Below are 72089 nucleotides of genomic sequence, written 5' to 3'. Positions count from 1 at the left end.
TGGAAGTAGGCGTCTTCCAGGTCCAACGACGTCAAGAAGTCTCCCTTTTCCAGCTGGTTGAGCACACGCTGCAACGTGACCATCCTGAACTTTTGGGACTTTAGATATTTGTTGAGACATTCTAGGTCTAGGATGGACCTCCAGGCCCCTGTCTTCTTTCTGACCAGAAAGTATCTGGAATAGACTTCGGAGCCCCGGAGTCATTGGGGAACTAGCTCTATCGCCCCTTATCGCAGCATGGCCCGTACCTCTTCCAGGAGCTAAGGGATGTGCTGCTCCTGATTGGCAATCGGAAGGATTCACGGACATCTGCGTTGAAACTCCAGTGTGTGCCCCGGGGCGAGAGCATCCAGCACCCATCTGTCGGTGGTGATCTTCTTTTACTCGCCAATGTACCTCATCAGCCGGCCTCCAACCGGGTTGCATGTGTGGTGGCCCGATGTCCTGGCCAGTTCAGGCCTGTTTTGGAGCCGGCGTCCTGCCCTGCAGGCAACGGCTACGCTGTCCACTGCTACCGAAGGCCTGGGAACGCCCTCTGTAGGCTTCCTGAGTTGTGGGTCTGGAGGGCTGATGGTACGAAGAGGAGAAACCTTTGGAATACCTGCTCGACTTTTCCCTGGTGGAGCAAAAAGAAGAGCGCTGCTGGTGCAGAGTGCCCAGGAAACGGGCCGTCTCCGTATCTGCCTTGATGGGCTGGAGGGACTCGTCGACGAACTTCCCAAACAAGTTCCGTCAAAAGGCATGTCTAACACCTTCTGTCACGATCCTGCTCGCCTGCCACCCAGCACCGCTACATGCGCCTCTTCCTTGATTTCCTTGTTTTACTGCTGCAGTTTTGGACTAATCTAATTGCATGATCCATTCCGGCTTTTGGATTAAACCAGCAGATGCATTCTGGGACATGTATGCTGTCCATAGGGCAGAGGGCTGGAGGAGGCATACTAAATACATTTGTTTGCAGCAAGCTACTAAGAGCTGCAGAGGGTCTGATTGCATTCACCTGTTCCAAGCTACTGCTGGCTAGGCTGCAGAGAGCTGGAGAGCACTTGATTAGAAACCACTGCTTCTACTGCTGCAGGCTACTGAGGCCGGGGCTGGGCTTAATTGAACACAGCTGCCAGAGTCTGCAATCAGCTCCACCCTGCTGGCCTGCTGGCTGGGAGGGCCTTTATAAGCTCACTTTGAACAGAAGCAGTTGTCAGTCAACTGCTTCCACTGGGAGTTAATGCTGGTGCTCCTGTTACCAGTTTTGAGCTTTCCTGGAAATCCTCTTTTGGCCTTTTTCCTGTTGTTGTTGATGCTTGCAGCTCCCTCTCCAGTCTGCTGCAGCCTTCTGCCCTGCTCCTGTGGGCTCCCACCTGGCGGCTCTCCCACACTCCGCTGTCTTCCGCCCTGCTCCTCTGGGCTCCCACCTGACGGCTCTGCCGCACTCTGCTGCCTTCCGCCCTGCTCTTCTGGGCCCTCACCTGGCGGCTCTGCCACACTCCGCTGCCTTCCGCCCTGCTCCTCTGGTCTCCCACCTGGCGGCTCTGCCACACTCCGCTGCCTTCCACTGGGCTCCCAACTGGTGGCTGCACCACACTCCGCTGCCTTCTGCCCTGCTTCTCTGGGCTCCCACCTGTACCTTCTGCCCAGCTTCTCTGGACTCCCACCTGACGGCTCTGCCGCACTCCGCTGCCTTCTGCCACCTTCCGCCCTGCTCCTCTGGGTTCCATCCTGATGGCTCTTCCACACTCCGCTGCCTTCCGCCCTGCTCCTCTGGGCTCCCGCCTGACGGCTTTGCCGCATTCCGCTGACTTCTGCCCTTCTCCTCTGGGCTTCCCTGTCTGGCAGCCTTGCCACACTTCTCTGCCTTCTGCCCTGTTCCACTGGGCTCCTTGCCTTGCAACCGGCCTGTTCTAGCTTCTGATATCCTATCCTGTCCTCTACCTGGTTATTTCTTTCAATGCTGCTTTCTACTTGTAAACATCTTGGTCCACTGTGGTGTCTGCACTTGAATCCGTTTTACAGTGTGACCCAGGGTTGGTCTCCGTTCAGATCAGATAAGGGAAGAGCCTTCACCTAGTCCGTTGAAGTCATACCTACCTCAGTATATGGTCTTTCAGTTTTACCCTTGCACTGAGTACAACAGTTTCCTCGGCAGGCCTAAGTCATGACGTTGCTGTATGACTGTTGTTAAGAATAATCTGCTGGTACCTATCCCAAGGGCTTTCCTTAATCCCTGGAGACCCCTTATCATATTCCAGTACACCCTTATTTCTGATCAATCCAAATTGCCCAGTGTACTTGCTTGTCTTTGCCTTTTCTCTGTCTCGTTGTTTGCAGCCTGCTCCTGCAGTTCCTGTGAATACCTGTTTCAACTAACAGCTTGGTATGTAAGCTTGGTATGTACCTTTAATCTGTTATATGCTAGCATTGTCTCCGGAATCTCCCTAATCTACTTGCATACAGTGAGAGATCGCCTCTGCCCTGTACTCTCCGCCTAGACTTCTGACACCTTCACCTGGACCTCCTGCCAGAAATTCGAGGCCTTCATCCAGACTTGTCGACGAAGACATACACTGTTCCCCATCTGTCGGAACCCGGTGTCGGCGATGTCCAACGCCAATGTAATGGAGTGATCAGATGCTACTTCCCGCTCCTGGAAAAGAGCGATTGCCTCCATCCTGTTATCGTCAGGGAGGAACTCCAGTATAGGCCCCAGCTTGTACCACAGCTCCCTGTCGTACCTGGCTAGGACGCCAGTGTGCTGAGCACCATGATAGTGGACGCTGCTGTGTTAATCACCTTCCTTCCCATGGTGTCCATCTTCTTTCCCTCGCTTTCCGGAGGGACCGAAGACGACGAGGGTGAGTTAGTCGACTGTTTCCTTGCTGCCACCGATACCACTGAATCCGGTGATGGTTGCGATCTCAGGCACTTGGGTGCAGAGGCCACCCAATACTTCTTCTCCAGCCTATCCCGTTTGGCCCTAGCCGTACAAGGGTTCTTCATGTGGGCCAGGCCCTCTTCCCACATGTCGTCTAGAAGGGGCACTGCCATGATTGACTTTCTCTTGGCTTTGCGCCGCTGGTACAAGAAACCCTCCTTCCTGGTTTCTTCGTGCACAAGCTGAAATAGTTTGGAGGCTCTGGCGATCATGGAATGGAATGACCCCACCTCATCCGGTAGGGCGCCCTAGGTGGCGCATCCAAATGCAGAAACTCACCATCCGCCGTGTCGATATCATCGTCGTCCGTAGTTGTGGCTGCATCCGTCCCTGTACCGGTGTCTGGGTCTGCTCAGGGAGAAGGGCCTGACGCAGATGTAGAGGCCGAAATGGGGACGGCGGATTGCGCTTCCTCTTTTTCGTTGGAGGCTGAATGGGGATCTGGGGGACCACTGGAACCGGGCCTAGTGGCATCCTCTTCTGGATCTCTGACACCAATGTGTGAAGGGTCGACAGAATGTCCAGAGACACATCCCTCAGCTGAGCTGGTGGGATCAGAACACTAGGACCCGCACCATCGTCGTCGCCCTCCTGTTCTACGTCCTCATGGACTATGTTTAAGGATTCCTGGTCCTCGTCGTCTGTGGACAAGACCTCCATGGCTTGGGCCACGGCCTGGGGGGCCTGTTTCAGGCCTCCTCACCACCCTCTCCCACTACCCCCTGCATAGCTTGAACCGGGGACTGAGCCGGTTTTTCCCCATCTGGCGTTCCAGCAGACTTTGCCAAAGTCACTGCAGCCCTGTCTTGACTCAGGTGCAGGGAAACCTTCTGTGCTGCAGAGGTTACATTTACAGGGGCAGCCCCCTTAGTCATGATAGCAGCCGCCACCAGCTCTAACGTCGAATAAGTCTTATTCTGTGCTGATTGGGCTTACTTGGTCTGTTAGGCCTTCTTCTCCTCTGTATGTGGTTTCTCTGACTTCCACAGTTTAGTCAGGTTGGATGATTTCCTTTTCGAGGAGAAGTTCGATTGCCAGCTGGCAATGGAGTCAGAGGGTGATGTCAATTGCGCCCTGTCCACCTTGGGACCTGCTTCCGCAGCGACCCCCGTGGTCTTGGACTTGCGGTTCTTGGCCTTGTCTTGGGCCCCCACAGATGAGGTTCCCTGAAAAGACTTACAAGACCGCTGCTCAGACGGGACGGTCCTGGGTGAGGCATGACCCTGCTCGGAGCACAGGGCAGTAGCCCTACTGTTCAACCACGCCGCCAGTCTACCGGTCCTGTCCCTCGTCGTCTTCTTCGAGAACCCGAGGCATATCTCACACTCTACTTCCTTGGCTGGTAGTGTTGCCAGCTGCCAACATATCTAGAAAGATGAGTGCACTTGCTGTATTTGTATCAGTGTTGCTTTTTTTAGTGTGGCAATTATAGAAGAGAAGGTGAGTTTGGTTCCCCCATTAGTCTGAAACCGTGTTGTGATCCGTGCATGATGTAGTTGGTTACCACCACATGGCCCCAGAGATGTTGGTAGGTGAATTCTTGTAGCCTTTTTGGAGTGTTGGTGAGTTGGAGATGGGGCTGTAGCTCGTTGAGTCAATGGGTTAGCTGCAGGTTCCTTTAGCAATGGTTTAACATGGGTGGGTTTGGCTGTAGGCACCAAAATGCAATTTGATGTGAGGCTAAAAAGTCTCATCTGGGTTTTGCCTTTATACTACAAAGACTTATAGACCCACAGCACAGGAAACACTGTGATAAGGTGACATGTTCATAGTGATTGTTTGACACAGTTGTTCAGCATATTTGATATGTTTTGTCAAAAACATTTAAAGTTTGCAAAATTCAAACCGTCTAAATAAGCTGGCATCCTGAAAATAAAACACACCTTTTTTTAAAAGGCTCCTTTGTGATCTAGTTTCACTGTTATTATGAAAGAATTCGCAGGATGGCGTTTGCGGGGGCAGGTGTAGTGTTCACCTAAACATTGGTACGATTTGGAGGACATGGCACAGACAATGGTCTTTCTATGTTGTATGGAATCCTGTTAAAAAGTGTTTGCCAAGTTCGCATATGGTGCTGTCATGAAGGCCATGGCAGCTTCCGGACCCCCGTGAGGCCCACATTCTCCCCAACAGCAGCGCACATCTCCCCATCCTCTCCTACTCGTTTCTAACGTTTCAGCCGCGGGTTAAATAGCTGAGCAGTGAGTGGGCGGGCACCAATTTGCTTTCAGGGGGCCGTGCTGCGGACCAGCCCCGAAAATAAGTAATCTAGGATAGTACAAAGTGTCAACAACACTCGGCGAAAGTAACACTCTGTTTTATAGAGATGAACCGAGATGTTCATTGATCAACCTGCGATATTTGCATCATTAAAGCAACAAGCTGAGCGAAAAGATTAGCATTGCCGCTTTATTCCCCACTGTGAATGGCCTACAATGACCAGCATGCAAAGTAAATTGAGAATAACATTCCGGGTGACCGCTGCTGTGGGGAAATCCGGGCTCATTCCTGCTCTGCATGTACCCGATGGGATGAGGGGGGCCATAAAGGCTACGGACTACACCCCAAAAGCCCAAACTGTGTCCAGCTTTCCGTTTAAAGTACAAATAACTTTTCTTTCACCAGGAAACCTGTCGTTCCCACCAGCACTCCTCCAATGTTTAAACAGTATTGAGAATCAGCGACAGGTGTGAAAGGAGGAAAGGTGTGCCTCACAGACACGTCAGCAGGCACAGGTGCAGCCAGGATCGCCTTTTCAGAGGGCCTGGGGTATAGCTCAGTGGTAGAGCATTTGACTCAGATCAAGAGCTCCCTGGTTCAAATCCGGGTGCCCCCTTCGAGTATTTTTATAGCAAACTGTTTTTGAAAGGCCAGACTGTATTACTTCCGCTCTTGCAGCTGCTCTGAATAAAATTAAATATCAGGTCATCAGAATCCTTTCTGTGCCTTCCAGAACATTCTTTGCAGCCTCCGACTGACCTGCAGGGCAATGTCCTTGATTCCAGAATGGGCCTGTTTTTCTGACCAGAATAGACTACTTTTTTTGGGCCAGTTTGAAACACTACTTTTAACCAATGCTGCTTCGCAAATATTTAACAAATTAATTGGTGCTAAATATTTTACCAACAATGACTCATTGGGGAGCCTCAGTCCTTTCTGGATAGTAATGAATGATTGTGGGTCACTCTTACAATTGATGCTTGGGCCGATTTTATGCCCCAGTCCAACCCTGTCTCTCTGAGTACCACCAGAGTGGCACACATGACAGTACTTTGCACAGAGGCCTGAGATGTGTTACTTCCTTTCCCCCATGGCTGCTGTTAGTCTGACTAGCTCTGTTTTCCTTTGAATTCTGGTACTTGTAGTCCTGCGTTCATAACGGAATAAGTAAAGCTACAAGAGCTATGCCCTGCTCCCCCATCCAGCCCCCGCTACCCCAGCTCCATTACTTGTAAACCCCTGGATGCCTGGGGTGTGTGAGGGGGTGTGTGTGTTTTTCTCAGTGATATAAGAGGGTGGTCCCTTGATTGTACATGGCTGTCTTCCCCTGCAACGGGTTGTGCACCTTTTCATTTGTTTGAGCTGGCACATCATGCACCTGATTGATGCTACTAGAGGGATGCAGGGCAGTTGCCCCTTGATTGTAACTGGTTGCCTTAGCAATGCCCAGCGGTGGACTGCCCTACAGGCACACCTGGAGATTTCCTGGTGGGCCACTTGAGGGGGATGAAGCAAAGAATGTGTTACAAAGCTTCCAGTATATGTTAACATGGGGCCGCTTTGGTAAACATTGCCATAGCCACTTTGGGTTCCCAGTCCAGCCCGAGCAATGCCACTAGAGCCTGGCAAGCATGGACACTGAAATTCTGCCATTCTCTGGCTCCAACATAAAACACATTTTTGGGACTTCGAGCATAATTCTAAAATCCAAATTATACAAACTGGTGTATTGGAAGTTTTACTGCATCAGCAGACACTCAGTTGTCCCGCCTACCTTCCTCTTGGCTTCAGTTAAATCTATAAGAGGAGAGCTCCTCTCTCTTGTCTCCAACATCTTCAGCCATCCATATCTAAGGGGTGTGGCAACTTCTGGAGTTCAGGACATGGTGTTAGCATCCCCAAAGCGATGGGCAGTTGAGTGGTGATTTTGTCTAAACTGGTAGGACATGACATAACATAACATGGCAAGCATTGGCAAAGTCAATACCCTTGGCTACTGCCCAAGGCTGCCTCCCAAGGCTCAGTTCTATGCAGCCAGGACAGAGTCAGGGCATTGCTAGGTCGCCATAGGGTGCACGCAATTGAGGCTCTAGCTCTGATTGGCTCGCATGGGAGGGAAGCGCAGCATCACTACCGTCTCCTCCAGCCTTAGGAAGTGGCTCATGTGATGCAAGTTATGTTCTGCTATCCAGTATTTATACTGCACCCCACCCCACCATAGTGGTCTTATGGCACCTGAGTCTGACCTTGTCTGAAGTGCTGGGCACTGAGACGCGGCAGGGTGTTGCCGGACCTTGGTCTCTTCATAAGAAAGAAGAGGGTTGAGTGGGGTGAGGGACAGTGGGATTAGACATTGGCAAGGTGACTGGGAAACGCACTTGGAATGTGGGAAAGGTTTAAACGACTGTGGTATTATGAATGTGTGTTTTTAACTGATCATTTATCAGTCAGTGTGAGAGAAAATGTCTGTGATATATATATGCAGATCATGCATGGTACTAGATGCAGTTGGTGTGTGCTTGCGTGATGGACTGGAGAGAGGCTCAAGTGGGTCCTATTGGTGTGGAGGCTTTCCCCAGATTCCTTTGTAAGAAATGATTCCTGTGTCAAGGTGAGGACTGGGCTTCTCAAGCATCTGACAGATGTGTCAGCGCCAAGAGTTGGGCCTCTATAGATATATGCGTGGTGAAGAAATTAGGTAAGGATTAGAGATTCGGGAAAGGAGGCATGATGAGCTTGAGAAGTGGATGAGTGGAGGGTCTTACTCCCTGCTTTGAGGTATATATATTCACCCCAATGGCTGAGCATTGTGGGCAGACTGTAACTCAATAAGGTTCCAGTGAATTCCTCCTTCTTCTTGTGTCCAAAGGTAATTCAACGACTGAGTGTTCTTAGACCCTATATATTCATTTTAGTCTGTAGAGACAGTATATATATATATATATATATATATACATATATATATATATATATATATATATATATATATATATATATATATATATATTTTCTGAGGCTTTTGGGTCTGTTTATATCACATGCTATGCATTGGCAGACATCTAGTTGTAGCCGCGGAGTATTACATTTTTTGTTTTTTTTCAAAACTCGAAAGAGGGACGTCGACAGGGCGTTCCAGTAATACTATCCCTGGACCATGGACGTAGAGGGAGCCTCCAGCGATGGCAGCATCAGCGTTCTAAGTGACACAGAGGGCGATCGAGAACCGATGGATTCCTGCGTGCAAGCCCCCGACTCCATCAGGCAGGTCGGGGGTTCTGCTACGGAGATGACAACCCATGGATCAGGCACTTCCACTAAACGCCACACTAAACACATCCTCCATGGCTGACATTCGACCACGTCGTCGACCGATAAGCCACATGAAAGGAAGGTCCAAAAAATCCCTGTCCTCTGGGCCATCGCGTTCGCGATCAACACATGACAGGCCCCCGAAACAGGCACCATAGTCTGTTTCCGACACCGCAAGCGAATCAGGAATGTCCTCGGGTTCCGGTCAAGATGCGTCGAAAGACGCGTCAACGGCTCCTGCCAAAAGTAGAAAGATGAGTGAACTCATTAAAAAACACGTCTCTGACACCCTCCTCAAGCAAGGTACATTGAAACACTCCAAATCTTCAACGCCACGCCCCTCAAAATCATAAGGTTCAAAGGATAGGGAATATTATGCCCCTAAGGACACCCTTTCAGCGGCAATACACCACAAACAGCCCCCTGCATCAGAGCCTTTGCCTGCACCTGCCTACATAGTGTTACCAAGCTCCTCCGAGTGGACCCGCACAGTTTGATAGGGTTATGAGAAGAATGTCTAGTTTTGTGGAGTTTCTGGATCAACACCCAGATCAACTTACCAACATCCAGGGTCCCCCTCAAGGCGAAGCAGCTAACAAGCAGCCTGATGCCAAAAAAGCCCACCTGGACCGAACACAACCTAGTATGTCTACCTATCATAACGTGTCTGATGACCTATACTATTATGACACTCAAGGTTCCAAAGACCCTGGCTCATTAGCAGACCAAGGAGACATGGAGGATACAGATCAATACTATGACAATGACGATGATGATGTATCCATCAACCAATCCCCAGACCATACTGACCAGCCAGTAGCTGATTCCCCTGTGGACAACCAGCTGCAGTATAATTATATTGTTTTAAAAGCTGCAGAACACATTGAAATTGATACCCAGGAGGCTCAAGTTGATAAAGACTTCGTAGAGGTCATCCTCGGGGATGAGAGATCTGCAGCACAATGAATCCCACTGCTCCAACCTGTCCAAAGGTGCATTCAGCCATCTCTACATAACCCCAATCTGACAAGGGCAGTCAACCTACGCATTGAGAAAATGTTTAGACCAGCCCATCAGACCCATTGTACATTAGGGGGCAGCTAAAGCCGGACTCTCTAGTGACCACCACAAGCAAAAGAGTGGGCACACTCTTAGCCTCTGCCGAAGCCCCTCCTGACAAGGAGAGTAAAAAGATGTACACCTTAGGCAGGAAAGTGGCTTCCTCTGCTGCTTATCAAGTGAGGATAGCCAACAACACTAGGCTGCTGTCCAGTTATAATTGCCACAAGTGGGACGACAGCTCACAGCAAATAGACTTGGCCCCAGAACCCCTAAAGACACAGCTCTTACAAGCTGTAGCTGAGGGTAGACATGTAGCAAGCTGCATCCTTAAAAATAATTTTGACACAGCAGACAATTCAGGGTGGATTGTTGCTGAAGGTACCCTCATCAAACGCCATGCATGGCTGCGGCATTCGGGTTTCAAGGTGGAGACCCAAACCACGCTTTTGAATATGCCTATGGAGCCAAGCCATTGTTTGGTAAAGTGGTGAAGGACGCACTAAAGAGTGCTAAGAAGGAATATGACACCCTCAAATCCCTGGGACAACTCACAAATAAACCCTTTGTGCATAGAGGAGGTTCTAATACATGCAGGTTTAGAGGACAGAACTCCCAATGGTCCTACAACTACAACCATGGTGGGCAGAGTTCATCCTGGGGTTCCTTACAGGTCAGTGCTCTCAAAAGAATTTTCAAAGGGGCCACAGATGGTCCAGAAGTAGAGGCAGATCCTTCTCCTCAAGAGGAGGATCCACCCCACCTAAGCAATGACCACCCACAACATTTCCCCTCCCATGCCTCTCCAGTAAGAGGTTGCATCTCTCATTTTACCCACGCATGGGAGGGGTCACACCGGACAAGTGGGTACTTTGCACCGTGGCTGGTGGCTATTGCATAGAACTTATATAAACACCAGCCAACCACCCACCAAGACAAAGACAAACTACGCAAGAAGAACAACACATCCTGCTAGAAGAGGTCAAAGTACGTCTGCTGAAGGACGCCATAGAAATCGTCCCAGCAAACCAGGTAAACAAGGTTATCTATTCAATGTACCTCCTTGTGCCAAAGAAAGGCTGGTGCCTTGCGAATACTTATGTCAAGCCACAAAAATTCTGCATGACAATGCTACAAGAAGTAATCCCACTGCTGAAACAGGGGGACTACACAGCAACCTTGGACATGAAAAATGCATACTTTCATTTTTCAATGTTTCCAGTGCACAGACGATTCCTGCGCTTCAAAATCGTGCAATTAACATTGCCAATTCAAGGCGCTACCCTTCGGCAAAGCCTCTGCTCGAAGGGTATTCACCAAGGTACTAGCAGTAGTGGCAGCACGCCTACACAGAGCATCAGTCCCAGTGTCTTTTTATCTAGACGACTTGCTGATAACAGGAGAATCCCCTCAAAATTGCAAGCAAAATACCCAAAGAACGATCAGTCTTCTGCTCCATATGGGATTCTCAATCAATGAGAAAAAATCAAGTTTTGTTCCAAACAAAACCAAACAGTTCTTAAGAGCTATCATAAAAATGGGAGAGGGGCTAGCCGTCAAACGAAAGAGTGCAAAACATAATGCTGAAAATACCTCAGTATCTAGCCAGTCGCAAATAACTGTACGCAAAGAAATGTGCTTGCTCGGGATGATGGTTTCATGCATTTACCTGGTTCGGCATGCACGGTTGTGCATGCGCCCAATGCAAGAGTGGTTAGCGAAACCATGGTCTCAGGCAAGCGGTCACTGGGACAATCTACTGATTGTTTCGCTAACCCTAATTCAAGCTCTACGCTGGTGGACAAAGGAAAATCTGTTAAAGGGAAAACCATTTCACAACCTGACAGTGCAAGTGATTGTTACAACAGACACATCACTGACCGGATGGGGAGCACATTACCTTCACCACACAGCGCAAGGACTGTGGACGCAGATCACAGCCCAGAATCACATAAATATTTTGGAGCTGCTAGCAGTGCTCAAGGCCCTACAAACCTTTCAAGTGCATCTAACAGGTCCAACAGTACAAGTCCTCACACACAGCACCACTGCCATGTTTTACATAAACAAGCAGGGAGGCAAACACTCTCCAAGTCTGTCCCGGCTAGCCCCAAAAATGTGGAAGTGGGTACTGAAGCGGAACATGTCCTAGTGTCTCAACACTTTCCAGGGGAACTCAATTCTCTAGAAGACTTGCTAATCAGATATCCCCTACCGGAAGAGCTTGAATAGCAGCTTAGCTGAGACATTTTAAATGATATCTTTTCCTTCTGGGGGCCAGGGCTATCCTCCTTTAGACTTGTTCGCCACAAGCAATTTGCATTGCTCATCATCACTTTTGTAGGGCTCCTGGCTCTTTCCCCCACAATATAGGGTGGGGGATGCGGGATGGGGATGGGCGAGGTGGAGCAAAAGTAAAGAAATCGTGGGAGCAGGTTCATTTTACAAACTGTGATTCTCCCCAGGATAGATATTTCTTGGGAAGCCCAGTGTTCGTGGTCTTTTCCTAGCTGTTTAAAAAGAGGGGAAAGTTTGCTGAATATACTTTTCCCGGTCAAGCCGGGACCAGTACTCCTCGGTAGTTTATGGATTTCCCATTCCATTGGATGGGGCAACACGGTTCGAGAACTTCCATCTCCTCCGAGGTCAATCCAGACCCCAAGACTGAAGATTTCCCGTAGTTGATTGTGAACCCAGCTACCTTTCTAAACCTGTGTAGTTCTCAGAGGGAATGTTTCCGTGAGGGCTGGATGTTTGTTATGGACAGCAGGACGTCGTTGGCATAGAGCGAAATGTTATGTTGTGTGGTGCCTATTTGCAACCACTTAATATCTGGGTCCTTCCATATCCATTGGGCCAGTGGTTCCATTATTAAAGCGAACAATAGGGGGTAAGAGGACACCCTTGCCTGGTCCCACAGGTCAGTGATATGGGTGACGTTAATCTTTCGTTGACCTGCAGGGAGGTTGTAGGTGAGTGATAGTTGGGCAGGACCATTTTACGGAAGAGTGGGCCGAATTGGAAAGCCTCAAGGGTGAGTTGCATGAAGGACCAGTCCACTTTGTCAAAAGCCTTGGACCTGTGCAGGGCTAATAGTGCTGTTTCATGGTGCTCTGAGGTTGCTATTTCCACCAGATTAAGTGCTCGCCGGATATTATCCCCTGTTGATCAGCCTAGTATGAAGCCAGTTTGGTCCAGGTTGATTATTGTGGGAAGGACTGCCGCCAGTCGGTTCGCTAGAACTTTATAGTATATGTTGGCTTCTATATCTAATAAGGAGATCAGTCTATATGAAGGGCAATCTCTGGGATCTTTTCCCGGCTTTAATAAGAGGATAATCGTGGACTCTTGCATTGGTGGGGTGACAGAGTCTGACAAGCGGAAATAGTTAAAGAGGGCCACAAGAGTGGCCAAGAGTTGGGGGCGGAAAAGCTTGTCAAATCTAGTTGTAAACCCATCGGGGCCCGGGGCCCTAGTTTTTAGAGATTTAATGACCAAGCCTACTTCTTTGCTTGTGATCGGGACATCCAAGGCTTCTGTGTATGTCTTATTGAGCTGTGGGAGGGTGGCCCCTTTTATATACTGCTCTTGTTCTGTTCTATTTTGGGTAGCCGCTGTCATATTGTCAGTGAGGTGGGCTGCGGCCAGAGGTAATTTGGCTTCTTCCATGTATTGGATCCTTCCCTGTAGGTCCTGTAGGCCTGTTATGGTATTCCATCGCTTTATCATGGCTAGTTTTTCCACCAAGAACTTGTTTGCTTTATTGTTTTTAGCGTAATAGCCCTGCTTAGTTCTAGCTAGATTGTGGGCCGTTTCCTCCGCATTGTGGGCTTCAAGTCTGTTTCGGGCTACCTGTGGGGAGAGAAGGGCCCTCGAAGACCATCCCTTCTTGTGTTTCCCTTCAGCTGTTATTGTCTTTTCCTGGTCTTGTGCGTGCCTCCAGTCTATGCTTCTGGTAAGCTGCCATGTGGGCTATACGTTCCCCCTGGTTTATAGTCATTCCATCGGCAGCCAAAGCATCTAATGCCATACCATCTAAAAGAAAGCATCTAAAAAAAAGCATCTAATGCATTTTTTTCCTTTTTTTTTAAATGAGGGTTTCTCCCTAATCCCCCTTTTTTAACTTTTAAACCCAATTTTTTTACTAAACTAAACCCTTTACCAGCTAAAAAAAAATGCACTAGATGCTTTTTTTTTAGGTGCTTTTTTTTAGATGGTATGGCTGTCAATGTTTTGGTTGTCGATGCAATGACCGGATACCGTTCCCCCCTGATCACCGGCATCCCTGCAGCATCACCAGCATTGCTGGTGAGGTGTGCTCTGTGGGATTCTCCTGAAATTAAGTTTGGATTGCTTTGGCAATGACTTCCCTCATTGCCATTCATTTAGGATCGGGTCGTAGAGGATGGAATGAGGTCTGGGAGGGAGTAAACGGTTATAGGCCTGGGAGGTCAGCATGACTGGAGCGCGGTCTGACAAAAGTCTCGGGTTTATGCTCACCTCATTGACGACAGAGAGCAGTTGGGGGGATGTCAAGAGTAGGTCTAGGTTTTGTAACTTTAAATTAATGGTTAATTCTCTTTTAGTATTTAAAAAATGTTTTGTATATTGAATTTTTTTAATGGCACTTTTAGGAGGAATCCTGCTTTTGTATATTATAATACAGACGGAAATCACTCGTTTTACTTTCAGTATTTAGTTGCAAAAAATGTATAAAAACGGCAATGCATGTCTATATATTGGGTCTTTAACTTGTCAAACATGCATGGCAGGTCACTGGCTGTGCAAAGTAAAACAATAAAAAGGTTGAAAAAAGAATGCATTTATTTCTTAATTTATTTAAATGTCTGCACATATGCAGCGCTTAAGTTGTGCAAGAACGCAGCTCTAGGAGTTACCCCGTTACAGGAATCCAAGTAGTAATGTGATTTCTTCATGTAAATAAATGTGGAAAAATACTAGCTAAAACTTATTTTTTTACATAACAAAAAATAAATATGGATAAATACTTACGGAAATGGTGCAAAAATAAATACCATAAAAGCCTTAATTATAATTTAGTTTGTTATTATACAGTAATGTTGTATTGCAAAAATTAACCATCATTATAGGTGTACATTTAAACTATTCATATTTTTATATTTAATGCAATAACTTGTTTGTATGTGTCTAATTATTACTTGCTAATATTGTGCGCTTATATGTGTACGGGTGAGTTAAGGTTACCGTGATATTTGATTACAATATAAAATATTTTTTTATTTATTGATCAAGTATATTATGTTGTTACGTTAACACTATCATTGTTAATGTTTGTAAACTAAGTTTTTGTTGGTTAAACCTTAATTATTTGGTAACAATATATTATTTTCTAATAATTTCAACTTTTTTATTACGGTTACATCATTGTTTTTGATTTGTAATGTACATACTCCTCATATCCATGTACATTTTGTATAAACCTGTATATTCATTCTGCGTGTGTGAAATGTACATACTTTGCATGCCCATGTACCTTTTGTAATAGAAACTGTACATTTATTCTGAGCGCACGTTATATACATACTTTACATGTCCATGTACATTTTACATTGAAGCATTAAATTAATTCTGAGCATGTGTAATTTACATACTCTACATGTCCGTGTACATTTTGGATAGAAACTGTACATTTATTTTATTTATTGGATATTTGCAATGCGACTATACCAATTGGATATTTGTAATGCGACTATACCACAAATGGTGTTGCAAGGCACCACAAGGCAAAAAGGGGGAGGCAGAAAGATAACAAAAAAGCGTTCCTACTAGGCCAAGAAGTGCAACAGAGGAAGTGCCGGTCAGCACGAATTGTGACATGCTAGGGTGGGAAGGAAAGTGAAGGGTAAGGAGTGCAAGAGCAAAAGGGGGGGAGTGAAGTAGGGGAGGGAGAAGGCCACAGGGCTGGGCAAGTGCTGAGGGGAGACCAGGAGGGCAAGTGCAAGAGATTGAATGGGGGGAGAGGACCCACATGCTTAGTATGAGGAGGGAGGGTGGTGGACTGGACTGGGGGGAGCCTATTCCCTGTAGATCTCAGGGGGAGCCAGGCAGCCAGTCACCGAGGCAGACAGAGAAATGGAGGGTCTTGAGGAGCTTCCAGAATTTAAGGAGATGCGGCTCAAGCCTGAGAGGAGCAGGGAGACCATTCCAGAGAGAGGCTCCTGTGGAAGAAAGAGATCTATCCCCCACTCTATGCTTGGAGAAGTTTCTGATCTGCAGAAAGTTGGAGCTAGAAGACGGTAGGGCTCTAGCAGGGAGGTATTTAGGAAGAGAGAGTTGACTGTAGCAGGGTCACAGGCAGCAGAGACACTTGTGGATGATGCAGAGGGTCTTCAACGTGTTCCTAGCAGCTACCGGGAGCCAGTGGAGAGATTTTAGGGCTTGGGAGATGCGATCCATGGGCTTGAGGCCAAGGATAAGTCTCACAGGCCTATTCTGGATTAGTTGAAGGGGCAAGGGGAGGATAAAGGAGGATTGAGGAAGAGGTTGCTGCAATAGTCCAGCCTAGAGAGGACCAGAGCTCTGGAGACATTACGTTTCTGGGGGAAGGTGAGGAAAGAAAGAATGCCTCCGATGAGGTGATGCTGATAGTTGACCTTCTTTGCAAGGTCCGCAATGTGAGGAGAGAAGGAGAGAGAGGAGTCACGGATGACACCAAGGTTTTTTGCCTCACAGGAGGGTGAGGGTGAGGGTAGAGGACCCATAAAGGGGAGCCATAGCGTAGTAGGGAAGGAGGAAGCTGGGGTCCCACTGAGAAGGATCTCAGTCTTACTGGCATTAGGGCATAGATCTTTGGCAGCACACTGTGCCTGAATAGCAGTCATACAGTCTAGGATGAGAGTGTAGGAAGAGGAGGAAGTAGAGAGAAGCTTGAAGAAGAGCTGTGTGTAGTCTGCATAACTCTGGAAGTTAGGCGAGAAGGAAGAGATAAGATGGGCCAGAGGGACAAGGAAGATGTTGAAGAGCCACGACGAGAGCATAAAGCCTTGAGGGACGCAGCAAGTGGAGAGTGAGCCAAGCGAAAGAAAAGGGCACAGTTGAACCTGGGAAGGTTGGTCGGAGAGGAACAAGGTCAACCAGTCCAGTGGCAGTCCTGTGATGCCAAGGGTGTCACTGAGCCAATTTGTCAGGGTGGCATGATTGACTGTGTCAAAGGCAGAGGAAAGATCCAGAAGGATAAGAACAGATTGGGAGTTGGTTTCTTAGGACCTTGTGTCATAGGAGCTTGTGCTGTAGGAACGTGTGTTGCAGGAGCACATATCACAGCAGCATTTATCATAGGAGCACTTGTCATAGGAGCATGTCTCGTAAGAGCGTATGTTATAGGAACGTGTGTAGTAGGAAAACTTGTTGTAGAACCACATGTCGTAAGAGCTGGTGTCGTAGGAGGATGTCATAGGAGGGTGTGTCGTAGGAGCACATGTCATAGGAGTACATGTTGCAGGGACATGTCTTGTGAGATTGCATCATAGGAGTTCATGTCGTAGGAGCTGGTGTCATATGAGCTTGTGTCGTAGGGGCTTGTGTCGTAAGAGCTTGTGTCGTAGGAGTTCCTGTTATAGGAGTGCATGTTGTAGGAGCGCATGTCATAAGGCATGTCATAGGTGCACTTATTGCAAGAGCATGTCTCATAAGAGCATGTGTCATATGAGCGTGTGTTGTAGGGGCGTGTGTCATAGGACCATGTGTCGTAGGAGCGTGCGTTGTGGGAGGGCATGTTGTAGGAGCGCATGTCATAGCACATGTCACAGGTGCACTTGTTGCAAGAGCATATCTTATAACAACGTGTTTCAGTCCGTGGCTCGTAGGGTTACAGGCGAATCTGGTACTAAGAGAAAACTGTACATGTGTTAGTGGAGCAGTGGAACAAGAGCAGCATAGTTGGAGGTTGAGGGTTACAGTGAACCGGCAACTAACGCTTAAGTAACATTTTGCACCCCTGTAGGAGTTGGCAGGAGGAGCTTAGGTGTGCGTGTGTGCCTTAGATCAATAGCCTTGTTTTCAAGTCTTTGCCGAAGGCAGAGTTGGAGAGTCCATTCCTAAGTGAAGGTGGCAAGGCGTTCCATTGTTTAGAGGCAATGAAAGGGAAGCTGGCACTGCCAGCCTTGACACGTTTAACCATGGGGGTGTGTGCTGGTTAACATAGTGTGCTCTGGTGGGCCTAGATGAGACTGCTCTGACTAGTTTCTCCGACAGGTATGCTGTGGCTGTGTGCTTGAGGCACTTGTGCGTGATGGCAAGTGTCTTGAAGAGGATGCGTTCTTTCACAGGGAGCCAGTGTGCGGAGCGTCTAGCAGCTGAGATGTGTTCCCTCTTAGGTATGTTGAGGGCCGCGCTAAGGGCATTATTTTGATTTATTTGCAATCTTTTGATGTTTTTTACTGACGTGCCAGCCAACAGGACATTGCAGTAGTCTAGTTTGAGATTACAGTGGCTCTAGTAATGGCAAGACAGTTTTGGGTAGATAAGAAGGGTTTGACGGCATAAGATCAGCTTGGTGGAGTAAGCTGCTGACAATGCAATCGCGTTTACTTGACGTGACACGGAGAGTGTGGAGTCCAGGTAGAAACCAAGAGTCTTAACAGAGGTAGAGACCGTAATTTGAGTGTTGTCGACAGTGAAGGAGGTGTATTGCCTTTTGAGGTTATTGAGTTTCCCTGGGACCAACTAGAAGGATTTCTGTTTTGTCTCCGTTTAGGCAGAGCCTGTTGGTCGCCATCCAGGCCTGGATTGTGGTGTAAACAGAGTCAAGTGTTTTAGCGTCTGCTTCGTAAGTGCCAGTGAGGGGGAGGAGGACCTGAGTGTCGTCTGCATAGTTAGTGTACGCTTTGCCAACCGCATTCAGGATGTCAAAGAGTGAATTGTAAAGGGTTTTAGCGATACAAGTGCCCTGTGGGACTCCACAATGTATAGTGGTGGGCGCTGCACTGGCCTGGTCTGAGAACACTCTCATGGCTCTCCCTTCGACTCCCTTCGAGAAAGGAGGAGATCCAAGCGGTGGCTTTGAGTGAGAACTGAACTGCGGTAGTGAGGTGTCTGCAAAGGGTCTTGTGGTCCACTAGGTCAAACGCAGCAGATAGGTCGAGGAGGAGGAGTAGTGCTGGTTTCCCTTCATCAAGGATTTTGCATAGTTGGTTTTTTAAGTCTATTAAGGCTGATTCAGTGCCATGACCCAGGTGGAAGCCTGATTGACGCTTGCCTAGAATGCAGTTAGTTCGTTTCTAGGAAGTGTTGGACCTTAATGTATGCTGCTTTGTCCAGAATTTTTAGGAGGAATGGGACTGTGGTGATGGGACGGTAGTTGTTATGGGAGGTTGGGTCTAGAGAGGGTTTGTTTAGGAGCGGGTGTACCCAAGCTTCTTTAAGGCATGGGAGAACCATACCTGAGGCCAATGAGGTATTTATAAACGCGGTGAGGAATGGGGCTAGGGTGATTGCGTAGTCTTTGATGATATTGTCTGGGCAAATATCGCCTTTGCAATTGGACGGTTTGATGTGTTTGAGGAGTGTGAGAACTTCCAGGTCTGTGACGTCTCTGAAGGAGAAGCAAGAATTGACCAGGGTGGGAGTGTTGGTGGCAGGCGTAGTGGAAAGGGGAGAGGAAGGGGATTTTTGGCAAGTTATGATTTTGTTCTGTAAGAGGTTTATTTTGTTTAGCACGGCCGATTGTATGCTGGAACACCAAGGTTCGTCTTTGGAGATGGCCTATGTGATAGGCGCCGGTGTCACTAGTTCCCTGAATATGGCAAACATCTCCTTAGATTCCGATTTTGCATTAGTAATTCTGGTGTTGAAGGAGGTGGATTTAGCGAGGATGATGGCTTTTTTATATTGAGTAGCTATCAGGTTGAATTCTGTTTTGGTGGATTCTTGGGGGTTTGATTGTCATTTGGAGAGCGCAGTGCGCTTCAATGCACTTAGTTCAAGGAGCTCCGCTGTGAACCATGAACTGGCATGTCTTACCGATTTAGCTTTTTTTTTAGAGAAAGTGGGGCTATGGATTCCACTGCTTTCTTGAGTGTATTGTTTAAGCTTTGTGCTAGCAGAATAGGGTCGTTTGAGGATGGAGGTTTGAAAACAGGCGGGTCGAGATAGGATAGGAGGTTCCCTTTAGTTCGTTTGCGGGAACTCCTAGCAAGGGAGGGTGGTAATGGTGGAGTGTGAGTTTTGGTTGGTTTTCGGATGAAGAAGAAAATATCATAGTGGTCTTTCCAGGGGCAGGGAGAATTAGCGCTGATAGTGGCGGAGCAGTTTTGGTCCACTATCCAATCCAGGATTCGGCCTTTAGAGTGGGTGCGGCTGTTGACTAGTTGTAGTAAGCCCATGGTGCTTAGGGCTTTGGTGAGCAATTTTGCATGCAGGTCTTTAGGGTAATTGAATCCCAGATGAGATTTCCCAGGAGAATGGATTTGGTAGCAGTTTTTAGGTTAGTCGGCTGATGGACCAGGAAGTCGGTAAATGATGTAGATTGCAATGGGGCAGATGGGCGGTAGAGAGAGTTTGAGGGAGATAATGTCTGTTACCGTCTAGAGGAGAGTTGATTTGTCTGATCTGTAAGAATTCTTTTGCAATAAGGGATACCCCATGCCCCCTTTCGTTAGCTAGTGGTCCTGCCGATAGATGGTAGATCCTTGGGGGAGAGCTAAAGCAATGGCCAGGCCAGATGCTTCGTGGAGCCATGTTTCTGTGAAAGCTAGGAGGTCCTGGATCACTGTGGAGTGAGTTGGGATAGAGCGTGCATTAATGAGGGTGAGCGTGTGCGCATTGTTGGATGAGGATGGGCCATGTGAGTGGCCATGGAGTAGTGTAGTTTTGGTGACTTTGTCTATCGCTGGTGGCGTTGTGAGATCGAGGCTAGGTGCGAGGGTGGGGTGTGTCATTAACTATGCACCTGGACTGTGGCTAAGGACCTGAGCTGGCTGCGCAGTTGGTGAGAAACTTGTAGCTTTAGGTGCCAAGGTGTTAGCAGGAGAGACTCCCGTGCTGGGTGGGTGAACACGATTTTGGTGGATGTTGGGGCTTAGGGTGGTGAGCGTGGCTGGTGTCTGGAGTGGCTGACAGGTCTGTGGTGGAGCTGGTGCAACTTTGACCTTAATAGGGGCGCTTAGGTCCTGGTAGGTGGTGGTAATGGATCGGGAGCGTGTGAGAGCGGGGTATGCGCATGGTTGGTGGCATGAGAGGCGAAGGCTGAGAAACGGATGTTGGTATCGGAATCCGTGATGGACCAAACAGGGAAAAGGTGGGAGTGCTTGGAGGTTGCGTGTTTTTCTCAGTGTTGAGGGCAATTTTGGGAGAGAGACCACTTGTCTGGTCCGTGCTCTCTCTGCCGTTGCTAGGGATGGGCAGGTTCCGCAGGAATAGGCCAGCGTAGGGCCTAGATGGGGAGGTGCTGATGCCAGGGCACTGGGCTGCGGTGGGTAGCGTTGCATGGATTTTGCAGGTTTGTTTAATTCCACTGGGAAGGCAGGGCGTGCCTTGCTGCTCAGGGAGGGAGTTGAGTTGATGTTAGGTTGCATAATGCCTTTGTCGAACATGGATCTTGTGCTCTGAAACACTTGTGTATCAGTGTTATACAAATAAAATATCATATCATATCCTGGGGCTTCTTTGTGGAAGGTGCGCAGGCCAAGCTGTAAATTTCTTAGGGCAGTGGGCCTGTGGTGCACAGAGAGGTGCAGGGGTTCTGTGCGGTACTGCAGCATGATTGACCTGCAGGTCAGGTAAATCTGCAAGGATGTGGGACCTGGGCTGTGCATTGTTGTGTGTGAGCGTGGATCAAATGGGAGGGGGGGTGGTGGTTGGGGGATCCATGGGGGCGCACGTGCGTGTAGGTGAGGCAAATAGTTAAACAGGCTGGACAGGCATAAAACGACTAGTAACAATGAGTTCCTTATCGTACTTCAGGCAAGCCGGTTAAACATGCTAGTCAGTGAGTCCAAGAGTCTGTGAGGCCATTTGGAAGTAGTGCTATGAGGTCTCTCCGGAATGGCAGGAGTTGCCAGTAGGATACAGGGGTGCAGTAGCCAGTGTGCTGGCTGTACTTCATGTCAACATAGTGCTTGTTTCAGAAGGACGTCTTAGGATGGCGTGTCATAGGAACAAATGTCAGAGGAGCATGTCCTGTGAGAGTGTGTTACATGAGCTTGTACCATAGGAGCGTGCTGCGTAGGAGCTTGTGTCGTAGGATTGCATGTTGTAGGGGTGCATTCAATTACACCTGAAAGTAATTCAGAAAAAGTTATTTTCACCATATGAAAAATGCAAGTACATTCTGGGCTTCTGCAATATATAGCTGTCAACAATATCAATCTTGTCCGTGATATCGATATCACTTTCCAATTCCGTCTCCTCCCCCTCCTCCTCACCTGAAGATGGAGCCTTAGGCAATCTCTTCTTTCTATCCTTGATGAAGGATTTCTTATTTAGAAGGTATGGTCTACCGCGGAACGACGCCACAAAGGTTGTCGGATAAATACGGTAACCAGTGGCCCCGGATCCGCAGTAGCCAACGAGGACAAAGCCAGGCAGGCAAAAAAAAACAGTAGTGTCTAAGAAGGCTGGAGCGTAGTAATACTGATGCCGGCAGGGAGAAGAGGAGGTACTCCTGAGTATCCAATAGAACAAAGGTAAGTGAAAATGTCACCAGGAAGCTTGGTTAAAATGTTCTAAAGTATCCAGAAAGGCAAAATGTAAAGGGGTGAAGTAATATGCTCCGGGGATGCCAGGAAAGAAAGAGAGAGAAAGAAGAGAGCCAAGGGAGAGTCCAAAGGGATACCTAATGTCGGAAAGAGGGGAAAGGAGGAGGAGTTCGGAGTAGAGCAGCTCGGTGCGATAGGGAGAGCAGCAAAGGGGAAACAGAGAAATACCTGAAAGGAAGGCAAGGGGGCCGAGGCAGGATATCGGGGCTCAGCAGAGCCAAGAGAAATCACGGGGAGCGCTACAACACAGCAGAAGGACGAGCACAGTTGCAACAGAGGCCGCCGTCTGGGAGGCGAAGCGGATATCCCCAGCGGTGGCCATATTGAAAAAGACTAGACCGCAGCCTAGCGTTACGCTAACAGCGTAACGGGACAATCCCATGGCGGCTATGCTTCCATCGGTCCCAAAGCCGTAAATGGAAGCGAGGCATGACAATAGCTAAACCTCTTCCTGACTTATTCCAAAGTAGCCCTTCAGATGGCTCCCTTGAGGGTGTAAAAGTGGCTCCTCACCTGACTCCTAAAAAACAACAAGAAGTAAGAACTTTGCTGAGGCAATCCTCCCCATTTTTCTCACTAACTCCTGGAGTGACACCTTGGTGCAAACATGAAATTGACACAGCGGATAGTGTACCAACCAAATGTAGGGGATATAGCATGTCAGACAAGGTGAGATCCTACATCAAAACTGAGGTCAACAAGATGTTGGAACTTGGGTTGATTGAGCACTCCAGAAATCCATGGTCCAGTCCTGTGGTTCTGGTGCCAGATGCAGGTATGTCTGAACTGAGGTTCTGTGTGGACTATAGGGCTCTAAATGCTGTCACCAGGACAGATGCTCACCCCATGCCTATACTGTTGAGCTGGTGGATACCGTGGGTGCCTCCAAATACCTCAGCACATTTGACCTCGCTGCAGAGTATTGGCAAATAGCCCTAGCAGAACATGCCAAGGAGAATACAGCATGTTCAACCCTAGAGGGCCTTTACCAGTTTAGGGTATTGCCCTTTGGATTAAAAAATCCACCAGCCACTTTTCAAAGGCTTGTGAATCATGTACTAAATGGGTTGGATGAATCTGCTTAGCATATCTGGATGATAAAGCAGTTTTCAGTGCCACCTGGGAAGAACATGTGAAGCACCTCGGAATAGTGTTGAAGGCTCTTCAGAAGGCCCACTTGACCATAAAAGCCAGTAAGTGCCAGCCTGGATAAGGATCATTGGTCTACCTTGGACATGAAGTAGGTGGAGAGAGGATTCAGCCTCTACCCAGAAAAGTACAAGCAGTACAAGACTGGCCTACCCCCACTACCCAATCCCAAGTGAGAGCCTTCTTAGGTCACACTGGATATTACCAAAATGTCATGGTCGACCATAGCTGCCCCTCTAAACTGCTCTCACTACTCCGAAGAAACCCAAGAAGGTATCTTGGTCTGAGGAGTGTGAGAAGGCCTTCAATGGCTTAAAAGACTACCTGTACCAAGCCCCTGTTCTCAGGGCCCCTGACTACAAACGTGCTTTTACTGTGCAGACAGATGCCGCTGATACTGGGATAGGTGCTGTACTATTACAGGTCGATGAAAGAGGCAAGGAACACCCGATTGGATTATTAAGTCGCCAGTTTAAGGACAGAGAGTTCAGGTGGTCCACTGTAGAGAAATAATGTTTCTTTGTCGTGTGGGCACTAAAGAAGCTGAGGCCCTACCTCTATGGGGCCCGCTTCACTGTGTAAACTGACCATAAGGCCTTAAAGTGGGTAATGAACATGAAGGGAGAGAATCCGAAGTTGCGCAGGTTGTCCATAAGTCTGCAGGGGTTTGACTTCACCATTGAGAACCGGCCAGGTGTCCAACATAGCAACGCTGATGGGTTGTTCGGAATGTTTAGTCGACCTGAACATGAGACTCATCCAGTGGTGGATTTATTCCCCCTGTCCTTGGTCTGGGAGGGGCGAGTGTTAGGAAAGATTTACCTTAGATGCAATGTTCCCTCCATTTATGGACCCCCCCAAACTTTTTGCTTTTGTTTGGCTAACCTAACCTGACTTTTTCCAGTGGAGTTCAGTGGAGGCCAGCCTTCAGCTGAACTCCCCTGGGCTTTTGCTCACTTGTTGTGGGAAAACGGACACTTTCTTCAGACTGTCAGTACTAGGAAACTATGTTTCCCTTAGTCTTTGACTATGTTGTCACTTTTTGGTAGCTTTTTTATCTATGTGCCAAGTACCTTACAGTACCGCCCATAGGTGTTCTTTTGTTTTATGGACCTAGACACCCTTTAAGGATTGTTTGGTGATTGTACAAGTGTGCCTAGGATGAACTGGTGGCAGCAGTTTACTTTTATAGTATGTTTACTTCTTTTTAACAAACCATATTGCGCTTATCGCGTTTGGGTCAAGAGTGTGCCCAGTGCCGAAAATAGCGTGCCGTGAAGTATTTTGTTCTGTCCTTTGGCCATTTTATCTCTTTGCCTTCCCCCAGGTCGAGCCGACTCTGGGATTCCTTGTTTGGGTATGCACCCTCGTGAAAAAGCATCTTTTGCAGGCTCCTGCATGTCACGTGTGCTAGTGCCCAGGAAGAGGGTTGGGACTGTCTGGTCCCAATCCACAATACTGGTGCCAGTATGTCTGTATGCCTGAATTACTGGAATCAGAGTGTGCCATGATTGTCCCACGCCTGGCGTGAATGCAAGAGAGCAGACTGGTTAGCCCAGATTTGAGTGTGAAACGACTCTTGGATAAGAGAAGGGGCTCTGCATCCATTCAAGGTCGATCAACTGAAGTTCACATCAAACTACAGAAGCAGCCAAGTATCCTGAAACGCTAAAGCAGACCCGAGGAAACGCTGGAAGGTTTGGCACCCTGAGCCCCATGTTGTCCGGTCGGACCCCTGTTTTTGCATCGATCACTGAAGGCCCGCAATGGTGCTTCGACCCTTTGGAATAGTGGGAACAACTACTCTCAGCATTTCCTGATAACCCTCCAATAGAGCCTCTTCGGAAGTGTTCCTAGGCCATCCAGTGAACTGACCACCTCGAACCTGAGGTATCACCTAGGATTGCCGCTGTCTCGATTTGAAATTCGATACTTAAGGAATCGACAGCTTGTGGTCCTGGGCCCTCTCCCGCCAAATGTCATAGTCCTAGCTCCTCTGGGTCGCGATTTAAGAGAGTGTGCCATGCCGCGAGCATTTGCAGTCCCTGTGTGACCCTGCTGTGGTGAAGGTTGCTGTAGGAGCCTTCCCTGCTTTCCCCCTATGACCTGAGATGTGCTGACCTGGAACTGTCCACTTTTCTTCATTGAAAGCTGAGAAAAGGCTACTGTCCTGCCACGGATGATTGTCCCGTCCCGCAGCCGCTGAGAGCCAGAGCGGCATGTAACTGCAGGGGTTGAACCTACAAGCAACCTGGCCTAGACTGGGAAAGTTTGGACCAGACTGTGGCGAGGGTTGGTGAGTACTTGCATCACTTAACGGTAGCCCCCTGGCACAGCCATTGTTCTTTACGCACGAGAATCCCTAAAAAGAAACACACCTTAGCTCTGCTAGCCTGCTCTCCCTAGCTATTCCGAAACTCAAAAGTCGCTCTGCCTGCAAGGGTAGACCCTTCTCGAATAGTAGGACACTGTTCTTCAACTGTTTGATATTACTTTGCTGTATTCGTGTTGAATAATTAAGGCCTATAATAAATGTATATGTATTTTTTATATACACTTGTCTAAGCGTATTCTGTGGGGTTTTATTGTGTGTGCTCATTGTGGGCTACCCATCTCTCTCACCCCTCCTGAGACTTAGTCTTGATTGCCTGCCAAGCTACCACGATTGGTCTTGCTTGACCAGAAGGTTCCCCTGTTCCACTAAACAAGGGTTGACTCCTAAACATCGGCCCACCAGGTCAGAGTTTAGAATTGGAAATCCATTTTAACACTTACACAATAGCCTGTCTGTGGGCTTCTGCCTGGCCCAACCTGAAGTAGACTTGCTCTCAGTATCAAAGTTCCTTTAGTACACAATAGTATATTTCACAATCTTCAGATAGAGTCTATAATTATCTTCTATATGAGTTTCGCTCTCATCCTTGATAAAGAAAACTGTTTCTTCTTGTACTTTTCTCAGGTTTTATTTCAAATATCCAAATCCCTTCAGGATTGCTTGACAGGACCCTACGTGGCACTGGGACTCCCCAAAGTCCTTTGGTTCTCTGGTAGGTGTCTTTGGTTCACAATTCCAGTTTTTAACTTAGGACGTCTGCTCGCTCAGGTATTTTTCAGATTCCTGCGGTTTCTTACACTTTGCTAACCACGTTGCAGAGCTTTCACCCTCTGTTTGCCTTTCTGCCTCTTAGGACATGCGTTTGCCTGTCTTTAATATCCTGGTTGGCTATTTCAGCTATGACATACTTTGTTCGTATCTCTTTCACTCTGTTTTCTGTGCCTGTGTCAGTTTCACTGGTGTCAACAAATCATTTGCATTTGTGTTCCCGTCTCTACTGCTTTTGGTGGAACAGGGGCTTGCCGGGTGGAGCTCAGGAACCCGGGCTCCTCTCCTGTCTCTGGTTTCAGTGATGGTTGTTTGGCGCCAGGCCCACCACTGCTCTTCAGTGGTAGCGCCACCAGAGAAGACGGTTGTTTTCCCATTGTGTTTCGTTCCCTGACCAGAGCCTGTTGCTTGGTCAAGACTCCCGCCGTCCAGACTCCAGCTAATGGGTCTCACTCTATTCTCCCCACTGCTGGCTCCGCAGCTCGATGTGGCACAGTCTGTACAGGACGCCGTTGCTAAAGAGGATCGCCTCTGCATAGTGGTTGCTCTTCTCCCTCCGTAGGAGTCTTTCCTCCATTCACTGTCCACTGTCTCTTTATGCACGTCATTTGAGCAAAAGGAATTATGTCCATATTCCTTGATCATGGCCTTCAGGCGGCGTTCAGCATTACCTGAAGTTAATAGCGTTAAAGAAGGATCTTTGTTAATTATGGTTGTAACAGGGAATGCCAAAGTCTTTCCAACATCCATTTATGCAGACAGTGTGGGTTTGGACTGGGAGTTCCTTATTGGAATGGGAGTCCTTGGGCCTCATTACGACCCAGGCGGTAAGTTACCGCCTGGGTCGTACCCTTACCACCATGGTGTAAACTACGTTTACACCATGGTGGATGGCGGATTTACCGCCCCATTCCAAGGTGAGTGGGGCGGTAAATCCCCATTTCCCATTTTACCCTTCCCCATTTTTGCCCCATAGGGCATAATGGGAGTGGGGAAGGCGCTAATTACGTCACCGTAAATTACGGTGGCGTAATTAGCACCATGGTCCCTTAGCGCCATGGATTTTAACGCCTGGAAAAAGCAGGCGTTAAAATCACCATGGCGCTAAGGGACCTTGTAATCAGGCGTTAAGGGTCGGCGCCGTTAACCCCTTAACGCCTGACTCGTAATGAGGCCCCTTGTCCCCAAGAGGGGAGTCACTCTCACTGAAGTCCCACTTGCCCAGACCCCTAGGCAGGGTCTTGCACAGCGGGCTCACCATTCTAGCCTCAAAGGGGGTAGTTCCCCTCTGGGGAGAAAGGACGAATTGTCCAGATTTGTCACAACAGTTATATTAAATCTGATTGATTACCTTTAAAGGGATTCCCATTTTATTCCAAATAAAGACCTATGCAAAATGTAGAATAGCTTTGCTTCTAGACATGCCAGAAGGTAATCCGTTGGAGGCCACCTTCCTGATATGGTGAGGGATGAGCGTTCCAAGTTGCACACTGCAAGCCCATCAGGCAGCCAAGTGTAACCCCCCTCACCCCAATGGCTGCTACATGCCAATTACTGATGCACAGCAGCATGTATACATGGGGGTCTTATGCATGGATATTGCTAAATTCAGTTATACACCCAATATCCGGCAGGCCCATCTGGGTACTGTGGGGTGCATTTAAAGGCCCCAAACAGAAGTCCCTTTTACATGAACAGCAGCCATTTAAATACTGCAACCAAAAACGGCCTGGTTTTTACGCTTTTCTTTTCACATGAGTGGCAAGAATTTCAACACTGCATCAAAAACGCCCTGGCTTTTGCTTTTATCTCACATGAGTGGCAAGAATTTAAACACTGCAACATGAACTGCCTAGCTTTTTCTTTTTGTTCATGTAAAATTAAATAACTATGGGGTAAGGGGCCTACCTGTCATTATCAATGGACCAGCATAGATGTAATTCACCCAAGAAGGAGGAATCAAAGAATCCTGTGACATGGAAAACAGGATTTTTAAACATTAAAAACAAAAAGGGCTTGCACAGGTATTTGCAAATAAAAACGGCTTTAAAAAGCCACAATGAAAAAAGATGCCACTGATCACAGAAAAATGTCAGGAAAGCAAAACCTGATGTGTTGGGGTGACCAAAGCAAATGTATATTATGTTTCACCCACAAAACTCCTGTAAACATGTGAAGAGACACTTACTTTAGGAAAAACCTGATCTGGCTAAGTTCTAAACTTCACAATGAAATGATGTGCTTTCAGCTGGATGTCGCACCTGTTAGGATCCTCAGGAGGACCCCTGGGTTTCTTGCTTATGTGCAGTTGACTACGTCGTGTAGGTGTAGAATTCTTCCCCACAATACAACTCCCAAAAGTACAAAGGGACTATTTGGAAGGAGGATTGCCTGAAAGATGGATTTTGCCCCAGGACACAGCTGGTTGCAAAGAAAAGCACGATTTCAGGATTTACAGTGGTTCACAATGTAACAAAAGAAACAGAATGGAATCTACTGTAACTCACGTGTGTGTCTTTAAGTTGTCAATTAATAAAAGGCACCAAGCGGGGTGTGATCCTGCAGACAAACCACAATATGTCTTTAAGTAAGAGCAATGGGAAGATAACACTATGCAGTTACACTAAGCATAAACAGGAAGGTGAACAAAATGGTCTTACCCAGGGTGTAATATCAGACTTGGAAGAATAAGGAATTCAAGGTAATGGTAGTTCCCAGCAGGAGTTGATATTCAATAGTGTAGCAATCCAAGTTACCAGGATTGAAACCTAAACCCGCCAGCACGCGGGCGCCTGTAGTGTGCTTAGTGGCAGCCCGCACACACGAGTTCAATGATTTTCTTAATGTCCAAAATCCGTGAATACAATAATCAACAAACGTTGCGTCAAATCAGATCCAAGAGAGTTCCAAAGTAGTTAATGTTCCAAGCAAAAGAGAGAAGACAAAAACGTCAGGCAAAGAGAAATCCAGGTAGCTTTCTGAGGTCAATAACGTTCCGGGCAAAGTCAGGAATCAGGACGTAAGGCAAAACAATAGTACATGCAGCGTTCCGAGGTCAGAGAAACAGGAAGTCAAAACCGTGCCAAGAATAACAAGCCACGGGTTGCGCAATCGGGAATACATAAGCAAAGTGGATTGAGGTCAAGAAAAACAAGATCTGTAGTACGTAAGGCTTGAAGAAAACAAAATTCAGAAGCAACGTTAGTGGCAAGGGGCGTTGCTTAAATCTACATTGGCTGTAACGTCTCACACGGCAGGATGCTGAACACGGCGTAGTCTAGAGCGTTTGGCAACCAGCTTTTCCATGACAGCCCCCAGTGTTGTCTGAATGAACGGAAAGGCACTGGGGATGTGAACCACTTTCTTCGTGTTTTACATATTTTACTGAGAGCGTGGGCTGAATCTGCACGAGCCATGGATGAAGAAGTAAAACACCGGGAGGCACTGGGAATTGCTAATGGTTTGCGTGACATGGAGGATGACCAACAAGATGGATTCCTGACAGCACCTCCTAGCTAACAACCCGGCAATAAAATGTGATGCTGTTGGAGAGGTCAAACTTCCCTGTTCTGCAGACTGGCAAGTAGGAGAGCAGAGATTTCAAATGAAGGCAATCCTTGACTAAGGCATTACAAAAAGGTGTGAGCCCTTGTTGCACCTCATTCAAAAGAGCCCACACCACTTCAAAGAGACTAAAAAACTCTGGTCACAGGCTGAGCCCAGGAAGACAGATGGCTGTGGGGGCTGAAGCGGCCCTCCCACATGTTGAACAAACACTCACAATTGATTTAAAAGACTATATTCATTTTAGGCATTTTGCGCAGCCATCAGACTGAGGATTGATCTCAATTTTATGCCATTGTTCGTGTAATTTACAGGCAGTTTTGGGGATATAAATTGCATTTACCTGGGACTGTAATGGCCAGTTAGATTAGGTTTCTGTCTGATCTGGACATGTGACAAATGTAAAAGTGGTTGAAAAGATGGGAAATGAAATTAGGAATATGCTTGATGACTTACATATTCATAACTGTTGCACATTTTATGAAAATGACAAAAAGGTGACACATGGCCATACTACATTGTACGGATTTGGCGGTTGGCTTATCTAATTCCCCATGATCAACTAAAACAGAATAGATGTTTCATATGGCAGTGGCTAGTACAATTCTGAAGTTATGATACATAACTTGTTTTAGCCAAAAGATTGAAATGAGAACAAAGGATGGTAATTAAAGGGGGAAAAGACAGAGGGTGCTCCAAAAACCTAAACCAATCCTGACGGGGGGCAGAGAGAGAGAAATTAACTGTCCAATCCTGATGGTAGGGATTATTGAAGGGTACTTCCCCTAGATTGTACAATTAGTGATGTCAGTTTCTGCTATATAGGGGGGCTGTACTAAGACAGGGGGACACCAAAACTGGGGAAGACAGAAAAAGGAGGACGGAGAGAAGGCTGCTGAACCATACCATCTTTGAGAGTGCAGTGACCAGACCGTTGCCCTTTCTTTCCAGAGTGTCCTGAGATCCAGCTGGCTTTCCTGAAACTTAAACAAAGGCTTGCTATGTAAGTGGCAAAAACCCAGCCCTAAATTGCATAAGCCCTTCATTTTTGTAGCAGTGCATTCAATATTTCCCCCTTGAAAACTCCAAATTGCCAGTGTAGTCCAGCCATCTCCCCATAGAAGAATCTCTTGTTTTCCTATGTATGTTAGCTTATCTCCTTCGAAAAAAAATCCTCAGTTGACTGTGTAAATCCTTAGAATTTTTGAAAGTAAATCAATTAATTCCCCATTGTATTTCACTGATCGGGATCGTTGAAATTCGAAACCCACCATCCTTGTCTAGTGTTTTTATTTAATTGTTATAGTCATTAAATTGTTGCCTCAAAAGAATTGTTCCCATTATGAGCTGAAAACCGAATTTGTCTGTGTATTATGTACGTTACCAAACAAATTCCTATTTTCATCTGTCAGTTTAAACCCCAACTGGTTTCATTAGTGTGAGCAATACCTTGCCTGAGCTGCCTGCCATTGTAGGCCTCAGTGTAAACGAATTTCCATTTGCCACTGTATTTTCCCTTTGCATTTGCTTTCTCCCAAAACTGATTTTCCTACTCATTTGTATTTTGCCCTGGTGTGCTAATTAGTATTCTCTAACTTTGCCTATCTCCTAAGTGTAAACAAGAAATGTTTCTTCTATTCTATTCCCTAGCAGTTGTGAGAAATAATCAAAACCCCATTCTTCCCTTTTGCTCCAAAAACGGGTTTTCCCTTTCTTGGTTGGCTTCCCATCTTGTGGTGGTGGGATTCACCACAAATCCGATTTCCCCCATATATTCCTACTCCTTGCCACTGCCTTCCATTCAAATAAATCAAGTTTAATTGAGGTTTGGGGGTGAGTGTTGCGGGGGGGGTGCTTAACTGTTGGTGCTATCACTTTGTGGTAAATTGTTCTTTTTCTGTTCTGCCATTTTAAAAAAAGAAAGTAACTGTGATAGTATATCTTAGCATGGTTGTTTTGTAGAGATTATTGCATTTTGGTGGCTGCTGTATTTTGATTTTCCTTTTTCATTAATAAATATCATATTGATGCACGCCGACCTGATTCCTAGTCCATTCTGAAAAGTGGTGTTTGTGTAGGTTGGGTGCGAGAAGGGTTGGAGGCCTACTCAAAAAGAATCTGTAGTATATTAAAAATAAAACATGTTTTTATTGTGCACCACATCCATTGTAGGGGAAGGAGTTCCCTAGCTGGCGTGTGCCGTGTAATAAACCGTGACGGTACACACCCACCAACACCACTTTTTAAAACACAGAACGCTGTGTGAAAGTGAAATCTTTTAGCAGCTCTAACTTTCGTGTCAGAATCCAGTTACTAGAGCTCCAAAGCTTCAAAAAGTCAGAGATTTTCCCTAGCAGATGGAAATCTGCTACATGCCATACCTAGTTGAAAAAGTGGGAGCTTATCCACTACCGGGATAGTCTCCTGACACCAGCAACATGTCTTTGGAGGCCCTCTGCACTGGAATATCTTCTTCTAGGAGCAATTGTGTTGTCCATACTGAAATTTAGTAAAGAACTGGACAATTGCATGTATGCATTTTGCTTCGCCATGGGGTGCATGTTTGGCCCCGGATCTCTCAACCCCACTATTACCACTATTACACTACACACCGACAAGTGACTAGATCCTTTTTTGTAGGAAACCACGGATCCTGGGTTTCTGGTTGCCACTAGCGTAGGCTCTCTACTGGTCCAGGAGCATCCCTGAACATGTCTACCATCTTCGTGTTCTCAGCGGGATTGTCAAACTCTGTCCCCTGTGTATTCATGCTCACCTCTCAACCTGGGGCTAGAGCTGGGGACAGGTCTGCAACAATGTCTCCTTCAAAACGAGATGGAGTCGGTACGGCCATCCTTTGCTGAGATTGGAGGCCCAGAGTAGCACTGCCCACTCTTCCTCATAGAAATGTTCCAGGCTGGATTCCTTCACCACCATGAAAGTCATCAGACGGGCAGCCTATAGTGGCCAGTCTGCTTTCTCTTTGAGTGTGGGTGAAAGTTTCCTCTTGTGGTTCCTGGGCCCAGTCCTCTCTCAGGGCCTGCTCATCAGATATGTTCAGGGCTGGGAGTAACCACTCCTTCCAAGCCTACCTCTGGATAGCCCAGGAGTCTATCCAGCTTTCCAAATAGAGGAGAGTAGAGCAAAGAAGTCCTCCTTCTGGCTAAATGTCCAGATAAGAGGTGCATCACCTAAATATCTGGTGTTTTATTATTATTTATTTAATTCTTACATGGCCCAAGACACCCACAGGCCTCAATGGGCAAGGACAAGACATGAACAATACAGAAAACACAATATTAAACAGAACACAAATACATAAAACAAATATTAGCTGAAGCATAACAGAACCAGAGGGGACAGACAATACTAGAAATGTATCAACGGCCCACCATCAACTTCAGATCAGAGGGCTAGTTGGAGAAATTATTACAGTTGGCAAAAAAAAGGGAAGACTACAATGTCCGCAGCCAATAATTATACAGTCAGGGTTAAGGGAACAACTGCAGAAACTGTGGCCAGGCCCCACAGCCCTGAATGAGCTCCGCTCCACCTTTTTGGTAAAGGTCTCCACCAGAGATCCCTACTGAGTCACTGCCCACCCTGCCCTCTGAGAGACCACACTACTGCAGCCATGTCCAGAGGCTGAGACGCTCCACAGGGGTGGTGAGAGGCTGTATTCCCTGCGGTCTGCTGAACATTTCTGTAACCTTTCCTACAATCTCGATTTGGGGTCCTGGATGTCATTCAGGGAGTACCCTCTGCCTTTCCCCTTGTGTCTGCACACTTTTGTGCAAGTGGAACTTCTTCCAGATTTCATTTCTCTACTTTCACACACGCTTCAATGGCCTCAGGCAGCTGCCTGGGTGTTGTGGTCTGGAAGCCAATTAGGGACTGGATGGACTTTGTGCCAGGGGAATGCCTGGCAGGCTATGCCTGGCTCTCATGAATTTCAGGAAATGTGTCACTTATTCCGGTCATCCCAAAGCACTGATTTCTAACCACCAGGGCTTCGTGGGTTGCCTGCCAATGGATCCTGTGACACAACTTGAAATCGTTCCCCAAGCCTGTGTGTGCCTAAATACCCAGGAACCTCTAAAATACTCCTCCCTGGTCTCGCAGAAGTGATCCTCCAGAAGGGCCCTAAAAGGGCTGAGGAGGCTAGCCGGCGGCACGAGGCCAGGCAGTCTTCAAACCCCCCTCCCGAGCTGAGTCTACCTCGGGCTTCCTCAGTCTCCCCACTGATAGCCATCTCATGGGACCTGCCTAAGCAAGCCGGTTACTGGGCTGAAACCGCAAACGAGTGCTTTCCCGCAAATTATTTACACGCAGTGAAAGGAACGCATTTAGGGCAGTTATGCGCCGTGAAAGTGGGAATGCGATATTTACAACAGTGTGTGAGCAAGGTAAAAGCATTGACAGCAACTCATTTAGAGGGGTTCCACTCTGCGACTGTGGGAGCCGGATATTTCCAGCCGTGCCCGAGCAAGGTTCCCGCCTTCAGGGCTATTGCCAATGTGAAAGTGCTAACAGCGATCATTTACAAGCAGCGAAAGAAAGACACTAGAAGGTGCCTCGCACAGGACCCCCCCCCCCCAGACTCAGATGCAAAAGCCGAAGCTGACCCATTTCATTTTTTTTTGGTCATGGTTTGCAAACATTTTACAGAGTGTGGTCGCAGATGACATCGCCACCAAGTCCAGCATGCATTTCGTGCTCAGAAGGTTTGCATGCGTGAATGACTTTCTCACACGTTTGTCAAATATATAAATATGTGGGTATGGTTACGTTCCCGGGATGCTCTCTGATTTTAGGCAAAGGAGGGAGGAGCCCACATTGGTGAATTTTGCTCCCCCTCCCTTTTGTCCAAAGAGATGCATGCATTTACAGAAATAGTGTGATTTACTCACGGAATGACTTGTTTCTATAGTGAGTGAGAGTGATTTATTTACAAGATGCAGACTGGATGCAAAGAAAACCACCTGCAACCATACTGAGTGTCCCAAAATACATGTTTGCAGGTTCTCATGATATATATTTGGGGCCGTAGCCACCTGCCTCCCTTTACGTCGCACTCGGCACTCTTCATGCCATGCCCATCACTTAGATCACAGCCCTTGTTACAGTCCACCTCAATTACTCATGGTACTTAAAGCACCGTTCACCAGTGCTCTACTCATGTATCTACTGCAATTACTCATGGTACTTAAAGCACTGTTCACCAGTGCTCTACTCATGTATCTAGTGATCGCTGTCCATTGAGAAGGCCCTTTTCACTCCTATGCACATTGGCGCAAACCGCAGGGTATTTCGGCACATTTAAAAGCGCATCCTAAATTCAAAAACAGGATTCACTTTTAGATGCGCAGAAAAATAAGGTAGTCCCACGCGCCTGTTTGGAACCACTGCTGTCTCACTTTCACTTCTATTCCTCCAACAGGGATAGAAATGTGTTTTTTTTTAAAATCACATTTTACAGTGAGTGGCCCTTTAAGACCTCGTTACAGTTGAATATGCTCCCAGCACCTGCTTGGTTGCTGGGAGCCTATAGAACAATAGTGTCAGGAGAGTGTTTCTGACACTAATGTATTCAACGTGGCGGGCCAGCACATCATTTGTGCTACAGCTCAGCCCTCTGGAAATGAGCATGCCACCTTTGAGAATCAGGGGATCTGCGCATTTACAAATGCTCAATAAAATAAAGGGGACCTGTGCCTTTACAAAAATGGGGCAACAAAAAGAGAACATCCTCTGCTCTATTTTTCACGGCCCCATTTCTTGAGGAACTGCTCCAAAATCTGTATTTCTTTTTTTTTAAAAAATGGTCACAATATGAGGGAGGAAGGAGGGAGAGGTGGGGCAATGGGGCAGAGGGGGAGTGATGGGCAGGAAAGCAGAGAGGGATGGTGGGCCAGAGAGCAAAGGGAGTGGTGGGCTATAGAGGGATTGGTGGGCCAAAAAGCAGAGAGGGCGGCTGGAAATAGGCAGTGAGATTGGGAGCAAGGATGGGGGAAGAGTGCGATAGAACGGGAGAAAGGATGCAAGATACAGCAGGAGCAAGAAATAATGAAGGCCTGTAGACTGCAGAGGGAACTGGGAACAGAGGGAACTGGGGAACATAAGGTGTGAGTTGGGACATGTCAGAGCATGGGAAGTGCGTGTTGTGACAGATCAAGTGAGTATGCACATAACTGGCCGAGTGAGAGGTCTGGGAGTGTACGTTGTGATGAGGAATTGTGGAGTGTGTGGGATGTTGGTGAGTCAGGTGTGTGGGTGTTTGCGGGATTGTAGAAAATAGAGGGAGAATATTTTCACCATTATGACTGATAATGATCAATAAAGTTAATATTAAATAGGCATGCACATTCAACCAAAAAAGTAGAGCAAAAACAAGCTCAGTTCTGTCAAGCCCGGGACATCTGGGACTCTTACTATTAAATTGACACAAAAGTTGCAAATAATGGCAAATAATGGCAACCCAGCTCCCTTGTAGCCTCACATACTGCCTCTTTCTTGCAACCTGCCAATCTAACACCATCAAGTCAATAGAAAATGTGCCACAAAAATGCAGCAATAAATACAATTCTGTGTGCATCATTTTGTATGCCGCTAATTATTCAATTTCATGCTGCAATATCCTGGAGAGTTTGGGAATTAACCAAGGGGAAACCAAGTAACCACTGAGGAATCGCCTAACCGGGAGAAAAAAACCCACCAGAAGTGATGGAGGAAAAACTCTGGGTGGAACAGGTGGGCAGCAGAATATCCAAGAAGAAGGAGCGGTGTTGCCTGGATTATGTGCAGGTGAGGAAAATGAGTCCAGTAAGGAGAAGGGACCGGTAGACAAGAGGAAAGAAAGGAGTCAGGCGAAGGACCAGGAATTTGGGGGGCGAAGAGAACAGGGAGGCAGGAGCCAGGAGATGAGCAGCGGATACCAAGAAGGAGCAGAAACAACAGTGAAGCATTAGGCCGGGTGCAGGACCTCATCAGTGATGCAATCGTGCGCTCCTCCGGTCTGGCGAAGCTATGATCGCTGAAAGAGCAGAAGGTGTCCCAGCCAATGAGTTACTAGACTGTTCACTCCCGCTCTCAACCACATAATGGAACATCCATGTTGGGCCACCAAGCTTGGCGTGAACCTCCACTTCGGGAGCAGCAGCCTCCAGGGATGCCATATGGAATCAGCCATGACACTAGAGCATCTTTACAAAATCCCAGGAGGGAGCCAGATAGATAAGGCTGTTGCCTTTATGCCCTCACTAACAGCTGGCACTAGATAGTAGGTGTTACTGATCTCTAGCCGCCAACTTTGAAATAAAGAAACCTTGGCTGGGGAGGTGGGAAGCCATGGGAGGACGAGAGAGGGACGCCCCATAGTGTACATACCAGTCTCCAGCTCTGGTGCACAACACTGAACTGTCTGCTTACATTATCATTGAACAGTCTGCACAGCTTAAGTTGTTTAAGTTGTTTAAAAAACTATTAAACCACCCATGACACCTCCTATTTTACTTAAAATGAAAAGGGCATTTCCCTGTTTCTTGTCCACCACCCAGTGGAAAGTTAAACTGTGAGTTCTCGGTCACTGCTACCAATAGGTGAGCCAATAAAGCTGGAAGGAATCCTTGTTTGCATATATCAGTTCCAGCAGTAGACTTGGACCAAGGGAATTGGCAAAAACTTTTTACAAAATGCAAGAGAGAAAAGGGAATGATGGGGGCAAGTGAGGCACAGAGGTGGAGATGAAGTGTCTTTACGCCTGGAGTAAGAACGAGATAGGAGATATATGGAGATAGAGACAGAGGCCGAGACAGAGAAAGGCACAGTGTCTCATAATAGATGGTGGCTAAGGGAGGGGGTAACGGCAAGAGACTTCGAGGGGGAGAAATAGTTGTGTATTTAGTGTGTGTGAGAGAGAGAGGGGAACGAGGGAGATGGATTATTTTATATATGGTGATATATATATGTATATATATATATATATATATATATATGTATTTTAATTTGAGTTTTGGTTTATTACAAACCTTTTTGCATTTTGTTTACTACAAACCACTTTAACATTTTAATTCCTCTCAATTCATATTAAAAACATCATCTGACAATATAAAAATGTCAGCATAAAAAATCCCGTAACATTTCCCATCAAATACCATTTTTTAAGAACGTTACTGTAGCTAAAACCAGCAATGTCTTCCCCCCCACTTAATAAAAGAACCCACCAATCAACAGGTGTTAAAGTGCTTACATTGTCCAGAAAGGTCTTAACGTGCATAGTTTTTAAGTTCGTTAATACTGTGCAAGAGAGCAACATATGGTACATTTGCAACCATTCCCTCCCTTTTACAATAGCTCCGTTGCACACCTCTCGACCTCGTATGGAGGCTGACAGACAGTACTTCTTTAGTGGGGAAAAGATTCCACTGAATCCTCATAAACTGAGTTCTGTTAGAAACGGTTGGGGAACTTAGTCAAATGCCCAAGATTTCTGTGTCAGGTGATAGGATAGTTCATGCGTGTTTGCCTCCTCTGACGTTGACATCCAGTCCAGTTTCCAAAGGTTTAGTTTCACCCTTTTTGGGTTACTTCTTAAATCGTCCTCCGAGGCACACACTTTATCAAGCAAGGCTAGTATTTCAAAAATCGGCGAGTGTGCTTTCAAAACACATTTTCTGTAGAAGGCTAACGATTTCCATTCAACTATTGCTTTTAATGAGATCAACCCCAACTCTCTGCTGATATATCTGTTGATATGTGTTGCTTCAGGATCTAGAATGTCTCAGGGCACAGGGGCCCTCAGTAAAAGTCCGGTGTTAAAATGCGGTGTTACCGTGGTGGGGATGGTACCGTTTCTGCTACCACGTGGTGGCAGAAACAAGGTAGGGTTATGGCTTGGCAGGCTGCGCACATCAGCAATGTGTGGAACCGGTGCCGCCGCCATCACGGAAACACTGGCGGAGACGAATGTACCGCCACAAATGTTGGCGGTGGATTCGCCTCAGCCGCGCGTATACCGGTCATAGCAGTACCACCTACGCGGAAGCGTAAACACCGGAACCGGAAAGGGAAATGGCATCCAGAATCCCACAAAACTGCATGCGCAAGCCCCGCTTCAGTGAAGCGGAACTCACCCTGCTTGTTGACCACATAGTCGAAAAGGCAGGGGAGTTATTTTCATCTGGCCAGAGGCGCAGCACGCAGCTGAGGCACAAGGCCATATGGGCTGAGGCTTCCCAGAAGGTGTCAGCTGTTGGGGTCACAGCTCGTAGCGTCAAGGACTGCCATAAGAGATGGGATGACCTGCGCATAAGGGTGTGCAACCTTCCGGCAGCCCCTCAGACATCAGTGCACTGCAACAGGTGATGGACCACACACACCACTAAAGCTGCACCCATGGGAGGAAAAGTGTAGCAGCGTGCTGCATCTTGAGGGCATTGAGGGAGTAAGTGCAGCGAGGCAGTAGCTCTGACACCTGGCGGGGCTAGTGAGTCCAGAAAGTGCAAAAATATGAATGTGAATCAAGCTAAACCTGCCCTCCTCCATCAATGCACAGAAATACACATATCACAGTCCACATCACCCCGAGCACACCCAGTACTCCCATGCCCCCCCCCCGAAGCCAGGCAGATGGCCTGCACATAAGTATGACCCATACACGCCCACATGACAATGTAGCACAAATCAATGCGTGTAACCACAATGTGATATTCCATGTAATAGTACTATACGCATCCCAGCAGGCCACTAACAGCATGCCTTTTAATCACCTACAGGAACATCATCTGAGACCGACTGGGGTCAACCGGGGACGTCAAAGGAGACGGGATGTGCATGTCGGCCAGCACACCAGTCAACATCAGGTACAGGCACCTCCGCCATCCGGGAAGTCACGACAGCCCAGGTACACCACACCTAGGAGACCAGCACTCCTTCTGCCCCTGGGACCCAGCAGGTGCCCCAGCCCAACGCCCCTGCTGCTCCTGGAACACAGCAGGCACCCCAGCCCAACACCGCTGCTGCCACTGCTATGCCACCGGGAAGTGCACCACCACAGCAGGCTGAGTCACATAACACGGACAGCAGTCAAGAGAAACAGCCCGGTGAGGCACCTGGATCAGGCATTGAGGAGAACCCCCAACACCGCTGATCAACTGAGCGCATTCAGCACGAGACTCAGGAGTCCCATGCGCTCCCCAAAACCATCTCTGCAGGAGATCCGCAGCCGTCTCCAACGGATTGAGGAACGGCGGGACATGCTGGCGACACTGGTCGAGCGACACCTTTTTGGAGCATAGACTGCAACGTGAGGAGTCTAGGTTGCAACGCGAGAGCAACCAGAAAATCGGCTGGCGGGTTGCATGTGCCATTGGGCGTTGTGCCACTTTGCACTTCACTTTGCTAATGTCACAGAGGGTCAGTGAGGGCCACAGTGTCCAGTCAAACATTGCGGAAACAATGTCGCTGGCTCTGCAGGCCATCATGACGCGCCTACCCCCACATAACTCAAAATGTGCTCCACCAGCACCACTCCATCTAGCTCACAGGCAGGTATCCCTAAGAGGAGCTCCATGCGGCTGTCCGTGGCATCTCAGAGGGACATACATGGGGCAAGCGTGGCAAGAAGTGGTGTTGTTTGATTGACAATTGTTTCACATGTTGGCATATTGGGTCTGGGGCCTGGCGGGTGGGTGTATACATTTGGGAGGTGGGGGGTCCATAGTGGGGATAGATATTTGGGGACTGGGAGGTAGGTGGGTAGGTTTGGGAGGTGGGAGGGTCTATAGCGGGGATAGGTAGTTGGAGCCTGGGAGGTGAGTGGGTACGTTTGGGAGGTGGGGGGTACATAGTGGGAATAGGTAGTTAGGGCTTGAGAGGTGGGTGGGTATGTGTGGCCGTATTTTCTTGTAGCTCCTGTTTCAATGAATATTTTCATAATGCACTGGGTTATAAATCTGAATTACGATTGGACAACCTTCTCCGGTGTGTGTATTAATGATTTAATCTAAGTGTTAGAAACAACATGTGTGTTAATGTGCTCCATGTGCATGTAATGTTTGTTCAGAAAAAATGGTTAATAAGTGCTCCCCGTGCATGTTGTCCATCTATAGCACCCCGCCCTGGTTGCACACCCATCCCATCATCATCGTCCTCATCCTCTTCCTCCTCATTCTGCTGGGTCCATGTCCGGGGGCAGTGGAATGTTCCTGCGTAAACACATTTTGTGCAGCATGGCACATGCCAGCATAATTTTGCCAACCTTTACGGGGCTGTACAGCAATGCCCCGCCGGATCTGCTGAGGCAGCCAAACCTGGCCTTCGGCAGTCCAAAGGTCTGCTTTATCATGCCCAGTGTCTGTATGTGTGCCGGTTGTAGGTCTCCTCATGCCTGTTCCCTGGTCGTCTGACAGGTGTCATGAGCCATGGCATGAGGGAATATCCGGCATCACCTGCATGGGAGTGGCAGAAAGGTGATAGGATATTTGTGGTGGGAATTTGGTGTTGGCGATGATAGCATGTACACAGTCTCTAGTACAGGCCACAGATTTCATTATGCATTCTGCAAAATTGACTTGGATCAACTGTTTAATATTACACACTTGGCTCACACATTCCTACTGAGACTGTTTGGCCTGCTGTAACGCTCACCTGATTCCCGTAGAGGCGCCGGTCTTGACTGGGCGTATACCGTATCTTCAAAGGTGATGTGTAACACACGGCTGGCTCTTTGGGCTGGACCTCTGTGCACTGTATGTTTGACTCGAAGGGTAAGATGTCTGCAGATAGAAAATATGGGATTAAGGAACTGGGTTATTGAATGTCTCTCTCTTCTTCCCTTTCTCTTCTCCTGTAGAACCCCAAAGGTTAACGCTCTCACCTTAGGTAAGTGAACGCCATGCTCTCCATCTGCCTCGGGGCAGGGTGCTGTAACCAGTTTCTTCACTGGATAAGGGGAGCAGGCCTCTTGATTTCAGAGGACTGCTGTCCGTCGTTTACTGCACGAACGGTAAGTTTTGAGTCATTCAAATGTCTTTAAAGTCTTTAGTAATGATGTCTCTTGTTTTGCAGGGTTCCGGCGATGGCGGATGACGGGCTGAAGTGAGTTGAAGATGGAGCCCGTGTGATGAATAGAAGCGCCTGGAAGCACGTAAGTAAGCGCTAGTTGCCTGCTTCACGATGCGCTCTAACTGTCTTTTTATTTTGCAGGTACAAGTTCGGAGCGGCTGCAGGGTGCCGGAATACCCACTGGGTTAGATGTGGAAAGGAGTAATGGCACGTGAGTATTAAAGTTCCCCAATGTCTTTAAACGCACCTTGTTTTGTCTTTCAGATGTGGGATGCAGCGCCGAAGGCCTCCGGAGCGTGCAAAGAGTTGGTAAGCTTTTGTCTTTCAGATGCCGGAATGCAGTGTGAAGACCTCCGGAGCGCACGAAGAGTAGGTAAGCCTTTGTCTTTCAGATGCCGGAATGCAGCGCGAGGCGTTGGTGACAGCCGATGGACCAGGTAAGTGAAGAGCTGTCACTGAAGACCGTAATGCTAACCTGTTCTTTCTTGTCTTTATAGGTGTTGCTGAAGACTGGATTCAGGATGGTAAGCCTTTTTCCTTAGGCCCAGGATCAGATGTAGAAGACACGATGAGCGTTCTGCTGCAGAGGATGCAGAATAACGCAAAGCAAGATTCATCCATCGGGTGTGGTTTAAATAGCCTCCTGTAGTGCTTAGGTGTCTCCTTCTACAGCCACGCCTAGGTAAGAAAAGAGTTCCTGCTTTCCAGAAGAGTTCCAGTGTTCTGAATCTAGGGAGTGGCTCCTGCCCCACCCAACAGGAAAAGTAGTTCCAAACAGAAGAGGATCAGAGGCTCAACTGGCAGGCAAGTAAGCAGCATGGTCTGCTGCAGGTAAGTCCACCCAAGCATTATGAGCCCGGCGCTTCCAGCGCTGGGACTGGGCATATTTATGAGCCTGGTGCCACTGGCGCCAGGACTGGGTCCAAAAGGTCCCAATTGGGACTGGTTGGCACTCGGAACCTGGGTTATGGATCTGCTTCCAAGGGAGTTGGGAAAACCCTGACCTTTTGGAAGCAGAGATCATGACACCTGCTCAATGTCTCCATTCGTGATGGCCTGCTAGGCAACTACTTGTCTCATTCCTTTCAATTTACACAATGGTGTGTTCCTGTGTACTAGATGGCTCATGTCTTGTAAGGTGCTGGCAAAATCTGTGTCATGCACCGCAACCAGGAGTGAAGAAACTACTGCGCAGAACGGGATAAATAGCCATTGAGCACTTGGGAGCACCTACTATTTTATCACTGGTGACAATACTCCCTTTCACATGTCACCATTGCATGGTGTGCCACTCCATGGTTTAGGGGTAGTTCCATTTACCAGTGTATGTTTTCCCATGACATGGCAAAGTGGCATGTACCTATTGCAGCAGCAAGCTGGGTGAACTCTGGTGAGTGTCTATTGCCCCCCCTACTACACAGAGGTCATGCATTGGTCATTCTACTCACCCAACAGCCAGGGACACTGTGGTGAGCGTCTATTGCCCTTCTCCCCCACTACACAGAGGTCATGCATTGGTCATTCTACTCACTCAACATCCAGGGACACTCTGGTGAGTGTCTATTGCCCCCCCCACTACACAGAGGTCATGCATTGGTCATTCTACTCACGCAACAGCCAGGTGCTTTCTCCCATGTAACGTGCCATGTACCCTGGCAGAGTGGAGTTCCGCAAAACCATTGAGTCGTGTGTTGACCCCGGGAAACATGCACAGCAATGCGTGATGAGTTGTTGTGCATCACAGACCATCTGCATGTTCACGGAGTGGAACTGTTTCCGATTCTGATTGACCGCCTCAATGGCATGTCTGGCAGTCAACTCCAGATGGGTGCAATCTAAGGCATCAATGCAATTGGGCATGCCGGCAAGGACATGGAAGGCCTCTTTCATGGCATTGACCTGTGCAGGTATTCGGTGTAGGGCAATGTGGTTTGACACATGGTGCAGCCGCACATCCAGTACCTGGAAGAGTATCCTTGAAAAACAGGGTTGTGACTGCCCATGCAGCTCACCAGCAGTGTGCTGATAGGTGCCAGTTGCAAGGAAGTGCAGTACCGCCACAACCTTCAGCAAGGGTGGAATTGCGGTCCGGATGTTGATTATGTTGCAGATGTCGTCATTGATGAGGGTGACAATTGATAATATTGTGGCCCTGTCAAGCCAGTGTAATGTGTGGATTTAACTTAGGGTCAGGTTCCAGGGCGAGGCCCTGATGCGGGGTATTGGTGTCTGCCTGCGGGGTGGTATCTGCTGTACAATGATGTTTGGGATGGCCACAGGGTTCCTCATTTGCCTCCTGCGCCTACGCCTCCTCCTCTGCCTCAGTGCTGCTTCTAACTCCATAGCTGCTTGCAGGTTCTCCATCCCAATTGCTGCTAGACCGACTGCCAGCATGGTTGTGTTGGGAGTTGGGTTGGGTGTGGGTGTGGTCCTTTTGTAGGTTCCCAGTGGCCAATGGTGTGCAGCTGGGCTAATTGTGCACACCTCGGTCCTGTTGCTGTTCACCTAGCGCTGTCTAACACCTGGTCCACGGCGCCGGTATTACACGGTGCTTCTGACATTTTTATGGTGGCATTTCCGTGTATGTGGTACTCGTAATGTACCCAGTATACCGGCGTGCCGGTAATTCAGGGACGTCAGGCCAATCGTCCCCCTGTTTGCGGTCACAGGGCTACCGGGTGCGGAAACACCATATGGGTCACTTTACAGTGACAGTGTTAACACCATCGCAGGTCTGAATGTGCCGGTCCAGAAAATGGTGCTGGTATGGTGCTACCGGCACCGTTATTTCCGGACTGGAAAGGTTGTAAGAGGCCCAAGGTGTCTTAAGACATTGCCAGGGTCTGTGAACTAAGATGTCAAAGGAAACGTGTCTTAGGTCTTGAAGCTTCTGCCAATCCATACAGTTCCAAGCCCCAGGCCATGCAGTCCCACCTGGCCCTTGACATATTTGTGACAGCTCCAACAGCTGTTGGTCCAGTTCATGCAGTCTCTCCAAACACCCCTATAGGCCTGGTTCTTTCATGTTTAATACATTTTTATTCAGTAAATTGCTAGAACAATGTAACTATAGCATGAACACACATAATTTATATCGCTTATACAGATATAGAAGAATTAATCTTGAGTTAATAATTACTAATATAAAAGAAAAGAAATCAGGATAATAAAGAATGAATGTATCAATATGTAAATTGGACGAACAGGGGTGACAAACTGGACAGACACAATAGGATAGATGAAGAACGGGTACATGATAGCAAGAAAGTCACAGTCATAGTAATATTATTCAACATTGTTGAGGTAAGCAATAAAAGGATTCAATCGTTTATCAAACTTCTGCAAGGTATTAGAGGAAAAGGCATGACATTTTTCAATACGGTGAATAGAGCATATTAAATTCCTCCAAGCAGAAAACGATAGTTTGGAAGAGCCCTTCCAATTCAACAAAATCATGTGAAATGCAATACAAACAAATAGGTTAAATGAGAATGGTGAGTCAATTATTTTAAGCTATGGGTTAACAATTGGTCCAATTATGATATTACAAAGTGATAGCAACTCTTTAAAATGAAAACTCTTTTGCATGCGTATCCATATCTTTATCCAGAATGATTGCACAAATTTGCAATTATAAATCAAATGAATGAAATCTGCATTGGAGTTATGACATGACAAGCAATTACTGAAAGAATTAATATTGATTGGCCTGGTCCTATTTCATGCAGACCTCTAACATACCCATTCCATACAGCCCCTCGTTCCTTGATTCGCCCAATCCAACCCGGTCCTTAGCCAATTTATCACAGCCTCTAGAACCTTTGATCCTGTCCATGTAGTCTGTCCAAGTCTGTGGCCCATTCCATACAGCCCTTCGTCCCTTGATTCGGCCACTCCCACCCAGCCCTTAACCAATTTATCACACCCTCTAGAACCGTTGATCCTGTCCATGAGGTCTAGCCTATTCAGTGGTCCATTCCATGCAGTCCTCTGTCCCTTGATCATTCCATTCCTCTCCACCTGATCCCCGACCCACTTTTCAAATCCCCTACAGCTCTTGGTCCAGTTCATGCAGACTTTGCAGGCCCTTGGTCCATCCCATGTAGCCCTTTTTTGCATGTGTTGATGCCTGCCTTACCCTAACCCTTTACTCATGCCACCTTGCCCAATCCTTGCTCCATCCCATGCAGCCACCGCGCCCTTGATCAATTTAATTTATTTATTTATCTGCTTGAGCCCTGTTTATGTAAGACAGAAACGGTTTCTGAGCGCACCAGACAAGTGTTCAGTCTTTAATGGGTGAGTACGAGTGAAAACCAAGAGAGGGGAGTAAAAGTGAGACAGTAGCTGACAATTGGCCCATTCCATGCACACCCCCTAACCCATGACCTACTCTGTGCTGTGCCGTGGCGCTTGATCCAGGGTGTTAAACACCACAGGCAAAGGAATGCCATGCAGCACTCTGACCCGTGGTCCATCCAGGCAGTCCCCTGGCCCATTCTATGCAGCTCCCTGACCCGTGTTGCAGCATCCTGGCCCGTGGTGCAGCACCCCGACCCATGGTGAATCCAGGCAGTCCCATGGCCCATTCTATGCAGCTCCCTGACCCGTGGTGCAGTACCATGTGCCGTGGTACAGCACCCTGACCCGTGGTCCATCCAGGTAGTCCTCCTGGCCTATTCTATGCAACTCCCTGACCCGTAGTGCAGCACCCTGGCCCGTGGTGCAGCACCCTGGTCCGTGGTGGATCCAGGCAGTCCCCCTGGCCCATTCTATGCAGCTCTCTGGGCCGTGGTGCAGTACCATGGCCCTTGGTGCAGCACCCTGACCCGTGGTCCATCCAGGTAGTCCCCCTGGCCTATTCTATGCAGCTCCCTGACCCGTAGTGCAGCACCCTGGCCTGTGGTGCAGCACCCTTCCCCGTGCATCCAGGCAGTCCCCTGGGCCATTCTATGCAGCTCCCTGACCCGTGGTGCAGCACCCTGACCCGGGGTGCATCCAGGCAGTCCCCTGGCCCATTCTATGCAGCTCCCTGACCCGTGGTGCAGCACCCTGGCCTGTGGTGCAGCACCCTGACCCGTGGTGCATCCAGGTAGTCCCCCTGGCCTATTCTATGCAGCTCCCTTACCCGTAGTGCAGCTCCCTGACCTGTGGTGCAGCTCCCTGACCTGTGGTGCAGCACCCTGGCCTGTGGTGCAGCACCCTGACCTGTGGTGCATCCAGGCAGTCAACTGGCCCATTCTATGCAGCTCCCTGATCCATAGTGCAGCACCCTGACCCATGTGCAGCACCCTGGCCAGTGGTGCATCCAGGCAGTCCACTGGCCCATTATATGCAGCTCCCTGACCCGTGGTACAGCACCCTGACCCGTGGTACATCCAGGTAGTCCCCCTAGCCTATTCTATGCAGCTTCCTGACCCGTAGTGCAGCAACCTAGCCCATGGTGCAGCACCCTGACCCGTGGTCCATCCAGGCAGTTCCCTGGCCCCTTCTATGCAGCTCCCTGACCCGTGGTGCAGCACCCTGACCTGTGGTCCATCCAGGTAGTCCCCCTAGCCTATTCTATGCAGCTCCCTGACCCGTAGTGCAGCAACCTAGCCCGTGGTGCAGCACCCTGACCCGTGGTCCATTCAGGCAGTTCCCTGGCGCCTTCTATGCAGCTCCCTGACCCGTGGTGCAGCACCCTGACCTGTGGTACGTCCATCCAGGTAGTCCCCTGGCCTATTCCGTGCAGCTCCCTGACCCATAGTGCAGCAACCTGGCCTGCGGTGCAGCAGCATGGCACGTGGTGCAGCACCCTGACCGGTGGTCAATCCAGGCAGTTCCCTGGCCCATTCTATGCAGCACCCTGGCCCGTGGTGCAGCACCCTGACCTGTGGTCCATCCAGGCAGTTCCCTGGCACATTCTATGCAGCGCCCTGACCCGTGGTGCAGCACCCTGGTGGTGCAGCACCGTGACCCCTGGTCCATCCAGGCAGTCCCCAGGCCCATTATGTGCAGCTCCCTGACCCGTGGTGCAGTACCATGGCCCGTGGTGCAGCACCCTAACCTGTGATCCATCCAGGTAGTCACTCTGGCCTATTCTATGCAGCTCCCTGACCTGTAGTGCAGCACCCTGACCCGTGATCCATCCAGGTAGTCCCCCAGGCCTATTCTATGCATCTCGTTGACCCGTACTGCAGCACCCTGACCCGTGGTGCAGCACCCTGACCCGGCGTGCATCCAGGCAGTCCCCTGGCCCATTCTATGCAGCTCCCTGACCCGTGATGCAGCACCCTGGGCCGTGGTGCAGCACCCTGACCTGTGGTCCATCCAAGCAGTTCCCTTGGCCTATTCTATGCAGCTCCCTGTCCCGTAGTGCAGCACCTTGACCCATGGTGCAGCACCCTGCCCCGTGGTGCATCCAGGCAGTCCACTGGTCCATTCTATGCAGCTCCCTGACCCATGGTGCAGCACCCTGCCCCGTGGTGCATCCAGGCAGTCCACTGGTCCATTCTATGCAGCTCCCTGACCTGTGGTGCAGCACCCTGGCCCGTGGTGCAGCACCCTGACCCGTGGGGCATCCAGGCAGGCCACTGGCCCATTCTATGCAGCTCCCTGACCCATGGTGCAGCACCTGACCCGTGGTCCAGCACCCTGACCTGTGATCCATCCAGGCAGTCCCCTGGCCCATTCTATGCAGCACCCTGACCCGTGGTGCAGCACCTGACCCGTGGTCCAGCACCCTGACCTGTGATCCATCCAGGCAGTGCCCTGGCCCATTCTATGCAGCTCCCTGACCCATGGTGCAGCACCCTGACCCATAGTCAATCCAGGCAGTCCCCTGCCCAATTCTATACAGCTCCCTGACCGGTGGTCCATCCAGGCAGTCCCCTGCCCAATTCTATCCAACTCCCTGACCCGTGGTGCAGCACCCTGACCCATGGTCCATCCAGGCAGTACCCTGCCCAATTCTATGTAGCTCCCTGACCCATGGTGCTGCACTCTGGCCCGTGGTGCAGCACCCTGACCCATGGTCCATCCAGGCAGTCCCCTGTCCAATTCTATGCAGCTCCTTGACCCGTGGTGCAGCACCCTGGCCCGTGGTGCAACACCCTCACCCGTGGTCCATCCAGGCAGTTCCCTGGCCCATTCTATGCAGCGCCCTGGCCTGTGGTGCAGCGCCCTGACCCGTGGTCCATCCAGGCAGTTCCCTGGCCCATTCTATGCAGCGCCCTGGCCTGTGGTGCAGCACCCTGACCTGTGGTCCATCCGGGCAGTTCCCTGTCCAATTCTATTCAGCTCCTTGACCCGTGGTGCAGCAACCTGACCCGTGGTCCATCCAGACAGTCCCTTGGCCCATTCTATGCGGCCCCCCTGGCCCTTGGCTCACTCCATGGACCCGCCTCGACCCTTAGTCAGTTCCTTGATCCATTGCATGCAGCCCCTGATTGGTCCAGGCCATGCAGGTCTCTAGCCCAGCATTGCTCGTCCTCTGCTGCTCCCTGGCCCTGGCCCCATTTCATTGAGCCCCGTGGCCGTGTTTAATGCCTTCGCCACGGGAGAATATTCGTGGCAGCAGCCGGCTTCGGGGGAGTCCTGTGAAGGGGCACAGCTGCACGCATGCCACGGCCAGGGAATGCCGCGCCGAACCCGCTCCCGGCCATTCCTCCCATTCCTGGAGTGCCCTGGCGAGGAATGGCGGAAATGTCGCTGCTGCAGGGGTCTGGCCTTTCCACACATTCCTCTACCGCTCGCCGCTTTAATGTATAGCATCAGAGTTGAGGCCCATGTGCAGCAACGCCACGGCGAGGCGTTCACCTGCAGTGCAGACAGCACATGGGGCGGTAAAAGAGGATATATTTGCAAATGATTCACACTTCTTCGGTACAAAACTCACCCGGCAGTTAAGCAGGCAAGGCAGTGGGAAGAAAGCTGTGCCACTTATAAAGGAGCCTTGGGGGTGCACACATACCCCCTCAAAGCTAAATATCCTTTCTCTACCTCTTTTTTTAACTGTCCTCTCTTTTTCGTTTTTTTTTCTTCTGGGAATGATTAATTTCTTTCCAAATCCTGTCTTTGCCAATTGTTTGCGTTTGGGGAGGAGTCACAGAGAAGTTACCTTGGATACATCTGATCCACTCAGGACTACATCCCTCTTTCCAGGAGTAAATGAGGAGTAAATCAGTGTTACTCCTGGTAGCTTCGTTGTGAATCAGCCCCTTTGTCTTTTTTCCCTTTGTTTCTGTCTCTATCCGCCCCTCTGTATTGTGAGGAATCCGAGGGCGTCCTCACTTCTTTCCCCAAAATATCCTCCCCCCAGTTGGCCAGGGAAAGGCCGTCGCTATCGTATCCTGACCCTGGGGGTGGATATACGAGGGAGGATCACCTGGGAGCAGGAGACTTGGGGAGTGGGGGTGAGGCACCCTTGGGTGAGACAAGGTATCTCCCATTTCCCTTTCATCAGGAAACAGATGTCTCCAAGGCTTCTATGGGGTATTTCCAGTCCCTTCCCTATTGTGTTAGAAAATCATCTCCCAATTTATACCACTATGGTAAGACCGTTGTGTAATCAACATGACTAGCCTGCACCTGAAGCCAAAGGGGGCGGTAGTGTGGAGGAGGAGCCAAGTACCCCTAAAAGAGACTCTGCCCCCATTTTGCCTATATGTTGGGAACCAGAAATTGCGACACATGCAGTACCAGTGATGATGCCTGTACCGCAAAGAATTCTTGAAACAAGGTATCCATTGAGAAAACCCTATATGCATTCACAAAACAATAATGTTCTTCTGGACGGAGTCCTGGAAGAAGTGTGAAAATGGAAGAGAAAGCAGGCTGGTGACGTCATGCGAAGCGGAAATGACGCACCCTGAAAAGATACGCAAGACGAAAGAATATAGGCTTTCTATAAGATCTGAAGAGGAGGTGTCGAAGATGAGCAACATTGCGGGATCGAAATGAAGATGTTCATGCAAAGAAACATTGAAGAAAATGCAAAGTCAGTTTACACTTGTACAGACGCTGTAACGCACATAGACAAAGTGATCCTGAGGCTGGCTACGTAGTGAATAGATTGCAGCGATGCGCCAATGTAGATACATAGGAAATGCATAGAACCTGGATGTTCCACAATGCACTTTAGCAAGACTTGAACCCCGTGAATAGAAAGGGCTTGAGTCTGGCGCAGTTGGAAAATAACTGATGGCAAAGGAGAATTCAAGAAAAGCTTGGCTGGCCCAGCACCAAGAGTCGAGGCCACCGTGAGCCTGGTTGTCTGTCAAGAAGCTACATTAACGTGAAACAAACTTCTGTTTGAAGCAGAATGGAAAAACACTGAAGTGAAGGCGTCAAGAGTTCATCATTCAATAGTATTATATGCAACGAAGAGCTCGAAAACGTGGTCTCCAGTCACATGGTCAGATGAAAATAGCTTTGGGTTGAGCTATACCAAAACCAAAAGGTAAGACTGTGCCACACTCCCTTTTATTCTCAGGCACAGAGAGCTCCTGCAAGGCCAAGTTTAAAACCTTACTTGAATGGCAGACTGTAAGAGTGATGATAGACGTTGGGCTAATTGGGTGGGGAGGCATGGTCAGGCCGACACTCTCAGCACCTGGGGTACCAGCCTGCATGCTGCTAGCGTGTGGAATATTCCAGAAGGTTACAAGCGTGCCAACCAATTGTAACAGAGAACCCTATAGTTTGTGTAACCAATGAATCGTTGTGTATTTTGTGACAATGAAGATGACTTGCACTAGAGGATGGCTTAGTTATCCACCTGATGTTAGAAACCCAATTACTACTCACGTTAGTATGGAACATATACTTATACTTAGAAGTTCTCTGTAAGCCTATCACATCCCCAAGTAGGTTTTTGTAGTTTGCCACGTAGTGTGGCATCAATGATGACAAGTTTTGACTATAAAAGTTATGTCTTTTATAAAATGCATTGAGATCATGCTTTGCGATGTCCGTTGTACTACCTGTTTTAGACAATTGCAAATAAAACAGCACTGAGTTTTGCCAAGTTCTTGAGTCGGTTTGATTATTGATGTATGAGTACGTTCTGCATCCACATCCATTTCTAAGTATTGCTACCTCGTCTTAAAGAGCCCAGGACTATGGGTTCAGTATAAATGCCACCCCTCAGGTGACGCTAATGGAGAGAACAGGAACTACTGTGGAATGCTTGCAGGCGGACAGGCCAGAGGAAGATGCAGGGAAACACGTGTCCGATGCGCCGTGGTGCTGCTGAGTCGTTACAGTGGAAGCAGACTGTGACTGGCGTTGGCGGAAGGTCTACTGTGGCAGGGGCAGTGTGCCAACATCCAGGAGTCAAGGGGACTCCCTCTCCAACACCCCGAGGTGCCGGAGACCCGAGAAGAGGAGCCTGCCGAGCCGGGAGCAGCAGCCTCAAAGAACTGACCAGAGCGGAGAAGGGCACCCGAAGACAGCGTCCCCGGTGAGTCGAGCGAGGCTGAGCGACTCCGGAACTGTAATACGAGCCGCATGCTGAAGGAAGGTCGGAACGCCAAAGAGTGAGCCATCAGAAGCGGAGGCAAGGTGATTGTCACTTTGGAAAGGTAGAAAACAGATGCTGGATACATACAACGTTGTGAAAGTATGTGAACTTCATGAAAAGAGCAGTTTAAGAATAACAAACTGTAAAGAAATTGAAAAGGCCATGGAAGGGCCAGAAAAGCAGTCAAGTTTAAAGTGAATGAGAAGCCTGTGAGCAGGGTGCACATTTCCAGCAGGAATTTGGGAATTTGCCATTTCATTGTTTTGGAGATGAATGAAAAGCATTTTTGAATACCGAACCAAAGGAAAGTGATAATTAGTGAATGCCACATTCATGGAAATCAGAGGAAAACAGTCCCCGATACAAAGGTACTGTGAATCAGATAAACTGAAGAAAGCAAGCATTTGAAATGAATGCGGTGAAGTGTTGAAGGTGAGAAAAAGCAAGCATTGGCTAAAGCCATGAGCAAAAGAGGAATTGTGGAAGTTGTAGCAAAACTATGAAATGTTTGTGATACTTCAATAAGTTAATAGTGTTAATACAAGTATTGGAAAAGACTGCCAGAATTTAAGTCTGAAACCACTGTTGAGCTGAAGCAGTGGTGTTGCAACTGTGAAACGGAAGCCAATCAGGTGTGTCGGTTGTGTGACCTGTAATGAGTGGAGTGTGTGGTCCGACAACTGCGCCTAGACCGAATACACCCCACTCAGGGCAAGCCACTTAAATCATCTATAAATCTATGGTTGAATATACAGAACAGCCTGTACATTGTGAACTTAAAGAATTGAACTTTAGGATTTTGATGAAAGAGACATCAGCCTGAAAGCTGGGAAGAATCCAGAAGAATTGTGTTGTTGTGAAAACAGTGAAAGACGTGAAAGCTTGGTGAAGGGAACCCTTTTTGATTGACATTTGAACTATTTGGAATCCTGGGGAAGGAAGAGCCTCTTCCCAACCTAGAGCTGGAAGAAGCTCTGAACTTTTGTTTGAACACGTATTCATTTGAAGCCAACATTCCTACACAGTTTGAACAAATAGATTTGAGGGCAAGTATAGGTTTTGGACACAGACAGACATTTACTTTGGACTTCCTGACACAGACTAACCTTAGTTTTATTTAGGTAGGGAAATACCATCTTAGCATAGGGCAAGGTAGGCCTAATCCCCACCGCATCATGGTTTTGATAAACGTGTATAGCCCAAACTTTACTCTGTTGTCTGTGTCTACTTCCTGATGCCTTCACAGTATTCAATTAATTTTCTATTGTGTTTTCATACATTTCATTTTTCTTGCTGTGTTCATATTGTGAAGGCATCATGAAACAAGACACATAAAACAGATGCAAGGTTAAAAAACACTTTTATTAACTTAAATGTCAGGATGGTGTAAGGCCTAACTTTCCCTAGTTTACGGTGGGATTTCCCTACCTAAAGAAACTAAAGATAGTCAGTAAGTTCATTTTAAAAGTCTGTCTACATCCAAAACCTATACTTGCCCTCACAACTATAGTTAAACAATGTGTGTGTCAACAACACAAGTAATGGTGTTCCAAAGAAGGTTCTTAGCTTCTTCCAGCTCTTGGCTTACTTTCCAGCTCCCCTTCCCCAAGTTCAAAGCAGTTTCCAAAATACCTCAGTGTTGTCTTCCCCAAGAAGATAACAAAGTTCAAAAAAGGCCTCAGGGTTCCTTTCCTAAGGCGACAACTCAGCTCTTCCAGCTTGCCATCCCACAATCAGTTCAAGTCTCTTAATTCTCAAACCAGCTCCAGTTTGACTATACAATTCTTTAGGCTCTTCAATAGTTTATACAGATCGCCATCTTTCGCATTCACTTCAGCAATCTAATTCACAAGTGAAGATGGTTTATGTTTCCTTTCCTTGGCTTTTCCAGACAGGCTATCCTCAGTCTAGGCGCAGTTGTCGGCCCACACGGTCTACCCATTACAGGTTACGCAACCGATAACCTTAGGCTTTTTGACCCATACAGGTTCCTCTTTCATGGCATCTGTGCTCTGGTTTACATTCACTTTAGCTTCTCCTTGACAGTCTCTTGGCTTTGCCACAGTGTGTTCCTCTATACAACTCACTCCATGGTGACAATCATCAGGAGTGCTCATTACTATCTTTTCACTTTATTCATAAAGATTCATTCTTTGGGCCTCATTACGGCTTTGGAGGTAGCCATGGTGCTATTAGCGGCATGGCTGCCTCCAAAATCGTGTCCGGGTCCGGTCTGGTGGAGAGGGGACTTACCGGGACATTACGCCCTAGGCGGACCCGGTAAATCCCCATTCTAAATGCCATTCCCCATTCCCATTTGAGCCCCCATAGGGGCCCGTTATTAGCTCCAGGTCCCTTAATGGGTCCTGTAAAGAAAGTGTGGTCAGACCACACGTCCTTTACGGTTCCCGCTAAGGGACCTTGGAAATGGGCAGTAAGGGATTACTGACACCGGTCTCCTTAACGGTGCCCGGTATCCCTTACCGCCCACCTCGTAATGAGGCCATTTGTCTTTAAATGTTCATTACGTGTGTTTCACACATGCTTTCATTTCATTCGTAGGCTTCTCAAAGCTTTTCTTTAGTCCGGTATTCAATAATGCTTGCTTTATATTCAAGATCCTTTACTTATAGTTCAGTGTTTGCTCATGGTGTTAAAAAAAACCTTACTTTGGGTTTACCATTAATTGCACACATATTTCAGTTCATCCGGCATTACCATATGCCCTGTTGTTGCCCCAGGAGCGCCCCGGTATGAGTGGTCCCTTCAATTCACTCACCGGTCCCCTGCAGCTCCGCCGGGCGTCCTATTTCTCTTTCTTCGTTCTCCTTGTATTTTCCAGGTCCCCAAAAACTATACTGGAGCTCTGCGAGCAGCGCTCGCCTTCTGCAAATCTCGCTGTGGGTTGGAGCACTTGGGAGTCTTCAGTGCCTCACAGCTCCTAGGAGAGGAGAATCTCAGCCTTGCTTTTACATCCTTATACCAAAGCCTTCTGTTAGGATAGAACAGGATTCAGGATCCACAACCATAGAACAGCGTCCAGGACACCTTCAGGCTAAATGCAAGTCTCAAGAGCTTGTTCTTTGACTGAGATTTCTTAACTGTCCACTACACAATGTGTAGTTTTGATATAATGCGTATGATGCCGCACGTCGAGGTGGTAAGGTCTATAGGGGTGTACCTAATAATGCTCTTAATAACTCCTTCTGAGTTAATTGGAGATGTATGGCTAAATGACCTACACTCATCTAAGGCTTTCTATGGATTTAAAGTTAGGAATATACTTGCCGCCCCCACAACATTGCACTTGGTCTTCCTCCTGAAATACAGTTAAGGATGGTGATTACACATGGAATTAACATCCTCCTTAAACCCTTATATACTTTCTGGCCGATTCATGGAATCAACGTGCGCCGAAAAAACGGCGCACGCGTGCGAAAACGTGCGATTCGCAGAGAAACAGCGAAAATCGCAGTGCAAGTGCGATTATCGCACAGAAAACATTGCACATCAATTCATGGAAGTCCGTGCACACGCGAAATGTGGGATGTGCGCTGAGACAGTGCGCGGCGCACGCTGGCGCACAGGTCAACGAACGCCGTGCGATAAGGCCACAGCGAATTCGCACATAGCGCGGCGCACATAACAAAAGTAGGCGTAACACGGGGCGTCACACACAGAATGGGGAACAACTCGTGAAAATGTTGGCGTCACAGGGGAAGTACAGGAGGCAAGTGCGCAGAACGCCCACACGCTCGCCTACAACACGTATTTATGGAATCGAACAGGGAAAACAGCGCACGGCCAAAGACGCGCACAGGCCCATACATGTCCGCCACACGAAAGCAGGCGGTAGCGTCCCTGCGCAGGAAAAAAATGTGCGCCAAAGTCCTACACGCGCGAGAAGGCCCACACGCGAGCGGGCCTGGGGGAGCGTGTGCGTGTATTCCAGGGGTGCGCATGAAGTCCCACACAAGATTGGCCTGGGCGCGTGTATTTCAGGGGTGCGCGAGAAGCTTCTCACACGCGATTGGCCTGGGCGCGTGTATTTCAGGGGCTCGCGGGTGTTATCACACGCGATCGGGCCTGGGGGAGCGGGATACGTGTATTCCATGGGCTCGCGGGTGTTTTTACACGCGATCGGGCCTGGGGGAGTGGGGTACGTGTATTTCAGGGGCTCGCGGGTGTTTACACACGCGATCGGCCTGAGGGAGCGTGTGCGTGTATTCCAGGGGTGCGCGTGAAGTTCCACACGCGATTGGGCTGCGTGCGGGTATTTCAGGGGCTCGCAGGTGTTTTTACACACGATCGGGCCTGGGGGAGTGGGGTACGTGTATTCCAGGGGTGCGCGTGAAGTTCCACACGCGATTGGGCTGCGTGCGGGTATTTCAGGGGCTCGCGGGTGTTTTCACACACGATCGGGCCTGGGGGAGCGTGTGCGTGTATTCCAGGGGTGCGTGTGAAGTTTTTCACGCGATTGGGCCTGGGAGGGAGCGGGGTACCACTGACCGTCTGCCTTGCGTGTAGAAGAACGCGTAGCCAACACTCGCTGTGAAGTAATAGCGTGCGAACCCCAACGGATGGAAAACACACGCACCGCACGAAAAGCACGTACAGAGCAGTGTATAGGCACGCGGGATCTCCAAGCCCTGCCAGGGCAACGCCCGTGCGCGAAACTCCACAGACGCGCTTACGCTGTAAGGGCCTTTGGTCCAATGAAATCGCGTACGCGTGCTGACGCGCTTACGCGCTAAGGCCCTTTCCTCGAATTTCACGCTGACGTGCAGGATTTTCACGTGCAAAATCACTCCGTATCAAGCTGGCCACGCAAAAACACACGGAAGACCACGCTCCTGCCCAGAAGGCCGAATCACTGCCTCCCAGTGCCCCGAGCAGCCTCCCACGTGCCATCTGCTGCTGCCTGCCTGCCTGCCTGCCTGCTGCCACCGTGCCCTGCCATTTGGTGCCTGCACATCAGCCATCTGCAGGGGTCCAGTTGCTGTGTCCACTCCTGCTGGAACAGAAGACTCCCGACTCGGATAACATCGCTCCACAGCCCAGCCCCAGGTCCCAGTTGCCCACCCACTCCTGCCCCTGGGGTTGCCATGTCGGGCACATCAACATCTGACACCAGTGACAACCCCCGGCCAGAGGGGCAGAGGGGCAGAGGGGCACCAGCTTCACTGCCACTGAAGTTGGTGTCCTGGTGGAGCAAGTCCTGGGGCAGTACGATGCCCTCTTCGGATCGTCCCGCGCCAACAAGGAAGGACGGGAGAGGATCTGGGCCGACTGTGTGGTTGCCATCAACGCGGAGGGGGTGGCAACCCGCACCATCCAGAAGGTCAAGAAGCGCTGGGAGGACTTGAGGTCCAGGACCCTCATAAAGGCCCGGCGCCTCGTGGAGGGGGGCCGGGGCCGCATGTGTTCCATCCAGATGAGGGTCCTGGAACGCGTACACCCAGCGCTCCACGCCCAGGTCCTTGAGAGGGAGACCCGTCTAGAGTTGAGCGGTAAGTGGCCAAGCATTGCTGTGTGAGACAGGGCATGTTGCAGTGTGCTGGTTGTCTGATACTTGCCTGCATGTGTGACATAGGCCATGTACGCATGTATGTGTGCAGGGACATCATGGTAATGCATGTGCGACCAGTAATGTGTGAACCGCACGGTTGTTGCATGTGTTTAAATGCGACATGGGGAGCCCTATGCAGATTGCACACATGAGAGCATGGCTGTGTCTGTTCCTGGACATGGGTGGGGGTGAGGGATGGGTGCTGATGCCAGGTACATATATGGTATCCATGTCTGTGTGCCTGACCTGCGTGTCTGTGACTTGTGAATGCCATGGATGCATGACACATGTCTGTGACAATTTACAGATTCACTGATGCAGCCTAGTCATCCTTGTATGCACTGTGATTGGGGTGTACGGGGCCAGATGGATGTGACTGAGGTGAAGTGTGTGCATGTGATAGGCATGACCCATGATGCATGTGAGTACCATTACATTGTATGATTCGAGAGTCCATTGGACATGTATGGAAATGTCCATGGCATGCACCATGACGGTCACTGTGTGTGTTTTGCCTGGACTGACACATGTGTTGTGGAGTGACATGATGTAAGTGTACTTTGACAGTGGCACTCATCTGCTATTGCTTCCTGTCTAGGGGACCATTGTACAGTACCCTGATGCTTGTGTTCTATGTCTCCCTCTACGCAGCGGCTAGTGAAGAAGAGGGCGGAGACGGTGCTGTGGAGCAAGGCGGCAGGGATGCCCCCACGGCTGCAGCGGAAGGGGTGGGTGAGCCCCCACAGGGGCCTGCTACGGCAGTAGACGGTGAGGAGCCATCCAGGTTGGTGGTTTCCACAGAGGAGGAGGAGGCCGCCACTGAGGTGCACATGGGGCCTGGTGGGGGCATCCCTGCTGGTGCAAGTGGTGCAGTCCAGGGGCAGGGGCAGGAGGCAGCACAGGTCACCGTGGAGGGGCCTGTGCATGTCGCTGTCCCTGACCCTGTGGGTGCACCACCATGCACCAGCAGGGATGCCCCGTCCCAGGCCCGTCCGCAGGTAGAGGGGATGTCCATGTCATCTGACTCCCCTCCACCTGCGGACGAGGGGACCGCTGGCCGTATGGAGAAGGTCCTGATTGGGGACGCGATGCGCACGGCTGTGATTCGTGATGCCTTGCATGCTTCCCAGGAGGAGCACGCACGTCATCACGAAGAGCTCCGTGCCGAAGTGGCCCAATTGGGATCGTCCATGTTCCGGGGTTTCCTGCATGTGTCGGCCAATCTGGCGGCCCTCACCTCCTCTGTGGAGACTATACGCCAGTCGTTCTCCTTGCCGTCTTCAGGCCCAGATGCCACCAGGGCCCCCTGTGGACCTGCCCTGACCAATGCAGCCAGCTCGGTGGGGATCCCATCCCTGCCACAGTCGGGAGTCAGAGGTCCAGCAGGGGTGGACACCACAGCAACTGGACCCCAGCAGATGGAGGATGTGACGGCATCATCGGGCAGGGCACGTGCACAACGGCGTTGGTGGTTTCCATCAGCCTGGATGCCATCGTGCTGGCACAGGCAGTTGCGTCGGAGGCAGCAGCAGGCTCAACGTGGGAGGCATCATGGCTCGGGGCCATCAACATCAGGGGTGCAGGCATCGGCCGGAGGGCAGGAGAACCCTGGAATGGGAGTGGCTTCCGTGTGGGAGCGGTTGTGCCAGCAGATAGGTGCGGAGGTGCAGCGGGCAGAGGAGGAACGGCTCACAATGGTCAGGGCGGAGGACTCCATGCGGAGGGCGCTGAGGCGGGCTGAGTGCCTCGAGGGTCTTCGCAGGGAGTTGGAGCTGGACACTGCATTATCCCTGCGGGACCTCGGGGCCAGGGAACATGCCCGCCTCCAAGCCATTGACCAGGAGTTCGATGATGCCCTGGCCCATGACAACAACCAGTGAGCCGTCGGACTAGCCCGCTGCCTTTGTATATAGTTATATAGTTAGTGTTAGGTTTCCTTTAATTTCTTTTTTTTATTTGGTTGCGATTGGACAATGCGCCACATTTTTGTATATAGTTCAGTTTTTAGTTAGTTGTCATAGTTAGGTTTCATTTGGTTGGGCTCATGGACCCGGGATTATCTTGTAAATAGTTCTTCAATGGCTTTTTTTATTTTTTGGATTTTCTTCATGGACATTGATCTTCTTTTGGTTGTTTTGCTTTGTGGTTTTTCTCATTTCATTTCCATTCAAGTTGATTTTCAATACATTTTTATTTTCATCCTTCAATGTGTCGTATCATCTCATTGCTTTCATGCACGTCATGTTGGGTGTTTTAACATTCACTTGCAGCCATTGTGTGTGACAGACATGTGTTCATTTGCATTTTTTACATTGGGTGTGTAATGTAAGAGGATTCAATTCAGCACTACAGCTAAGTTAACGCCTAGTCTAGAATACTGAATGAAAACCCTTATTGATATATCTTTATGTCCAGTTCATGCGTTCTAGATGACTACCCCTATATAACACCCCTCTCTTGGAATCCCCCTGACCCCACTGAGCCAAGAAGTAGTTCTGTTTTGCAAGTTTAAAAGGTTTATTTGATAATTTAAAATATATATATATCACACCTTATAATAAATTAATAATTGAATATCACACTTAATCTGATATGATAAAGATTAACAACGGAGAATCTGGCACTAGCACACTTCTTATAATCACTAATGAGTTGACATGAAATGGATAAGGTAGCACACTGGTAAATAGGAACAAAAGTATAATGTGGTAGAGGATGCTTTATGTAAGCTCAGGTGGATGCAATATTCAATGAATGCAGTACAGAAAATACTCAATATGATTTCAACCAAACAATGTAATCACTTTTCTCTGGCAATCCCCTCCCCCCCTTGATGCAAGGCAAGGAAATGGAAGGAAAACACACAGTTCTCAGAAATGCAATCAATGTAAATCAGTTCACCCCAGCAAGCTTACACTACAGAAAACAGATAGGAGTTTTGAAAACACAGGCAAAATGCTTTGATATGTGCTAGCAATGGATGAGAAATATGCTGGAAATGCTTTTAATTCCCTTTCAGAGGTTCAGGGTGAGTGGTATCTAGTTAATATTAGTCCAGGCTCACACTAGCAATGAGGCAGGGATAGTTAGCAGGTTAAACGAATTTCTGGCAAATGGAAGGCAAGCAGCAGCAGTTTTTACAGGTGAAGAAATTTGCAAATCGCGGTAAAATTCGCGAATGCGTGTTCCGCGATTGCGGTAAAACTATAAGGGGTAGGCTAATGCGGTTCTAGGTTCGTAGGAAAGCCACGATTCTAACCTTTCAGATGAAAGTTATTGCAAGTCTCTAGCACAAACGGTTGCGGAGATATGAGCGATTTAATAGAGGTCGTTTTTCAGATTTGAAATTTTAAAGTTCAAAAAGACAAGTGCAGCTTGCAACTAGGAAATGACAAGTGACAGCTTTGCAAATGGCAGGTGACAGTTAGGAGACAGTTCTACTTAGATTAAAATAGGATTGAATTATATTATTTTAACTAGGAGATTGGTTCTGCACAGTTTTCTAGGTACTCACACTATATTCTTGAGTGAAATGGGCCTCGCCATGGATCTGGTCAGGTTTTAAACTCGCCTCTGGTCTCTGCACTTCACAGTGATCTGGGTCAGCTCTCTCTGGTTCTCTGGTCTGGGTCTCTAGTTCTGGATAGATTGAAGTCTCTAGTTTGGCTCTCTGGAGGTTTGATGGAGGTAAAGTATGGATTTTTCCGGCAGAGCGTCCCGCTGCAGATGGAATTGAAGGTCCCTATCTGTCCTGTCTGTCTGCTTTTATGTGTTTAGAATGTGGGTGTGTTCTAGCATCACTGACCCTACCTCTCTCTCAGCTTCTAATTGGTCAAACTTCCATTTATCATTTGATTGGGGAATGAACTGTGAGTCAGAGGGATGTCATTTTATGGCTTGCAGATAGGACACTCCTGTCAGATTGCACACATTCTATATTTGATAATAAAAGACATATTTCAGAGTTACACAGTTGTTTGAAATTACATATACATGGTGTGGCTGAATTTAGCCATGTCTCTGTCCAAATCTGCTGTTTCTAAGAGCTTGCATTCAGAAATGGCGCATAATTGACTTTTTAACTGATTTTTCAATTTCTGACATTGACCCAACTTTACATACATGTGCGCAGGGAGTATGGACATTAACTGATGAAGTTTCAGACTTTTAACATGCATACATTTAGAGTAATATCCACTTTTCCGCTAACACCCCCCTGAACATACCACCGGTTCTAAAAACCTCTTAAACTGTGGGCAGAAAAATCACAAGAATTATGGTATCATTTATAAAATTTTCACATGTCCGCTCTATGAGTTATTCATCTTTTTAGAGTTATGTTCTGGCTCCAAAGGGGTGTGGTTTCCTCTCAGCACAAGGTAGAAATACTGGTTTTTCCAGTTCTGCCAAGCCAGCTTGCTCTCACAGGCAGTGCTCCTCCCAGCTTCTGCCAAGAGGAAGCTACATTTTACGACCGCTGTAATAAAACCTTTGCCTGAGTCAAGACAGGCTTTGTTCAGAGCTCCTGTAGAGCACAGGTAATTCAATCAGGGAAGTGTCATATCCCTTTTGGTGTGAGCAGCAAAAGGGCAGCTAGGCCTGGGAACACAGCTGTGACTCAAGTTTCACTCCTGATGGGGGTAGTTGCCAGGCAAATTGGAATCTCTTTAAGCTGTCATTTCTGTTCCCCAGTTTCTGCATTCAAATAAAACTAAACATTTTCACATATGCAGCTAGAAGGCTGATTCTAAGTTTAAAACTATGACATTTAAACAGTTACAAAGGCATGTGACACCAAACATAGGTCACTCATTTAATCTAAACATTTTCGATTTTAGTGTCTTTAAATCCAGTGCAACTTAAACTGCTGACTCCATAGCTCAGCCAGTTTTATTATAAGCATTGTTCTGGGCTCTTCATTTCCCAGATTTTGTAGGCACACAAAACTCCATTCTGCCAAATGTCTGCTGGTGTTCAGTGAATATTTTGCACATGTTGCAATGTTTGAAAATAGGCATTTTGAGCCTGCCTTCAGAGAAACACAGGGTGGTTTTAAAACGCCGGCTTTTGGATAGTGGTGAGTACTGGTACTGCACCCCTTTTTGGGATTTAAGAAAATGAATTCCCAACAGTTATGGGTTTGCTTTTGGCAATCAGCATTGCCATTCCCAATGGTTTCAGACTACTGTGTGGGTAGTCCAATGGTGGTTTTAGGCAGTGTCCTTCTGTGCCCATAACATCGGCAAAAATGGGTGGCAGCCTATTCTTCATGCATTTCCCTGTGCATTTTCTGGGAAGCTCTGGCCATCATGATGTTTTCCATGTCAGTACTGCACAGTTTTGAGGTACGGCTCGGATGCATGGGTAAATACATCCCACAAGCCCCCCTCTTGCGATGGCCATTCTATTTCACGAATGGGACTCGCAAGACCTGGGATGTTTCTTCATCTTCTTCCAATAGATGGCACAGTTCAGCATCTTTTCCTCCATCCGGTACTGATCGATCGGTTCTCCTCGCCGGTCCTGATGGGAATATTGGGCGGTCCACTGGGCCCATTGGATCTTCGTTCCTGGTCTCCGGATCGCCCTCCTTGGCCCGTCTCCAGGTTTTCTTTCTCCTAGGACGACAAAGGAAGAGCGGCAATACCTACTCATAGACGTTTTTCCACCACTGTTGAGATAGTGGGGCAGCATATGCATTTCATCATAACGAAACATTACATTCTTATTTTGAAAAAAAAACAGTATAACTAAGAGACAGTTTCATGCAAATCACAATATTTTAGAGACTAGATGTGGTATGTTTTATGATTGGAACGGAATTAATCTGAGACAGTACCCGCTAGGATTCCAGAGGATTCCTCCAGTTGTTGCAGAGTGTGCCTGGGATGGCAACACTTTAGCTGGTTAATGTGGACCCACTTGTCTTCCCCCTCTGCCGAAGGACCTTTGGGATGTGGATTTTGTAGGCCACAGGGGAGATCTTGTCGATGATCTCAAAGGGTCCCTTCCATGTAGGCAAAAAGTTGCGCTGCTTGGCCTGGTTCCTTTGGAAGTTGTATAGATAGACCCGGTCCCCCACCTGATATTCCTTCCTGGAAGTTTTCAGGTCATAATGGGTCTTCATGCTATCAGCCGATCTTTCTAGATTCCGCTGAGCGTAAGCAAAAGCATGTTGGAGGTGTTTCCTTAAATTCTCCACATACTCATGAGTAGTGGAGGCATTTATCAGTGTCTGCTCTTGGGTCCTGTAGAGCAAATGCTGGGGAAGCACCATCTTGCGCCCAGTCATCAACTCAAATGGTGACATTTTGGTTGCAGATGAAGGGGTAGATCTGATGGCCATTAGGACCAGAGGTAATCGGATATCCCAACTTGGCCCAGAATCTGCCACAAACTTCTTTAATATGCTCACAATTGTCCGGTTATATCTCTCTACTGCCCCAGAAGAAGCTGGTCTATAAGCAATATGCAGCTTTCTCTTGACCCCCAGTATCTCCCACATCTTTGTCATTACTTCACTGGTGAAGTGGCTACCTCTGTCTGACTCAATCCTTTGAGGTAGACCAAAACGGGAAAAGATGTGGTTAATCATCAAGGCAGCGGCAGTTTCTGCCTTGCAATTTGGGGCTGGGAGACATTCCACCCACTTGGTAAACAAGCATGTCACAGTCAACATGTACTTATTCCCCCTAGCCGAGCGAATCACAGGGCCTACAAAGTCGATTTGTAAATCTGACCATGGCAGTGTCATCCCCCTCTTTTGGAGAGGCGCACGGTGCGTGAGGGATGATGGCTGAAATTGTGCACACACAAGACACCCCTTCAAGTATTGGTCGAGGTCCTGCCCCATGTGTGGCCAGTATGCAACCTCTCTTAAGATTTCCAATGTTGTGTGAAACCCCCTGTGACCGGCAGTGGCCGCATCATGGGCGTGACTTAACATCAGGCTTCAGAATGAGGTAGGAACCACCCACTGATCGTGGCCAGCTTTGGATTTCCTTACCAGCAAACCGTCTTGGATCCGGAACATTTTTGGACATTTCATCAACACTCTTAGGTCCTCTTTCCCAATGTAATCGGTATCCGTCAGGGGAAAGTTCTCAGGGTCCTCAAGGTGCTGGTAAAATTTACCAATTATTGGATCCCCCTTCTGAGCAGTAATCAAATCATCATCAGGGGTCTCCTTACTCCATTGTGCAATTGAAAGGTCGTTGTGAGCATTTGTCTGGGACCTAGTGATAGCAGTGACCTGGATTTCCCCCAACAGGGACTCAATCTCAATTAGATCCCCTTGGATGGCCCCGGTTTTGGCCAGCTGATCAGCTAAGTCATTTCCAGTTTTGTCTGGTCCCTCTACTTTGGAATGACCCTTGATCTTTTTCCAGTAGATGGTCATCCCATTCGATGTGACCAGATCATCAATGTTTTGGATCAACTTCCCATGTTTCAAGGGTTTGTTGTTAGCACATAACATGCCTCTGGTTTTCCAATTAACCAGGTGCTCCACGAACCCGTTCCGTACATAATCCGAATCTGTGATTATGACCAGTTCGTGGAGTTGATGCTGGACAGCAGTGAGGATGGCCTGATGCACAGCCATCAATTCTGCCACCTGACTACTTCGGGGACCAATTTTGTATCCAGCGGAGGGTTCTGGGGACTCATTCACCCATGCATTCCCTACGCCGGCCACCAGTTCTTTCTCCCCGTTGTTGTCAACATGGTAAGAGCATCCATCCACATACACAGTGGGCATTCCCTCACACTTGTCTTCTTCAAAGACTTTGTGTGGGGAATTAAGGTATGCCTCCATGTTGTCCTTGATTTTCAGACTTTCGTCCTCGAGACAGTTTTCTCTGGCACAATCATGCAAGTCCGCCAGACCTTGCGCGAGGAGACTCTTCTTGTTTTGGCCATATCTGACCTCCACAGGAAAGCCTTGCATTGACAGAATCCAGGAAGTAATTCGGGAATTACTCACATTTCCGGCCCGGATTCTGTCACTTTGGAGATATTGCAGAGGCTGGTGTGGAGTCTCCACTATGATGTGTTCCCCCTGGATAAACGGGCGGTAATTCTTCAATGCCCACACCGTTGCCAGGAGTGCCTTCTCACAATCGTTGAATTTTTCCTCCACAGAGGATAAAGTTTTGCTCGCATAGGAGATTACTTTATTGACCTTGTCATGCTTTTGGTATAATACTGCCGTCAAGCACGTATCAGAGAACCCCGTCTCCAGGAAGAACTCCTTGTTTCTGACAGGGTAAGCTAGGCAAGGCGCTTGTGAGAGGCTTCTTTTGAGTTGTTTTACCGCCTCGGCTTGTTCTGGACCCCATTCCCACTTGATCCCCCCCTTCAGGAGATGAATCAGGGGTCTGGTGATCTCTGCGTAGCCCTCAATGAACTTTCTGCTGTAATTAGTCAGTCCAAGGAGGCTCCTTAGTTCCCGCAGAGTTGTGGGGTCTTTCAGTTTCTGAAGTGCTTCCACTTTCTTTTCCTGGGGACAGAGACCCTGAGGAGTAATCTCATGCCCCAAGAAATTAACACGGGTTCTACACCACTGTGCTTTCTGAAAGGAAAGTTTTGCTCCGGCAGCCCTCAACTGTGTCAGAACATAACGGATCTCCGCTATGTGTTCCTCCACAGATGAACTTTTGATGAGGACATCATCTACATAAGCCAGGTTACCCCTTGCACCCAAGTCAGGCATGGCCTTGTGTAGAAAAATGTTGAATTCATTGCCGGAGTTGAGGTATCCGAAGGGAGTCCGGGTCCAGGTGTACTGCTGGCCCCCAAAGGTAAAAGCCAGCTTGTATTGGTCCTCCCTACTGACAGGCACAGTCCAGTATCCATTGGTCAGGTCTATTGCAGTGAATACCTGTGACCCCTGGATCTGGGCCAGCCCCTGGTCAATGTAGGGCAGAGGCCATCGGGAAGTATGGACCCGTTTGTTGAGCTCCCTGAGGTCGGCACAGAGTCTCCACTGGCCGTTTGGCTTCAATATTCCCAGCACCGGATTATTGAAGGTGCTGTGGACTGGACGGATTATTCCCCGGGACTCAAGGTTCTTAATTATTTCAGTAAGGGACTCCATTGATGCGAGAGGCAAGCGATATTGCTTCACAAACACAGGAGTCATGCCAGGGTCCGTGGGGATTGTTGTTGTGTGGATGTCAGTGCGACCACAGTCATATGAGTCTACCGCAAAGAGATCTTGGAAATCCAAGAAAACTTGTTTCAACTTTTGCTTTTGTTCCAGAGTCACACAGGCATCAGCTAGGTTGACTCTCTCTTCCACCATCTGCCTGAAGCCTGGAAAGACTTCTGGTTTGGCTATTTCCGCGGCCTCCTCCAGCTGGGTGGAGAAGTCCCTGGTCAGAGTGCTGATTTGGACCGGAGGCTTCAGGTGGGAAAGGCAGCCCTCATGTACCTGGAAAATCACCTCATCCCTCCTGAAGTCACACGTCACATCTTCCTTACCATAGGGGCAGGAAGTGTACACCAGGAAGTTCCCCCCATGCCGGGTGAAAATCCTGTCTGGTGTTGTATTGTCCTCACTGTCACTGTCAACACAGTCCTTGGGGATTGGTCCTAACAGTTCATTTACAAGATCAATGGAGAAATGTCGGTCATCAACCGCCATTCCAATAATGGTGCCTGCGGCTAGAGTAATACTCTTTAAGTCGCTGTTATCCACCTCTATTAGAATGGTGTCATGTTCTATGTTGACTAATGGAGTTGGGTTTACCCCCAACCCTTGCTGTTGGAAAGAAGCATTTAGATGTATGTAAGCATCAGGGTTTTTCAACTCTTGTCCCCTTTTAACTTTCACTTCCAGGGAGAATTGTCGGGTCCTTTCTGGGATGGTGACTTCCTCTTTAACCTGAATTTCAACTGCATAAGGTAGCAATTGAGCTGACCTAAATGCTTTTTCTGGATCATCAAAGCCCATGGGATTATCCGCTAATCGGGACCAAGCTTTGAAGTTTATTAGGTCCAAACTAATGGCAAAGCGATTGAGAATGTCACTGCCTAAGTAAAAGGCGGCAGTGACGTCTCGCACGACCCAACAATTATGGACTATGCTCTTGTTGCCAATGGAGATTTTGAGCATACACCTGCTTGGCAGGAGATGTTTTGAATTGGGTGCTTCCAGGTCCATTTCCCATTTGTCTATCAGTTTGAAGGTGGGAATGGCTGGATCTTTTGGAAGTTGGCGAAACATGGCTTCGCTGATGAAGCTCTTACCGTTGTTCACACACACTCGAGCGAGAACAGAGTCCTTCCCATCATTTAACTGAACAGGGATGAACAACTGCTCTCCAATTTGCTGAATATCAGCCAGGCTTTGAGCTGATTTCACATCTTTCTGGACTATAGAAGTGGGAGTTTCAGATTGTGGATTGGTATAGAATTTCAAAGTGTTTCCTTCCAGCGTGGAATACCACTTTAGACTGGAAGGAAGGTTGATTTTCAGAAATAGAGAGGACCCTGCATCACCAGTCTGTTGTCCTACTGCTATTACTGTCACGTCTGGAATTTGGCTATTCTGGAAGTGAAATTCTACTTGGTCAGATTTTTGTTCAACCATGTGGCAGGTGCCGTTTAAACTAACATGGTTGACACTCTGTTTTAATTTTATTGGTCGGCTAGTCTGGGTCCAGAGGACCTTGTTTACGCAATCTATTAGGGGTGACAACCTTCTCAGGAGGTCATTCCCTAGTAAACAAGGGGTGCCCTCTGGGGTCACAACTATGACCGGGTGTTTCAACTTATGTCGCCCAATTTTAATGTCCAAGTCTGCCGTCCCCTCAACGGGAATTTCCTTCCCGTCAAAGTTCTGGAGTTGTCCAGGAAGAGAGGTGAGAGGAATTTGGTAATTCTCTCCCCTTCCTGCATTCAGTTCGTCAAAGGCCCTTCTGGACAGAAGGGTAGCTTGAGATCCCGTGTCCACCAGTGCCGAGATTGTACCCTGCCCCTGTACTTGTACCGGGGCATAATATCTTCCCTCCTTCTCCTCAAGGGGGCACAGGTAATGTACATTTTTGGACAACTGGTGGGCTAACTTGCTGGTTTTGGACATTGCTAGCGAAGAGATTTGGGCAGAATTCTGTGGAGAGTCTTGGGAATCTGAAAGAAAAATTTGGCAACTGGAGATCAGAGCCATTGTGGGTTCCCCTGGTTCCGGTTCTGGGCCGCCCCCCCCTTTTTGGAGGCAGTCACCAGGATGGGTTTGAACCAGGGGGTTTTCTTGCTGTTGGTTCTGGGATGAAATGGTGGGCGGCGGTAGCTCAGTCTCCACATCTCCCCAGTCTGGATTTGCATCCCTAGGAACCCATTTTTCTTTGGGAGGAGTTCCCCCCTCTCTGAAGGAGAAGATCCTTTTCCCAGGATCCTCTGAGGATCCCTCTCCCTCAAATTGGAAGATCTGTACCTCCTCCTCAAACTGAGTCTGTTTGGGTCTTTTGTTTCTCCTACCCCCCCTCTGCTCCTTAGGAGGCAGACTTTCAGGGGCAAGAGATTTCGTTTCCGGTTCCTGGGTTTCCAGGGGCTGTTTACAAGTGAGGAAGGAAGCTTCCTCCAAGGCTTTACACCCCCCTTCCCTTTGTGCCTCCTCCCTGGGAACCGATGAGTTATCGGGGTGCTGCCCCCGTCATTGTTCTGGAGCACCAGGTCCAGAGTTGGGTGCGTTCTGCGCCGGCACGCCCATCTGAGGGTTCTGCTGAGCCCTCAGTATGTGACCCAGATCCCGCGCCATGTTTTGAACCTGGCGCTCTAACTGGGAAACCCGCTCAGGCTGATACGGGGCCCTGTTTTCTCCCCTGGGCTGATCCCGAGAAGGGTAGCTGTCCCTTCTTTGGTAGTACCCCTGGTTGGGAAGATTTGGGTACCCCTCCACCCTTGGCCTCCCCTCTCCCGGATTCAGTGGTCTGGGCTCAGGGAATTGGGGAAAGAAGGATGGATGGTTTTGGGGCTGAAAGTCGGGAGGATATCTGGGGAAAAAGTTCTGCCCAGGGTTTGGTAAATTTCTGCCCTCCTGTGGGAAGTTTGGAGGGAAGTTCCCTGGGTTAGGTGCTTGGCTGGATCCCCCCCCTTGGGCTGGAGGAGTCCACACATAACCCAGGATTGGTCGATTTCCCTTGTAACGGGGACTTACATAATCAGGAGAGCGAGGGACCCCATTTGTGGGGCTGCCTCCCTGGCTCCCTGTCTGTGACTGGCCCGAGGACCTTCTGGGCCTAGCATTATTAGGTGCAGGTAGGTTTTTAGGCCCCCCCATCTCCAAATCCAAAACGGGGGTGACCTTTACCTCTGCCACCTTGGCAGCAGCAGGGGTGCTGTTGGCTTTGGGGTTTTTCTGGGCATTACTTTTGCTATCTACCGGTTTCTGCACCTCATAGATCCGGGTAGCCTGTTCAATGACCCAGTCTAAAGATCTTTTCTCGTGAAAATCCCTCACGAGCTGGGTCATGATATATTTGGGCAAGGCATGGAAAAACGTATTAATGAACTCTCTACTATCTGTGCGCACCCTTCTGGTGGTTTGCGCAAAAGCACGCTTTAACTCCTGCACAAATTCTTGTGGGGCCTGATCCTCCCCACATTGCAAATTGTAGGCCGCCTTGCGAGCCTCTTGAGGATTTCTGTGAACAGAAAAATGTTTCAAGATGGCCGCCTTATAGGTGGACCATCTTAAATGATTTTGGTCCTCCAGCCCCGCAAAGAAACTGGAGTATTCCGGGGAGAAGGTCCACTTTACATATTGAATACAGCTTTGGCTGTCCTTCAAATGGAAAGTCTCCATCATTTGTTCAAACAGCTCTAAGTGCTCCCAAACAGAATACTTAGCGTTATTATGGTAAGGCGTGATGACGCTCCTGATCGCCTTAATCTGCTTTAAGGGGTCCTTAAGCAAGGCCCTTTTTGCCTTATTGGCCTTTTTGGTTCGGGTAACCCTTGTCCATTCGTCCTCGGACTCAGAGGCACTACTCCCAGAGGTTCCCGTCTGTTCTTCCAGGTTTTCCCGGATTCGGCGAGCCTGGGAATGGCTGGCAGAATGTGGGGACCTGGTCTCCTGTGTCCTGCGCTGTTCAGAGGAGTCTTCAGATTCCTCCTTGCTGCCAGGATTTGATGGGTACCCCCCCCACTGACCTAACTGGGCAGAGGTTTTCAGGATGCCCTTAATGGGCCTATTCTCCCGGGGTTCCCCATTGAACTGTACTGTACTTGGGTGCCCATACCCGGATGCCCACCCCTCCATTCCTGAGTGGTACTGGCCTATGAGCCCCATACTCTTAGCTGGATAGTAATCTGCCATCCCTGTGGCCCTGTGCTCATGTGCGCCAGGGGACATGGGGGTTGTAGAGTCCAGGGACTGGGGGAGATGAAGGCCCCTGGTGTTAGGGCTCCTGCGGTTATGGTCAGGAATCTCTCTTTCCCAGCGTACCTCATCTCTATCCACCCCTGCTCCCTGTTGCAATGCAAGAGCCTGCATTTGTGCCTTCAGTTCCTCTGTTAAGGCCTTACTCGACTCTATCAGTCTCTCCTGCATCGCTACCTGTTGCTGGAGCCTCTCATTGTGCTGGCAGAGAGCCTCATTTTCCCTCTGTGCTTCCTGGTTGGTCCTGGAGAACTGGGCCAGTCTTTGCTGCAGGAGGGTTACCTCCTGAGCTGTGTCCCTATTGGCCTGCTCCTTTCTTGCTAGAGCATCCTCCACCCTCCTGGTGTGCTCTAACAAGTTCTGGTGTTCTTTTTGGAGGTCACCCAGTCCCTGGTGGGCCAGGTGATTTTCTTCCATTTTCCTTTTTAAATGGCAGACTTCCTGGCCTAAGGCGTCTCTTTCCTGACTAAGAGCCTGCATTTGTGCCGCCAGGTCGTCC

The sequence above is a fragment of the Ambystoma mexicanum genome, chromosome 1p, assembly GCF_040938575.1.
Source record: "Ambystoma mexicanum isolate Mex_15411 chromosome 1p, UKY_AmexF1_1, whole genome shotgun sequence".
NCBI classification, from domain to species: Eukaryota; Metazoa; Chordata; class Amphibia; order Caudata; family Ambystomatidae; genus Ambystoma; species Ambystoma mexicanum.
This window is presented reverse-complemented; position numbering follows the sequence as displayed.